The sequence below is a fragment of the Elephas maximus genome, chromosome 25 (genome assembly GCF_024166365.1).
Source record: "Elephas maximus indicus isolate mEleMax1 chromosome 25, mEleMax1 primary haplotype, whole genome shotgun sequence".
Lineage (NCBI taxonomy): Eukaryota > Metazoa > Chordata > Mammalia > Proboscidea > Elephantidae > Elephas > Elephas maximus.
The window spans coordinates 15,481,381-15,553,469 of record NC_064843.1 but is presented as its reverse complement, the minus strand read 5'-3'; the positions used below and the strand labels follow the sequence as shown (position 1 = coordinate 15,553,469).

At 42.6% G+C, this 72,089-nt stretch overlaps 1 protein-coding gene and 1 long non-coding RNA gene across 3 annotated transcripts in view; one reads left to right on the top strand and one right to left on the bottom strand.

The window, feature by feature from the left end:
• The first annotated feature begins 21,129 nt into the window (after positions 1 to 21,129).
• LOC126067305 (uncharacterized) lies at positions 21,130 to 59,812 on the top strand. Its single transcript, XR_007515390.1, has 4 exons — positions 21,130 to 21,183; positions 21,970 to 22,090; positions 25,554 to 25,634; positions 58,201 to 59,812. It is a non-coding gene; the product is annotated as an uncharacterized LOC126067305 (long non-coding RNA).
• Positions 59,813 to 69,540: 9,728 nt separating this feature from the next.
• LOC126067304 (1,25-dihydroxyvitamin D(3) 24-hydroxylase, mitochondrial) overlaps positions 69,541 to 72,089 on the bottom strand; it is a 16,516-nt gene continuing 13,967 nt past the window's right edge. The window contains exons 8-11 of one of the 2 annotated variants that reach the window (XM_049869087.1): positions 71,871 to 72,037; positions 70,466 to 70,544; positions 69,753 to 69,947; positions 69,541 to 69,651 (exon numbers count right to left, since the gene is read on the bottom strand). In XM_049869087.1, the coding sequence (XP_049725044.1) occupies positions 69,541 to 69,651; positions 69,753 to 69,947; positions 70,466 to 70,544; positions 71,871 to 72,037 (552 nt within the window). The remainder of the gene's footprint in view (positions 69,652 to 69,752; positions 69,948 to 70,465; positions 70,545 to 71,870; positions 72,038 to 72,089) is intronic. The other variant, XM_049869088.1, reaches the window with a different exon arrangement.

Below are 72,089 nucleotides of genomic sequence, written 5' to 3'. Positions count from 1 at the left end.
TCTTTTAATAGCTTGAGATTGTTTGCCTTTCAGGCCAACCCTCAACTTAACGAGGGTGTCACCCCTCAATCCCCACTCCCATGACTTACAAAACAAATGGTACTCAGATAGCTTTCCTCTGTCAGAGAGGTAGAAGAAAAACACTTCCTACAAGTGTTATTTTATTCTTAGGAACAAGAGGGGTGGTGGCGGTGGGGTTTTAGACTCTTAAGATCAATCCAAACTGAGCTATATTTTTACCCACATGATTAAAATTAGCAGCCAGCCCATCTTTAAGGAGAACAAGTGTCCCTAAATAAAACAACATGAATTCTGAGAAAGGGAATGTGTCTTGGCCTTCTTACCTGTTAACGGATTTCCAGAATTTTGGGGGTTAATCCTAGCTAAAGAAGCCTTGGTTTCTTTGAATTCCAGAAGATGGAAGCGCCTGTCACTCCTTTATCAACTGCCTCTCAGAGGAATTCATCCATCCATCTGTCCATCCATTCAACCACCCATTCACTTAACCACTGCCTCGCCCATCCAAATACTCATCCATCTATTCATCCAAGCATCCACCCAACCTCCCTTCCTTGCTTCCTTCCTTCCTCCCTCCTCCCCTTCCTCTTTCCCTCCTCCCTCTGCCTTCCTCCCTCCTTCCTTCCCTTCCTTTCTTCCACATTTATTAAGCACTTACTATATGCCAGGAAACCCTGGTGGCGTACTGGTTAAGAACTACAGCTGCTAATCAAAAGATTGGCAGTTTGAATCCACCAGGCGCTCCTTGGAAGCTCTATGGGGCAGTTCTACTCTGTCCTACAGGGTCACCTCGAGTCAGAATCGACTCGATGGCAGCAGGTTTGGTTTTTTTTTGGGGGGTACCATATGCCAGGCCCTGTACTAGGTGCTAAGATTACAGCAGGACACAAAGATACAAAGGCTGTAATTTCTGTCTAGGCCACAGACTAAGGAGAGAAAGACACAAGGATAAACTAAAAAAAAAAAAAAATGCTAAAATAGCAGTAAACAAAGGGGGAAATCTGAGACAGAGAAGTAGATGCTCAGTCACAGCCTGGGGTGGGGAGAAAGGCTTCCTGGAGGAGGCATCTTATAAAGTGAGAGTTGAAGAAAAAGGACGCACCAATCAGGTGACAGTCAGAGATCTGGCAAGGTGAAGAAAGTTGTTTCCAGCACAGAGAGTCACATGTGCAAAGGCCCTGCGCACACAGGCTTCCAATAGTATGGTGCTGGAATAGAGACCCCGAAGTTCAGGTGATGAGGGGCCTGCCTTGCCCTAGATGGCTCTTCCTCGACACTCCCATCCTCACTAGGGCTCTTGCTGCCTAAGGCTTGGTTTTCATTTGTGTTTGCATTCTTTTGTTGGCCAAATCTTGGTCAATATTGTTCCAGTTTGTTTGGCGCCAGGGTTAAATGCCACAGTATAACTTAGAGCACTTAAGTTTTAGTATCCCACCTGGGATAGTCAGAGAATCCTGTCAAACAAGAGGCTGAGCGTCCTCCCAGCCCATTTCTCTTGGCCTAGGGCCGCCTTTTGGTGGACTTTTAATATGAATTCTGTTACCTGCAGACAAATGGCATGGAGACTCTGAGGTCTGAGGTTAAACCAGCACGGGGTTTGCTTTTTGCATTTTCTTGGTGTTGCCACGGAGGCCATCAGCCACCCCCAACCTTTCACTATGTGACTGAGGGTTGAAAACCTGTCTGTTTTCTTTACCCTTTTGCACCTCGCTAGCATGTGGTATGCATCATTTGCAGCAATGACTTTATGGGCAATTCAAACCTGTCACTCTCAAAATACTGTCCTGCCTGACATTGGTTTCATTTGCAACCTTAAGACAAGGTGGGTTTGGAATTGGAAAGGGTGGGTAACCTTGGGCAAGTGACTTACCCTCTCTGGGACTCAGTTTTCTCCATCTGTAAAAAGGGTGAGGAACCCTGGTGGAGCAGTAGGTTAAGCATTAGGCTGCTAACCCAAAGGCTGGCAATTCAAATCCAGCAGCTGCCCCTTGGAAACCCTATGGGGGAGTTCTACTCTGTCCTATAGGGTCGTTATGAATGGGGATCGACTCAATGACAATGGATTAAAAAGGGAGGGTGATAATAACACATACCTCATGGAGCTTTTATGAGGATTAAACAAATTAGTTGTGCTCAGAGCAGTTCCTGGCACAGAGTAAGCACATGGGAATGACTGTTAAATACAGTAAATAAATAGGGGTGGGGTATAGGGTAATGGCTAAGAGCAAGGGTGCTGGAGACAGGCAGCGTGGCGCCTGACATACAGTAAGTGCTTCCTCCACGTTTGCAAGTATTAATTTACCATAATTTTTACCCCTCTTACTGATTCAACTCATTCTCCAAAATAAGAGAGGAGTTTTGAAAACCAGGGCCCCCTGCTTCCTCGACCAATTGTGCCATCCGTAAGAATGCATCTATAACTGCTGATTTCCGGGAATGTTTTCTCTTGTCTGAGTTACAGTGTGTAAAAGCTCATAAAAGGACCCTGCCCTGTTTGAAAGCTGAGAACAGCTGTCAGGGAGCATGTGCTGTTAGAGATCTTAGACAGCCCCACGCCCTTCCCACCAAGCTGGTTTCTGAAGGGCGGCTTTGGGTTCTTGACAATATCTACTACCAAAAAAAAAAACCAAAACTGTTGCCACTGAGTCGATTCCAACTCATAGCAACCCTACAGGACAGAGCACAACTGCCCCATATGGTTTCCAAGGAGCATCTGGTGGATTCGAACTGCCGACCTTTTGGTTAGCAGCCATAGCTCGTAAGCACTATGCTACCAAGGTTTCCATCTACTACCAAGAGGGAAGTATTTCAGTGACTGGGTCCTGCCCACCTGTCTTCTCCTCCATTACTGTGGAGAGGTAACTTATGAGGGAATGATGATGAGAGCTGTCCAGGGGTGCTTACCACTAGGGAAACAGACAGCTCCCCTGGATGAGGACAGATCAAGGGGATTTCTTTCCAAAGGATTTGATTACAAAGCTGGGGGTGGGGCGGGGTGGCACGGGGATGCTCGAGGTGTATCAGAAGGATGAGGATAGCATGGAACCCCAAAGGTATCAGCAATGGCCTTGAAGGAGAGAAGGTGGGATGAAGCTGGTGGCTTTACGATAGCAGTGACTTTCTGTCAAGGGACACGGCCAGCCCAAGGCCATCTAACACTCTTCCATTTCTGTCATTTCCTGCCCAGGACCTCCCCCGGCCAGACCCACCCGGAAGCCCTGGGCAGAGCATCCTCATTCAAGGATGCCATCAGCTGTGTGGTGACATGGGCTGCAGAGATGGGCCCTGGGAGGCAGGGAGCAGGTGGAGATAGGTGGGGTGTAGATCAGAGGGGCAAACAGGAGAGGCAAGGCTGATGAGGTACCCCGATTTGGCGGCATTGGAGAAGCTGGTCTTTCCTGCCCATTTATCTATCTACCTACCTACCTATCTCAATCCACCTATCTACCTACCTATCTACCTGCCTATCTACCTACCTACCCGCCCACCCACCCATCCATCTGTCCATCTTATCTCTATGCATGTATGTATGTCTGTATGTATATATGTATCTGTCTGTCTGTCTACCTCTCTTAGTTATCTAGTGCTGATACAGAAATACCTCAAGTGGATGGCCTTAACAAATAGAAATTTATTCTTTCACAGTTTAGGAGGCTAGAAGTCTGAATTCAGGGCATCAGCTATAGGGGAAGCCTTTCTCTTTCTGTTGGCTCTGGGAAAGTCCTTGTCATCATTCTCCCCCTGGTCTAGGAGCTTCTTAGCACAGGGACTCTGGATCCAAAGGATGTGCTCTGCTCCTGGCACTTCTTGCTTGGTAGCAATGAGGTCTCCCTCTCTCTCTGCTCAATTCTCTCTTTTATATCTCAACAGAGATTGACTCAAGATACAACCTAATTCTGTAGATTGAGTCCTGCCTCATTAATATAACTGCCCCTAATCTTGCCTCATTCATATCATAGAGGTTAGGTTTTACAACATAAAGGATAATCATACCAGATCACAAAATGGTAGACAACCACACTATACTGGGAACATGGCCTAGCCAAGTTGACACACATTTTGGGTGGACACAATTCAATCCATAACACTATGTATGTGTGAACCTATCTACCTACCTACCTGCCTGCCTGCCTGCCTTTCGGTGCTTATTTTGTGGTAGGCACCACGCACCACAACATCATCTTATTTAATCCTCACAGGCACCCTGTAGGCCAGGCCAGAGGCTTTCAAACTTTTGATGGCCACTTACAATTAAGAAATACATTCTTCATTAGGAGCCCATTCATACCAATGCAGACATAAAACACAGAGACAAACACTCATCTGAAAAAATAATTTTATTTACTCCATGTGATACAATTCTGCGATTTCAATTCAGTGATACTCTATTCTATTCTGGCCCCTTAAAAAAAGTTTCTGTGAGCCACAATATTGATTTTATGAATCATTACTGGGTCGTATTCTTATTATGCCCATTTTACAGAAGAGAAAATGTTTCAGGACCTGAGGAAACCCAGGCAATCGGAATCAGCATTGAGATTTGAACCCATGACTTCCCTGGTACAGAGAATTAACCACGATGTGGAGCTGCCTCCCACATTGCACCTGTTCAAGGACACATAGCTCAAACACGAGGGCACAGCGGGAGCCCAGCTTGCTTCATGAAGGAGAGCTGTGAAGTCCCACCCACCTGTCCCTTAGCTCAGTGCTTCTCAGTCCTGGCTGTCCACTGGAATCTCCTGGGCACTATGATTCCATACATCTGGGGTAGGCATACCTGGGTGGTACAAATAGTTGACGTGCTTAGGCTGCTAACTGAAAGACTGGAGGTTCGAGTCCAACCTGGTGCCTTGGAAAAAAAGGCCTGGCAATCCACTTCCAAAAAATCAGCCATTCCAAACCCCACAGAGTCCAGTTGTACTCTGACACACATTGGGTAGCTGTGAGTCAGAATTGGCTCCATGGCAACTGGGTTTTTTTTAGGTCTGGGGCAAGGCCTGAGCAGGGGTATTTTGTTTTATTTTAAGGCTGCTCAGGTGATTTCGTTGTGCAGCCAGGGTGAGAATCCCTCTGAGAAGAGCCATATCAGACTCACACTTCTTCTCTCAGCAAAGGCTGAGACTGCAAAGGAGACTAACCAATTTGCTGGGGCATTTTCAACCAGAGAAGATTAAAAAATATGTACACACAGAAACACCAAGCATATTATTAAAGCAAGCAAGTGTGCAAAACACAGTACTCTTTCAATTGCGGTATTGTTTCACTTTCCTCCCAGCTGGCTCACAAGTGTGTAATTCCACCACGGAACTGGCTGTGGGGAGAGAAAAACGAAGTACGCTGTCTCGATTTGTCTGGAACTATCCACTTTCACTCAACCTTCCCTCGAGGGCAGGAGAACAATAGTCCCTTTGTGAGGGCTTTGTAGCTTGACTCTGAACCTGCCTTAATAATTCGTGCTTTTCTGTTTGTGTCGAATTATTCAAAGGCCCTGGGTCACGAGATCCTTCTCTAAATTGGAATACTGCCTTATTTTCATATCTGTGGGATAAAAACCCCAAAGAATACAGTAAAATTGATTTTCCTCCTCCAGAACAGGTTGAGGAATTTATGAATTTTAAGTGGTTTCTCTACATGAAAAGCTTGTTCTTGCAGCAAGAGACCTGGCGTTGATGAATCGTGGACCAGTCCATTCTCAACAAGGTCCCGCCCATTTCCTCCTTAGGAAGCAGCGTGAAGAATCCACGGTTGTTTGTTGTTGTTGTTAGTTTTTTCCTGATATAGAAACAGTGTCACCTCCGTAACAGCATAAATGCCCACGCCACATATTTAGCTAATAAATAAGGATGAAAATCTCCTACTTGTTTCCAGATTTGAAAAAGCCACACTCCCACTGAACTGTGCAAAAACGTTAGAGAATTCATTATGGTGACTTCTTAAACCTCAGCGTGTCCAGCTCTTAAATGGGTAACGAGGTCCCTTTCTCCAAAAAAAAAAAAAAAAGTTGACATACTCCAAGAAAATGATGAAATGCCAAATCTGAGACTAGCTTTGAGCTTCACGGTTCTTCATGTAGAAACGTGCAGATGAATGCCTCCTAACAGCCATCGTTACAGCTCATTAAAGGAGCCCTGGCGTCGAAGTGGTTAAAAGCTCAGCTGCTAATCAAAGGATCGGCAGTCTGCTCCAGTAAAGATTACAGGTTAGGAAACCCTATGGGGTGGTTCTAGTCTGTCCTATATGGTCACTAGGAGTCGGGATTGACTCCACGGCACACAACAATAACAACATAGCTTGTTATAAAAGCAGGCATTTATTGGATGTTTTCTGTGTGAGGGATATCTTGCCAAATTCTGGTGGGGACTATCTCATTAATCCCAATAATAACTATATCAACTAGAAAACATAAATCTCACTTTTCAGATGGTGAAGTTGCATTCGAGTGAGCTTAATAACCTGCCCCAGGTCACACAACCTCCAGCTGGCACTGCCGAGAGAGGAACACAGGTCCCAGGGCTCCTGAGGATCCAACCACTGTAGCCCCCTCTCCAAAAAAACAAAAACAAAAACACCATTGCTGTTGAGTCCATTCTAACTCATTGCAACCCTATAGGACAGAGTAGAACTGCCCCATATGGTTTCCTAGGCTGTAGTCTTTAAGGAAGCACTTTTTGTCCCATGAAGCAGCTGGTGGGTTTGAACTGCCGATCTTTTCTTAGCAGCCGAATGCTTAACCACTGCACCACCAGGTCTGTTCCCCAAAGAGTGAGGGATGTCACTGATGGACAGCAAGATGCTTTTAGGTAGCACACATATGAAATTGGAGTAATTTAAGTGAATAAATCAAATGATGAATATATCAAGTAGTGGCCTACACATGATTTTACACATATTATTGTCTAGGACAGGACAAATAGAAATAAACGGATTATAGGAAAAATATTGACTAAATAATAATCCAAGTATATTAAAAAAAAAGAAAAGCCTTCATGTCGATTCTGACTCATAGTTACACTAACAGACAGAGTGGAACGGCCCCATAGGGTTTCCTAGACTATAATCTTTACGGAAGTAGGCTGCCACATCTTTCTCCTGTGAAGAAGCTAGTAGATTCGAACCGCTGACCTTTCAGTGCTTGCTATGTAGTTAAAAAAAAAATAGGTGCCATCAAGTCGATTCCAACTCATAGCAACCCTATGTAAACAGAACAAAACACTGCCCGGTCCTGTGCCATCCTCACAATCGTTGTAATGCTTAAGCCCATTGTTGCAGGCACTTTGTCCATCTCATTGAGAACCTTCCTTTTTTTCACTGACCGTCTACTTTACCAAGCATGATGTCCTTCTCCAGGGACTGGTCCCTCCTGATAACATGTCCAAAGTATGTGAGACTTAGTCTCGCCATCCTTGCTTCTAAAGGAGCATTCTGGTTGTACTTCTTCCAAGACAGATTTGTTCATTCTTTTGGCAGTCCATGAAAACAAAAAACAGATTTGTTCATTCTTTTGGCAGTCCATGAAAACAAAAAACAGATTTGTTCGTTCTCTTGGCAGTCCATGGTATATTCAATATTTTTCTCCAACACCACAATTCAAAGGCATCAATTCTTCTTCTGTTCCTTATCCATGCATATGATGTGATTGAAAATACCATGGCTTTGGTCAGGCGCACCTTGGTCTTCAAGGTGACATCTTTGCATTTCAACACTTTAAAGAGGTCCTTTGCAGGAGATTTGCCCAATCCAATGCATTTTTTGATTTCTTGACTGATTCTTCCATGGGTGTTGATTGTGGATCCAAGTAGAATGAAATCCTTGACAATTTCAATCTTTTCTCCATTTATCATGATGTTGCTTATTGGTCCAGTTGTGAGGATTTTTGTTTTCTTTATGTTGAGATGTAATCCATACAGAAGGCTGTGGTCTTTGATCTTCATCAGTAAGTGCTTCAAGTCCTCTTCACTTTCAGCAAGCAAGGTTGTATCAATTGCATAACGCAGGTTGTTAATGAGTCTTCCTCCAATCCTTATGCCCCGTTCTTCTTCATACAGTCCAGCTTCTTGGATTATTTGCTCAGCATACAGATTGAATAGGTATGGTGAAAGGATACAACCCTGACGCACACCTTTCCTGACTTTAAACCATGCAGTATCCCCTGTCTGAACAACTGCTTCTTGATCTACGTACAGGTTCCTCATGAACACAATGAAATGTTTTGGAATTCCCATTCTTCACAATGTCATCCATAGTTTGTTATGATCCACACAGTTGAATGCTTTTGCAAAGTCAATAAAACACAGGTAAATATCTTTCTGGTATTCTCCACTGTCAACCAGGATCCATCTGACGTCAGCAGTGATATCCCTCGTTCCACGTCCTCTTCTGAATCCAGCTTGAGTTTCTGGCAGCTCCCTGTCAATGTACTGCTGCAACTGCTTTTGAATGATCTCCAGCAAAATCTTACTTGCGTGTGATATTAATGATATTGCTTGATAATCTCCACATTTGGTTGGATCACCTTTCTTGGGAATAGGCATAAACATAGACCTCTTCCAGTTGGTTAGCCAGGTAGCTGTCTTCCAAATTTCTTGGCATAGACAAGTGAGTACTTCTAGTGCTGCATCCATTTGTTGAAACATCTCAGTTGGCATTCTGTCAATTCCTAGAGCCTTGTTTTTCACCAATGATTTCAGTGTAGCTTGGACCTCTTCCTTCAGTACCATTGGTCTCTGCTCATATGGTACCTCCTGAAATGGTTGAATGTTGACCAATTCTTTTTGGCATAATGACTCTGTGTATTCCTTCCATCTTCTTTTGATGCTTCCTGCATCCTTTAATATTTTGCCCATAGAATCCTTCACTATTGCAATTTGAGGCTTGAATTTTTTCTTCAGTTCTTTCAGCTTGAGAAATGCCAAGTGTGTTCTTCCCTTTTGGTTTTCTATCTCCAGCTCTTTGCACATGTCATTATAATACTTTACTTTGTCTTCTCGAGCCGCCCTTTGAAATCTTCTGTTCAGTTCTTTTACTTCATCGTTTCTTCCTTTTGCCTTAGCTGCTTGATGTTTGTGCGCAAGTTTCAGAGTCTCTTCTGACATCCATTTTGGTCTTTTCTTTCTTTCCTATCTTTTTAATGACCTCTTGCTTTCTTCGTGCATGATGTCCTGTCAGTTTGTTGTACTGTGGGGGCTTGCATGTTGCTGTGATGCTGGAAGCTGTGCCACCGGTATTCAAACATCAGCAGGGTCACCCATGGTAGACAGGTTTCAGTCTATTTCTGAAAAGAGTTAGCTAGTGAAAACCTTATGAATAGCAGTAGAACATTGTTTGATATAGTGCTGGAAGATGAGCCCCTCAGGTTGGAAGGCACTCAAAAGATGACTGAAAGAGCTTCCTCCTCAAAGTAAAGTTGACCTTAATGACGTGGATGGGGTAAAGCTTTCGGGACCTTCATTTGATGATGTGGCATGACTCAAAATGAGAAGAAATAGCGGCAAACGTCCATTAATAATTGGAATGTGGAATGTACTAAATATGAATCTAGGTAAATTGGAAGTCATCAAAACTGGAATGCACAAGCATTGATATCCCAGGCATGAGTGAGCTCAAATGGACTGGTATTGGCCATTTTGAATCAGACAATCATATGGTCTAGTATGCTGGGAACAAGAACTTAAAGAGGAATGGTGTTGCTTTCATCGTCAAAAAGAATATTTCGAGATCTATTCTGAAGTACGGTGCTGTCAGTGATAGAATAATATCCATATGCCTACAAGAAAGACTAATTAATATGACTAGTACTCAAATTTACGCACCCACCACTAAGGCCGAAGATGAAGAAATTGAAGATTTTTACCAACTTCTGCAGTCTGAAATTGATCAAACATGCAATCAGGATGCATTGATAACTACTGGAGATTGATTGGAATGTGAAAGTCGGAAACAAAGAAGAAGGATTGGTAGTTGGAAAACATGGCCCTGGTGATAGAAACAACGCTGGAGATTGCATGATAGGATTTTACAAGACTAATGACTTCTCCATTGCAAATACCTTTTTTTACTAACATAAACTGCAACTATATACATGGACCTCACCAGATGGAATACACAGGAATCAAAAGGACTACATCTGTGGAAGGAGACGATGGAAAAGCTCAATAACAATTCGGAACAAGGCCGGGGCCCACTGTGGAACAGACCATCAATTGCTCATATGCAAGTTCAAGCTGAAAATGAAGAAAATCAGAGCAAGTCCACGAGAGCCAAAATATGACCTAGAGTATATCCCACCTGAATTTAGAGACCATCTCGAGAATAGGTTTGAGGTGTCGAACACTAATGACTGAAGACCAGACAAGTTGTGGAATGACATCATACATGAAGAAAGCAAGAGGTCATTAAAAAGACAGGAAAGGAAGAAAAGTGCTTCCTGTATGCAGTACTTTCCACAGATAAGTTCTGGGTGCTCTCAAGTTGATTTCAACTCATAGCAATCCCGTGTGACAGAGTAGAACTACCCCATAGGGTTTTCTAGGCTATAGTCATTAGCAGATTGCCAGGTCTTTCTCCTGTGGAGCCGCTAAATAGGTTTGAACTGCCAGCCTTTCAGCATGCAGCCAAGTGCTTAACTGTTGTACCATCAGGTCTCCTTAGAGAATATGCTAGGCCCTTGATGAATATTTTTTTTGGATGAATTAAGTCATCATTCCTAGAATCATAGTCCCCAAATATAATAATCACAGGTCCTAGTTGTCCAGGGGTAGGGGGTATATTCACAATTCTGCTTTTCCCATGGGTTCAGCCCAGTGTTGAGGAGCTGGCGAACCTTCAGTAATTGTCTCCGAGTATGTCATGTCATGTGATTGAAGGAGCCCGGGTGACCCAGCTCCACATGCTGGCCTATCACTGACTTGCTGTGTGACCTCGGACAAGTCACTTTACCTCCCTGAACCCAGTTTTTCTCTTCATAAAATATAGAAGGTGGATAAATTAAACTCTAGAGAATACCACAAATACTAGAATATTATGCTGTTGGGAAGGAGCTCCGGTGGCACCATGGATAAGTGCTCAGCTGCTAACTGAAAGGTCGGCAGGTTGAGCCCACCCGCTGCTCCCCAGGAGAAAAGAGCTGTTCTCATAAAGATTACAGCCTCGGAAACCCTATGCGGTAGTTCTACTCTGTCCTGTAGGGTCACTATGAGTTGGAATCAACTCGCTGGCACACCACACAACAACAACGTGCTTCTAGGAGAGAAGAGTTAATTATTCAAGAAAAATTTCTTGGGCACCTCCTCCAGCTATTTCTTCTGTGAGGTAATATAGCACCAAAGATAGCAGTGGGGATCATTTAGATTAAAATTACTTAATTAAAAGTGAGGCAGATTAAACTCCCTTGCCGTCAAGTCGATTCCAACTCATAGCAACCCTATAGGACAGAGTAGAACGGCCCCATAGGGTCATCTTTACAGAGGCAGACTGCCATATCTTCCTCCCGTGGTGCTGCTGGTAGGTTCGAACTGCTGACTTTTTGGTTAGCAGCCGAGTGCTTAACCATTGTGTAACCAGGACGCCTTCAAGGCAGATTTAAATTGTCTTCACCACTTTTTCCTGTGTGACTCCAGCAACTTTCTTAAATTCCCCGTGCCTCGGTTTCTTCATCTGCAAAATGGGAGTGTGTTTATCCCGTAGGAAGCATTTGAGCAGTAGAGTTATACACGTATAGTGCTTATGAGCCGATGCTTGGCACATGTCAAACTCTTATTAATGTTAGCTCTCACTTTTACTCGTATGTGCCAGGCACGGGTCTAGGTGAGAATTGGGGGACTGATTTCCCAGCTACCCAAATCATATCCACCCTCTAAAGGACTAAAGGCAAGGATGCTGGGGGTTATGCTTAGTATCATACTGTGTTCACCGAGATCAATCTGCAGAAACCAGTGAGCTTGCAAACAGGAGGTTGAAACACCACGTGTACTTCCTGAAGCAACCAGCAGGTGGTGCAGTTGGATTAAATTTTTGATGATCCGGCTGAAGCGCTCCCCCCGCCCCCCACCTCCACCCCCAGCCCGGGGTTTTGTGAAACAAGAAACAACTGTCTTTTTACTTGATCAACACTCTGAATCATTGGCATCTGGAATAAGTAAAGGCTTTACTTGCTACTTAATGCTCTAGAAATATCAAAGGAAATGTTCTGCTACTTTGTGCTCACTCTCAAAACGCCAGCATCATGTGCGTCACCTGGAGACGTGTTAGAAGGGCTGCACCTGAAGCTCCGGGGGCGGGCCTGGACAGGTGTGCTTAACTAGCCCAGTTGGTGATTCCGCGGCAGGCTGCAGCTGGAGACCCGCCTTGCTAGTGCAAACCCATTGTGGTCGAGTCAGTTCCGACTCAGAGTGACCCCATGTGACAGAGTAGGACTGCCTCCTGGGGTTTCCTAGGCTGCAATCTTTACAGGAACAGATGACCAGATCTTCTCCCCTCCCCTCCGCCCCCTCGGAGCCGCTAGTGGGTTTGAGTCGCTGCCATTTTTAAACCAAGCGCTGAACAAGTGGGTTTGAGTCGCTGCGTTTTAAGCCAAAAGCTTAACCACTGCGCCGCCAAGGATTCTTGCTAGAGCAAAGCCCAGCAAAGGTGAGATGTTCTGATCTAAGTGTCAGCAGGTAAAGTGACAGGACGCTTGGTAAGTCTCACTATTCAAGCCTGGTTGAAGGAGCAGCAGTTGCCAATCAACAAGGTGGTTAGCAGAAAAGCAGAACCTTGGGACCCAGCCCAGACCTGTTGGATCAGAATTTGCATTTTAACAAGACCCCAGGAGATGTTTAGGCACAGCCCCTTTCTCTCACCCTCTTCTTCGCCTCCTCTCTTTCCTCTTTTCTCTCTCCCTGGGTTTTCCTTTGCCATCCGCACTTGTCATTTTTTCAGTGACCACTCTAACTGCACCACACTTAGCGTCAGCTGCTAATGAGAAAAAGAACCAAAAGGTGAAAAACAATCTTCCTCTTCCTGGCCTGGAAGAACTTTCTAGAAGCCTAGTAGAGGAGACAGACAGCTAAACATGTAACACAAGACCATGTCTATCACGAGCTGCAGGAGCAAGAGGTAGGAAGGATGCTTTGGGGTGGAAGTAAGCATGTCCGAAAGCTTCACAGAGAGGGTGGCAGTTGAGCGACCTTTAGAAACCCAGTGAAGAGCTCCCCCCACCCGCCCCCCGCAAACAAACATTTTGCTGTTTCTCCTTCACCCCTGGACAGTTGATTCCCACAACTCAGAGTCCCCAGATGCTTTAGAATCTAAAGTATAAAATCTATTTCACTGGTTCTGAAAGGGTAGTCCCTGGACCAGCAGCATCATTATCACCTGGGAATTTGTTAGAAATATAAATTCTCAGACTGCCTCCAGATCGACTGAATTAGAAGCCGTGTTTTAACAAGCCCTCCAGAGGATTCTGACGCGCAGTGCAGTCTGAGAAGCTGTTTTAGAAGGTGGCAGAACCACCAGCACCGGCATCACGCAGGGGACGTGCTTACCTTGCTCACCAGATTACCTGCAGTGAACAGTTGCACATTTCTTCCCCACAGCAACGATCCTGCTTCTAGGTATGACTGGCATCTGTCTGTCTCCCAACCCCACGGCACCTTCTAGAGAATCAAAGCCTCTTGTCAAATTTACAATCCCTGAGAGGGACAGATGACCCAGTAAGCAAGGTAAGCACAGGCTTACTTGTGCTTACTTACTGATCCGTAGTGACCACTTTCACACGGCTTTCACCACATCACAGCAGTCTGCTTCTGTAAAGATGACTGCTTCGGAAACCCTATGGGGCTCTTCTAGTCTGTCCTGTAGGGTGGCTGAGTCAGAATCAACTCGCCGGCAACAGGTTTGTTTGTTTTTTGGAAAGGATAGAAGTAAGAATTGCTAGAAATTGGACTAGAAAGTTCCGAGAAATTTTAGAAAGTGGCCCAGGAACAGTTGAGTCATATGAGAATAGTGAAATGAGAGAATAAAGGGGAATTTTTAAGAAGTGTTGCTGTGAGTCTGTGTTATCTCATTGCTGTTGGAGTAAAAATCTTGAGTTATATCGAAATTATTATTTTTTTATGGTAAATTGTGTTTCTTGTACCATGACCCCTTTCTAGGACCTGAACCATATGAAAAAATATGGGTCTTGATTAAATAGGGTTACATTGTATTGTCTGAAGAGTCATGATCCTAGATTTTAAAAATCCAATCCATAATTGACTTCTGTGACACATGCATGAAAGAGCTTGTTCTTTGTGTTATGTGGACCAGGGTTCAAATCCCTGGAAGGTTCTCATTAGCTGCGCCCTTAAGTACCTGACACCTTACTCAAATTCTCCGAGCAAAATGAGGATAATGCTACCTGCCTCAATGAGTTCACGTGGGAATAACTGTGTGTGATTCATCCTAGCGCAAAGTTCGTTGGTACCACCCCATAAATATTAGTTCCCTTTTCTTCTTCCCCCATTCATCTTGTTGAAGTTACAGCAAAATCCCCAAACAAGCCTTGGGGATTATGTATCTAATAAAATTCAAATACCCAACATTGAGTGAAGCCTCGCCCAACAATGCAGAAGCAGTGAATGTGATCCTCTCTGCACCAAGCACCAAGCCGAATGACTGAGTGCAAACGAGACCACTCACACATTACAGCATTAATCACTTGGATGCACTTAAAAGGCAAGAGTGAGCAGATTTTCTGAAAGTTCCGGGCAGGCAGCTGCCAAAGGAGCAGGACCAGCGTGACCATCCCTGGGCTCTCCTTTGAGCTCTGGCTGCTAATTGACAGTCTGTCTTCTGCAGGTGCCGATCTGCGAGGACCTCTGATAATGGATGTGTCCCAGCTGGGATGGAGGTGCATCTCCACGTGGGGTCACCGAGGGCTTTGAGTAATCATTTTCTCCAGGTCACTGTGGTCACTGAGGGCATAGGTGGTGGAGCCACCGGTCTAGATAGATAGCAATGGGAAAGCCTTCCTGTTGCCAGTGCCCATGTACTGGGTGTCAATGCCAGCTTACAGGGCACTGAAAGCAAAACCAGCTGGCTGATGCAGCGAGGTATGGGACATCAGGTGTCTACATGCCAAATAACCACCATTTATTGAAGGCTGAATGTATGCCAAGCATTGTGCCAAGTGCTGCTTTTGCAGACGAGGAAACTGAGTCTCAAAGATGTCCCATAACTTACCCAAGGGCATACATACTGCTAGGATTTAGTGACACAAAGATACAAGTCTAGGCTTAACATCCAACTCAAGTTATTCCACTAGGCAATGCTACGAACTTGTCTAGAAAGTCGCAGTAATGCGGCTTAGATATTCCCTGTCACACTGCAAAACTAGATATCCTGAGCAAGAGCCAGGCTGTGCCTTTCACGTTTGTGTAACTGTAGGGGTGGACTGACTCTCTCTGAGCCTTTACCTCACCTGTGAATTGAGATAATATTATCTTTGCTTGGCAGAATAACTAATAAGCGACTGAGGTACTTAACTGATGAAGATCAAAGACCACAGCCTTCAGTATGGATTACACCTCAACATAAAGAAAAATCCTAACAACTGCACCAATAAGCAACATCATGATAAATGGAGAAAAGACTGAGGTTGTCAAGGATTTCATTTTACTTGGATCCACAATCAACACCCATGGAAGAAAAAGAAGCAGTCTAGAAATCGAAAGACGCATCACATTGGGCAAATCTGCTGCAAAAAGACCTCTTTACAGTGTTGAGAAGCAAAGATGTCACCTTGAAGTCTAAGGTGTGCCTGACCCAAGCTGTGGTGTTTTCAATCGCCTCACATGCGTCTGAAAGCTGGACAATGAATAAGGAAGACCGAAAAAGAATGGACGCCTTTGAATTGTGGTGTTGGTGAAGAATATCGAATATACCATGGACTGCCAAAAGAAGTAACAAATCTGTCTTGGAGGAAGCACAACCAGAATGCTCCTTAGAAGCAAGGATGGTGAGACTAAGTCTCACATACTCTGGACATGTTATCACGAAGAAGCAGTCCCTGGAGAAGGACATCATGCTTGGTAAAGTAGAGAGTCAATGGAAAAGAGGAAGGCCCTCAATGAGATGGATTGACACAGTGGCTGCAACAGTGGGCTCAAGCATAGCAACGATTGTGAGGATGGTGCAGGACTGGGCAGTGTTTCGTTCTGTTATGCATGGGGCCACCATGAGTCAGAATCAGCTTGACAGCACCTGACAACTACAGCGAGGTTCTTCTAGAATACTCTTACGAGCATTTCTAGCCATCGTAAGCTAAATCAGTTTGCTGCCATAAACTGAAGGAGCAGGGCTCTTGGAACAGACACCAGCTCTGTTACATTTCTCATTCGACCTCAGTTTCCTCATTTATAAAATGGGGGGTAATGGTCTCTAGATTGTGAGGATTAAACTTAACTTAGTACAGTCCTTGGTAGCTACTCAAAGGATTGTGGCTATAATATCACAGTAGTCTAGAAAAGGAGGGCAAAAGCAAAGGACTCTACCCAGGGATAATGAGATCTGTGGGAAATGTGACTTGATTTTCCTGGGCAGTGGAGGAAGGGATAGGTAGCTCTTGTCTTCCAGAAAGGGGAATATGTGGGCTAATGGAGAAAGAACTAAATTCTCTATCAGAGAACTGTGTCCACCATCTGCCCGCTTGCCTCTCTGGTCCTCAGTCTTCTCGTTTGTAAAATGAGAAGTTTGGTTTAGAGCAGTGAACTCGGAAGTGCGGTCTGTGGAGTACTGATTCCCAAAGCTGGGCATGGGGTCGTAAGAATTCAAGCACACTGTGATTACTTAGTTTGTAAAATGTGGTGCTAAACAAACTAAACAGATTTTATTTTCTTTTTTAACTGTGGGACTTCTCAGAGTCTTTTATATTGCATGCCACATGGTAGATCTCCAATAAGAAGTAGGGTAGGCAGTGTTTCCCAAATTCATTTGAGAGACACTTTGGAAATACTTCACTATATCACCTCTGAAGTTCTTCTAAAGCTGGCCTTCCGTGATGCCTATATTTGGGTTACATAGAATGGTTGGTTCTTTAAAGGACAGTAAACTTTCATTCTTTTTTTTTTTTTTTTTCTAGTTATAGCTTAAGGTTGTTGGTCGATCAAAGGCTCTTTATCTTTTATCTTTGGAGGTGTTTGCAGTTACGCAGTGATTTTTGCCTCTTTTGAACTGGGTATACATTCATTTGGATAAATTGCTCCTGTGGATTTCAAAGGATTGCACTTAGATTTAAAATCAAGAGGAAAGCAGTAGTGATGTTCTGAGTCAATGGTAAAGGCAGTTACAAGCCACCCTCCAAGCGAGCCCCATCTTGTACTGATTAAGAAACACTGAGAGAACAAGATGGTAGGCAGAGGTATTGAACAACAGAACAGTTTGACACCAAAGGTCTCCAATTTTTGGCCCAGGACCGGGCAGTGGTTTGTTCTGTTGTACATAGGGTCACTCTGAGTCAGAACTGACTCAACGGCGCCTAGCAACAAAGAACATTTTAAATTTATCTTTATTCATGATGCTCTTAAGTGATAGAGCTAATAATTATTTGGAGCCCTGGTGGCAAAGTGGTTGAGAGCTCAGGCTGCTAGCCAAAATGTTGGCAGTTTGAATCTACCAGTCGCTCCTTGGAAATCCTATGGGGCAATTCTACTCTGTCCTATAGGGCCACTATGAGTCGGACTTGACTCAATGGTGCACAAAAACAACAACAAATAATTATAAAGGGGTTACCATGTGCTCCTTACTATTCTATCAGCTTTATTTGAATTATATCATTAGTTTAATGCTTATGAGAGAGATCCTCTTATTTCCATCTTTTGTACGGACAAGGAAACAGAGGCAGAGTAACAGGAAATGTCCCAAAGTTACACTGCTTATGGGAGGAGGGCCCAAGTCCTGCCTTACCGTTTCCTAGCCATGTAGCCTTGGTCGAGTTGCTTATCTGCTTAAGCTCAGTTAGCTCTTCTGCAAAATTTTAATAATAATAGTAGTAGTATCTCAGTAACAGGGTTGTTGAGAATTAAATCACTTTTATTATTATTACCAAGGTCCTTGGGTGGTACAATTGGTATGCACTTGACTTCTCATCTAAAGCTTAATGGTTTGAACTCACCCAGCAGCACCACAGAAGAAAGATCTGGCAACCTGCTTCTGTAAAGATTAAAAAACCCATTGCTTTTGAGTCAATTCTATCTCATAACTACTCTATATGGCAGAGCAGAACTGCTGCATAGGGTTTTCAAGGCTGTAATCTCAAAAGTCGACTGCCACGTCTTTCTCCTGAGGAGCAGCTGATGGGTTCGAACTGCAGGTCTTTGGGTTAGCAGCTGAGCGCTTAACCACTGCACCACTAGGGCTCCTCCCAAGAAATCTCTATGGAGCAGTTCTACTCGAAACACATAGAGTCACTATGAATCAGAATCCACTTGAAGGCAACAGGTTATTATTATTACTATGATGGCATGTATGTTGTTATTAGCTGCCATCAAGTTGGCCCCAACTCCTGGCAACCTCATACCCAACTGGATTGGACCAATGTGATCCATAGGGTTTTCACTGGCTGATTTTTCAGAAATATATCGCCAGGCCTCTCTTCCACATACATGTTAAAAAACCAAACCCACTGCCATCGAGTCATTTCTAACTCATAGCCACCCTACAGGATAGAGCAGAACCGGCTACATATTTGTTAGAAAGTTGTTATTCTATCTCAGAGGTAGGTACTTTTTATATAAAATGTAAATATAATTATGTGTATGTGGCATAAGGAATGAAAGTTATACTGTTTTTATTCATAAGTTCAAATAGTTTTTATCTAAATGAATTAAAACTGTTCACTAAGAGTTTTATGTAAACGGAAAACTTGGAATAAAATCCTACTGAAATGTAGAGCAGTGGGAACACTGATGGATGATACCAGGAGAGTATAAAGTGCTGTTTGAAGGAGAGCCTTTTGGCCAAATCTAAAGAACCTGAGGATGTGTGTCCCTGTGGCTGACAATCCCGTTACAGCCTGGAGAAGCTCTCACGTGCGTGCCCGTGGACAAGAGTATGGATGGCAGGAGGCTTTGCCATAACACAAAATGGAAACCAACAGGGTCCAGCAACAAGAGAACGTGTAAATGAACTGGGGTAGAGTCATCCACTGGAACATTTTGCTGAAGTTAAAATAAATGAATTGAGGCGGTGAGTATTGGCAAGGTAATCTCTCACAAGCATAATGTTGAATGATAAGTAATTTGCAGAAGGATATATACAGGATAAAACCCACAAACAACACTATATATCAGTTCTGGGTATGTCACATATGTTGTTATTTTTGTTCAGTGCTGTGGAGTCAATTCTGACTCATAACGACCCCATGTGCCAGAGTAGAACTGCCCCCATAGGGTTTCCTAGGCTATAATCTTTATGGGTGCAGATCACCGGGTCTTTCTCCCTTGGAGTGGCTGGTGGGTTCAAACCACCTACCTTTCGGTTAGAACTTGAGTTCTTAACCGTTCTGCAGCCAGGACTCCTTATTCATATAAAAAAAAAAAAAAAAAAAAAAACCCAAGGCCGTCAGGTCTCATAGCAACCCTATAGAACAGAGTAGAACTGCCACATAGAGTTTCCAAGGAGCACCTGGCGGATTCGGACTGTCGACCTCTTGGTTAGCAGCCGTAGCACTTAGCCACTACACCACCAGCGTTTCCATTCATATATAACAATGGTGTAAAATGTGCTTGGAAATAATACAAACTTCTGGAATTCAGGATAGATGTTATTTCTGGGAAGGGAGAAAAGGGAGTGAATTTTCTGAAAAGAAATCAGGGCAGTTAAACTGAGTCTGTAATATTTTATTTCTTATAAAAAATATTGAGGCATGAATGACCAATGTTAAGATCTGACAGAGCTGGCTGGAGGGTGCTTTTCCGTATGTCTGAAATGGTTGATTATTTCAAAAACCCTATGTTATGACTTGTTTTGTCTTCCCTCCTTCCCTCTTTCTCTTTGCTTTACAGTCTCACTGAGTTTTCATCTCAAGCACCTTCAGCACCGTGGGCCTAGGCGTGCATTTTTCAGGATGGACGACTCTTGCTGTTACGAGCCTTCTGTAGAAGGTTTAAGGTCTCTAGATTTCAGTTCCAAGTGTGATAACTTGTTTTCTGCTGGGTTCAGATGAAAGGTCAGAAGGGCCAAGCCGGAGTCCGGGCTGAGTTAATGATTGAACATGGTTTCCACTTGGGCTGCGTAAACTCCGTGAGCTGCCCCCGCAGCCAGCTCATTCACAGACTGTGGCCACAGAGGGAGAGGTGCCAGGGCGGTGAGAGGGTTGGCAAGAACAAAAGGGCCTGTAAACAGCACCCCTCCCTGCCACCCGGCAGTGTCCTTCCTGCTTGCCTCAACTTATCTACAACAGGAAGTGCTGCTCGCACAGTTATTGCTGACCTAGTGAGGGGAGATTCAGAAAGGACAGAGAGCTTGGTGACTTTCCAGTTAAAATGTGACTTCAGCCTGGAGGGAGGCAAGGTGGACAGTGGGGGCAGGAGGGGCATCAAGTTCATGGGTGAGGTCAGTGTCAATGGGGGCAAACTCAATACGACAGCTGTGTGTGTGTGTGCGTGTGTGTGTGACTAAGCGAAACAGTGTGTTAGAGTAGACGCATTAAATCTAAGTAAATAACTTTCTTATCACATCTTATAAGTTGCCAACACTGCACGCTGAGACGTCTAACCTGAGCTAACACTGAGTAAAATGACTCAGCAAAGACGGGGGGGCTTTTGCAGCAGTGAAGTACTAGGCTGTTAACCAAAAGGTCGGCAGTTCAAACCCACCAGGAGCTCTACAAGAGAAAGACTTGGCAGTCTGCTTCTATAAAGATTATAGCCTTGGAAACCCTACAGGGCAGTTCTACCCTGTCCTACAGGGTAGTTATGAGTTGGAATCACCTATACAGCAAGGAGTTTAAAGAGCTTTTATTCCAAGGAAGCAGATGAAAACATAGAGCAGTTCTTCCGTGAGGTTGAGTTTGTGGTGGGTTGGTTTTTTTTAAACACACACACACACACACACACACTTCTCTTTTTCCTTTGGCTTATTCATTTTGTTTCACGTAGGGAGTTGCGAAAGAGCCTCGGGTGATTGGAACTGCTGTGGTGGGAGCTCTCTGTAAGTATTTGGGACTAGCTGTGTGGTCAGGGGCACTTCCCATCTTCCTTTGTTTTCAGATGAGAAGCTGGCTGGGGACTCTTTGTTTGGAGAGCACCTTTTCAGAAGGGGTAGCCTAGAGTTGTAAACCATATGGGCTTTGGTGTCGACAGCTGGTCATTCTCCATTCTCCAGTTGTGTAATTTAATATTAGTTACTCCTCTGAGCTGGACAATGAATAAGGAAGACCGAAGAAGAACTCACGCCTTTGAATTATGTAGAACAAACCCGTTGCCGTAGTGTGAACTCCGACTCATAGCGACCCTGCAGAACAGAGTAGAACTGCCCCATAGAGTTTCCAAGGAGCGTCTGGTGGATTAGAACTGCTGACCTTTTGGTTAGCAGCTGTAACACTTAGCCACTATGCCACCAGGGTTTCCATGGGATTGCTATGAGTTGAAAATTGTACTCAACAACAACACTATTAAATTTATTATTCTCATTTGTAAAACATGTCTGTTCAACCCTGCCATGGAAAGAGACACGACCCTGCTGTCATGATTTTTAAAAAATTTTCATTTCTTTTTGAATTGGTAATACTCCACATTGTTCAAAGTTTGCTAAAGGCTACCAAGCACCCAGTTCCCCTCCACAGAGGCACTCACTGTGTATCATTCTTTAAAGTACACAGGTGAATATAAAAAAAATATATACAAGCAAGTAAATACCATAGTAACATACTTGACAGGCTATTTAAGTTCCTTTGTTTTTTTTGTTTTTTTTTTTTTTTTGTCCTTTGCATAATAGTTGCTAACTGGAAGGTTGGCAGTTGGAACCCACCAGCAGCTCCACGGGAGAAAAATCTGGTGATCTGTTCCTGTAAAGATTACAGCCTAGAAAACCCTATGGGACAGTCCTACTCTGTCAGGTAGGTTCACTGGATCTAAATCTACTAAACTGGCACCCAACCGCAACAACAATGTGTCTTAGAGATACCTCCTTTTTGTTACATAAAAAGTGAACTTTTTTTTTTTTTTAAATGGCTGCATTGTTTGACAAATGGATTCTTTTTTTTTTTTTGGTTTTGGTTTCCTTTCAGTCTGGCTTTTGCTATGGAGTACATGGAAGTAGTGTTTCATTTGCTTGGGTTTTTTTTTTTTTTTTTTTTTCATTCATTTGCTTGTTTTGCCTGTTTAGGTCTCTTCCCCTAGCTGGGCCTTGATTCCGTCATCATCCAGGAGCTCCACTGGTTTGCAGAGTCCCACTGGTTTGCAGAGCTCATCTGGTTTGCAGAGCTCCAGGGTATTGTGGGCATCAGACTACATGCCCCAGAAAGATGACTTTTATAGTCAATAGTTCTCAAGAGTTAGCTTGACCAGGACTAATTCATTTATGAAACCATTTTCTGAGCATCGATTATGTAGGGGCACAGAAGAGAGAATGACGTGGTGCCCCAACCTCACTTAATTTGGGTGCTACAGGGGAGTTAGGATGTCACATAAGTCAGTACTTATAAACGGGGTAAATAGGAGGCACCTTGGGTATACGGGACAGTGGTTGTCAAGCCTTAGTGTGTCTTGGCATTCCCTAGGAAGCTTATTAAAATGCAGATGCCTGGGCCCTCCTCCCCAGAGATTGTGATGAAGTATACCTATGCTGGGACCCAGAAGCTACGTTTTTAATAAGCAGCAGCACAAGGGATCTGGCACTGGCTTTTCTGAAGTCCGCACGCAAATTGAGAAATTGTGGACTACAGGAAAGTAAGGAAAGCTTCCTGGAGGTGGCTAAGGCTAAGCTGGATGAGTAGGAGTTTGCCAAACTAAATCATCTGAGAGTGAATTGCAGACATCCTGCCCCTTTACTCCTAAAACCCCAGCATGTATGCCCTCAAAGCAAGCCATTCTCTTACGTAAGTTCTTTATGATGATCAAATTCCAGAAATGTAACACTGATTCAATACTGTCATCAGTAGAGTCTGTATACAAACCTCCCAGTTGCTCCCAAAATATCATTTAAAGCAGTTGTTTTTATGAGGCTCTAGGGTCATGTATTGTATTCTCATGTCTCTTAAAAATAAATAAAACAGTTCCGCGGGGTTGACTCTGACTCATAGTGACCCCATGTGTGTCAGAGTAGAACTGTGCTCCATAGGGTTTTCGATGGCTGATTTTTCAGAAGCAGATCGCCAGGCCTTTCTTCTGAGGTGTCTCTGGGTGGATTGAAACTCCCAACCTTTCGCTTAACAGCTGAGCATATTAACTACCACTCAGGGACTATCATGTCTCTTTAGTGCCTTTTAATCTACAGTATCTCCTTAGACCTTCTTTTGTCTTCCGTAACATTGGAGCGTGTAGGCCAGCTGTTTTGTAGAATGACTCTCGATTTGATTTGTATTTCTGATTGCTGCCTCCGGATTAGATTTGGGTTCACCATTTTGGCAGAAAGACAACATGGGTTTTTTTTTTTTTTTTAATTGTGCTTTAGATGAAAGTTTACATGGGTGGTGTTTTTATCTGTGCCCTGTGTCAGAAGGCACAGGTGTCTGTCCCTTTATCAGTGAAGTGAATACTTTTGATCACTTGGTTAGGTGGGGCTTTGAAAGGTTTAAGATGCAGTTCACTGGAGTAAGTTTATTGCCATGTTTGCTTCCTTGAGCGTAAGGTTGCTTTGGAATAGTTGCTCCTTCCCTTAGGGGGGCACCTTCTCCACTGGTACGTAGGGAGCCGAGCCTCCAGACACTGCTGTAGAACACGGAGTGGACAGGGCACGCCCTTCACTGGCTGCCATGGAGCTTGCCTTTCAGCAGGGAGATACGGGCAGCAAGCAGTAAAGGATGTGAATATATAAGTCAATTTCAGGTTGTGCTAAGTGCTGGAAAGGAAACAAACCAAGGGAACGGGTCAAAGAGTTTGGCAAGGAAAAAAAGGTACCCTAAATACCACAAGACCCCTGCCCTTCCAAATTTTCCCTTCCAGAGGGGGAGACCAAGGACAAACAATATTGTTACCCACTTAGGGTCTGTGCCCTGGAGCAGTCAATAAGGAGCCAATAAAGGTACTTCAAGTCAGAAAGAGTGAGAAGGTTTATTCAGGAGATGCATACATCACCGGGGACTTGACAGCAACACAGGCTGTCTCAGTTGTTAGAGCTTAAACAGAATCTTACAGGGGTTATGAGTGTCTGTAGTCCGCAGATGGCCTGGCCAGAGGAGTATGTATTACAAGATGCTGACAGAAGACTTTGTCAGACCAAAGATACCTGCCGTACATCTCTTTATCAAGCTAAAGATATACATAACAGACACCTGGACTCTTATTTTCCTGTGGGGGGTTGTAAGTCACAGGTGGTCAGAACAGTTTAAAACAAAGAACAAAGTCATTAACATTGGGTCAAAACAATGTCGTTAACAAAGGTATGTGAAGGAGGAGGCAGGCAGAGGAAGGAGAAAAACTTAAAGGTTTATCATGGCGTTAGTTGTGTCAAGCTCTCTGCCACCCACTTTGAAAAAGGAAAAAATATGCTGGGGAGTATTAGGGTCACATACATTACTAAACAGTGGGCTCAAACATACCTGCTACTGTGTGGATGGCGCAGGGCCAGACAGAGTTTCTGTTCTGTTATACATGGGGTCACTCTATGAGTCGGGGCTGACTCCAGGGCCCTTAATGCATAACACACAAATACATAGTGATAAAGGCTATGAAAATACATAAAGTGGATAAGGGGAGAGAAGATGGCCTGGAGGGTGTTAGGAGTGTAGAGAAGACCTCGTTTAGGAAGTGACATTTGAGTGGAGACTGGAAGACAGGAGACTGTGGGTGGGGGAGTGGTCCAGGCAGAGGGAGCCTGGGGGCGAGAACCTGTTTGGCAAGTTTCAGGAAAAGCAAGGAGGCCCAGGGGGCTGGAGTGGAGGGGGTCAGGGCGGGGGAGGAGGCTGGAGCTAGAGGTGGCCCTGCCAGGCCATGGAGGGTTTCTAGGTGATAGAAAGGACTTTGATTTTTATCCTTCATGCAGTAGGAACCCATGCGGAGGTTGACAGCAGGTCTTAAAAGCACTAATTTGGCAGCTTCATAGAGAAAGTGAAGAGCTGGGAGGGTTTGTGCTAAACAGGAGCAGGGAGCCCAGCATCCTGACCAAAGATGAAGTAGGCGCCATGAGAACAGCTACCTCGCTTTGTTCACCTGTGTCTTCCTGAGGCCTAATAAGCAATGTTCAATATTATCTGAATGAATGAATGAAAGGAAGTACATTAGCTTCTCTTATTATTCCTTTGCAAATATAAAAATTCATCCGCCAGATAGTGGCTTTATACTCTTGTCTAGCTGAGTTGGGATTATTGTTGTTGTTGTTAGCTGACATTTCCCTGAATGTTTTTTCCTGTGTATTTTCAGACTGGGGTTGCCAATGAGAGAAACTGGCAAGAGATTCAGAAGAGGGAGGCGAAGGAGCAGCTGTCTTTCAACACTCTGAAGGTGGGTGGAAGGCTGGCACTTCTGTGTTCTCGCATGTTGGAGCTGACCTGCCGGCTCATCTCGTTGTGACTCCACGGTGAGGAAGGTCAACTGCTCCTCTGGCCACACACATCACCGAGATTAGGGACATGAGGAAAGACACATTTCCAGCATGTCCTTTCAGGTTTCAGGTTGTCCTCGGTCTCTCCTACTTCATGCCCATCCTCCAGCTCCTACCATCACAAGAAAAAAAAAAACCATCACAAGCAAGGTCTAATTCCATAAAAAAGCCCTTTTATCGGAATTGACTGGATGGCACTGGGTATATATCACTCAGCATGGTTCTGTTACCACAATTTTGCAAGTTAGAGCCGCCTGCTGCAAACAGCCAATTCTTGAGACGGGTGAGGTGGGCAGCAAGAACTTTATCATATATACCGGTATATGGAGACAGAGGGGAATGATCTCTCCCTAAAGTCATCTGTCTCCCGAGCTACAGGTCAGCTCCAGTTTTTAAGGGAAAAGGGGCCGTACGTTTTAGGGACTTGTGGAATGTGCGTTCTCTTTCTTCTGTTTGGTTTCAGTGGTCGTATCTCACACATGTTGATCTTCTCCTGCCATTATCCCATCTGCTCAGGGGGTGGCTGGCGTCATCTTTTGTCCAATTCGACAGGCTTAAATCAATATCACCTGTTTTCCACAGTCCTAAAGAAAACATTGGTTAACACGTAACCATTTGGGGAGCTAACATCAGGATCTTATTTGGAGGCAGGGATGGGCTAGGGGAGGGAAGAGAAAGAATAAAGAAGGAGGAAAAAAATTGGCTCAGGTACTGTTCAAGATACGGCCGAGCAGCCTGCTTCAGTTCTGACTCCCTGAACAAACCCTGAGTGAGACGTGCTGAACTTGAGTATTTCTCAACCCTGGAGCTTCTTGGGCTTTTCTATCCTAAATTTTAGAAAAAAAATTTAGAAGACAATTAAAATTTTTATTATAATATTCCCATGTTATGGAGAAGCCGCTGGAAGATATTTAGGTAGATTTATAAAGAGCTCAATCTCTTAGCTACTCTGGTACCAGTAATGTTCACCAAAACACATGGAAGAGTTTTCAAATGGATGAAGTTGTTTCTCATTGAGTTTTAGAGATGTTTGGTGAGAAAGCAGTTTTGTGGTGAATTGCTTGTTTGCCTGAGAGGGATACGAGACAGTGTCCCTGACGAGATGTTGCAATATGTGAGCAGAGTGACTTCGCAGTGAGTCTTGGAGGTGATGAAGTTCAGAAGGCAATCATTGGCAGGCCCTTCTTCCCTGTTGCGGATCTGTGACCTTTAAATGAGTTCCTAGGGTTAACGTTTAGTCCTAGTTTGTGGCCAGATCTAAAAAAAAAAAAAAAATCCTAGTTTTTTGAGTTTATGGGGAAAAGAGACTTGGAAGAGGGAGAGAAGTGGCCACTTGAGAACTGGATCATCAGGACTGGGGTGGGGGGGAGGCCACTGAGTTTTGTCACAGTTAAAGGCACAAGCTCTAGGGCCAGCCAGACCCAGATTTGAATCTCAGCTACACTGTATAATTACTGTGTAACTGTAAGCAATTATGGCATGTCTTTGAGTCTTGGAGTTTATAACCTCTATTTTAAGGTATTTAAGGACCATATACGTGGGCTCAGCACAGTACCTGCCACCCAGGGCTGTGGATAAGAGACTGCCTGAGCTAGAATTCTGACATTGACATTGACTAACAGGGAACCCAGGACAAGTTAATGACCTTGTCTCTACTTTAGTTTTCTCATCTGTAAAATGGGGCTAATAATAGCATCTACTTGATAAAGTTTTTCATGAACACCAAATGAGTAAATAGCAATGTGGTTAGGATGGCAAACATTCCATTCAAATCCTAGGTCCAATTCTTCGTTGCTGTGTGACCTTGGGAAAAGTACTTAACATCTCTGAGTCTCAGTTTCTCAGTCATCATATAGGGCTGTTGTGAGGGTTTAAAGTCATCATGTAGGTAAAACGGTTAAAAGAGCCAAGCAGGTAGTAAGTGCTCTATAAATATTATTGCTAGCCCTATCATGAAGATAGTTGTTAGTTGCTGTGGAATTCATTCCAACTCATGATCACGCCACTGTGTACAGTAGAACTGCTAGGTAGGGTTTTTAAGGCTATGACCTTTTGGAAGCAGATTGCCAGGTCGTCTTCCGAGGTGCCTCTGGGCAGGTTCAAATGCCAACCTTTTGGCTAGTAGTCCAGCACTTAACCCTTTGTGCCAACCAGGGACTCCTATCATGAAGATTAACCATACTGAAAGCTCTGAGCTAAGTACATTGCATACCTTGTTGCTTTTAATCTTCACAATGTCCCTGTTGGGTAGGTACTACACTATCGCCTTCTCATGGAGAAGTCACTGGGAGGTTGAGAGCAGGTTGAGAGCAGGGCCAAGGCCATCTACCTCTTATGTTCATCTTTCTGACTGGGGAGCCCAGCTCCTGACCACTCTGCTATACTGCCTCCCAGTTATTTCTTAAAGAATGTATCTGAAGGAATAAATGAACTGAGCTGTTGCTATTCTGGGACTACTGCTTCTCTCCCCTAAGTGTTTGATGAATTGTGGGCAACCTGGGGTTTGAGGCTGTCCTCTCTCATGAGTGCCTGGGGTATGAGATTTGATGTTGTCTCCTAGGGAGAATGTAGAGAGGTCTCTATGTGTCAGGTGTTTGTTGTTGTTGTTGTTGGGTACCAGAGAGTTGATTCCAACTCACAGCGAGCCCGTGTGACAGAGTAGAACTGCGCTATAGGGCTGCCTAGACTATAATCTTTACAGAAGGAGATTGCCGAGTCTTTCATCTGTAGTGTCACTGGGTGGTTTTGAACTGCTAACCAAACACTTAAACGTTGTGCCATGGGACTCCCTGTGTGTTGGGGGTAGGGAGGGATTTGGGGGGCCCTGACTGATCTTCCAGTTTGCGTTACTCCACAATAACAACGGGGATCCCGAGGGGCTTCTCAAGGGAGTACATAAAACCCATCCTTCTGTATTCGTAATGCAAGACCTCACTTTGTATTTTGGGGACAATTACAAGTTTGATAAGCACAAGCTATCTGAGGAATAATTTCTGTGAAGAATTATGAGTATGCCTAGGGTGCTGGGTAAAGAGTATTTCAGAGCAAATCTACATAGATTGAGAAAAATAAAAAATATTTATGTGCCAATAAAAGATATCGGTTGCCATCAAGTTGATTCTGACTCGTGGTGACCCTCTGGTGTCAGAGTAGGACTGTGCTCCACGGGGTTTTCAATGGCTGGTTTTTCAGAAGCAGATGACCAGGCCTTTCTTCTGAGGCACCTCTGGGTGGACTCGAACCTTCAACCTTTCAGTTAACAGCTGAGCAAGTTAACTGTTGCACCACCTGCCGACTCTGTATTATCTACATGTGTTTATTGTATCCATTGTTCTTCAGATTCTAAAATAAATGAAAATTAAACCATTTTTGTGAACCCCTAGAAGTATTGTGGGCCCCAGGCTCTGTGCCTAAAAGAGAAGTTGGCCCTGGTGACACAGGGGTCTGCAGGAAGTCACACCCTCGATCGAAGTCGGCCAGATGTAAAGATAAAAGGAAGTGGCGGGTGGTAGGTAGGGTTCCAGCAGCCTGGGGAAGCCAGTCCCCTTCTCCAGCCCATTGCTGAGGCGCAGGAGGGCAGAGAATGAGGGCAGTATTGACAAATTGGTGACCTTTCCAATTTTCGAACAGAAGCCAGAAATCTGAATTTTTGGGAATTGACTATTTCTACAAACACTATGCTAAAAAAAAAAGGAAAGAAAAAAAGCATCACTATTTGCTTAAGTAAATGGGCTTTGGGATCGGACATGCCTGGTTTTCCAGCCAGGGCTGGGACACGTGGCAGGCCAATACCTCGGACAATGGACTTCTCAAAGCCTCCTTTTATTATCTACAAAATGGGAATAAAGGATAAGGCACTTTTATCGTTGTGATGTGGGTGTTTATGTAAATATATAAATCCCGTTCTTAAAATACAGTGACATTTCAGATCCAAACAGGAGTTTGTAAATCGGCTTCCAATGTTTTCTGGAGCCAGAAAAATAGCATAAATGGGTGAAGGAACAAGAGGAGGCCTGTGGCAGCCCTCTCAAGGGGCAGCTGCTGCTCAGCCTTGGCCAGTTGTTGCATCTGGGGATGTAGACCCACGCTAGACTCATCTTCTGGTTTAAAGAGTAGCCAGAATTCTAGATTTTATGTGAAATGTTTCATTTAAATTTAAATATTAGCATTGGGTTACATTAAAACACACACACACACACACACACAATGGGCCAAATGAAACCCGTCTGCCAGCTGGTCAAGGCCCAGGGAGGCCACCTTGGTCAGTTTATTTCCTGCTCTGAACAGAAGGCGAATGCCCAGAGAGGGTCTGTTGTCTTATGGTGGCATTCACAGAAGTGCCTGTTATCTACTGGGGCTATGCTTATAGAGATCAGGTTGGAAGATTAATTTTGTGCTGCTGTTAGCTGTCATCGAGTCGGTTCTGACTCATAGTGACCCCATGTACAACATGGCTCAGCTCTGCACCATCTTCACGGTCATTGACATGCTTGGGTCCATCGTTGCTGCTGCTGTGTATTTTGAGTGCCTTCCAACCTAGGGCTCATCTTCTAGCACTATACTGGGCAATATTCTGTTATGATCTATAAGGGTTTTGTTGGCTAATTTTTGGAAGTAGATTGCCAAGCCTTTCTACCTACTCTGTCTTTGTCTGCATGCTCCACTGAAACCTGTCCACCACGGGTGACCCTGCAGGTATTTGAAATCCTGGTGGCATAGCTTCCAGCATTATTGCAACACACAAGCCCCCACGGTACAACAAATTGATAGATGGGTAGTGAAATTTTGTGATAGAGCTTAAGTAAGAAAAAAAGGAAATTTTCAATCAGTTCGGTCTTTGACACGGTTGTTTCAAGTGTCAGTCTGGAAACCCGAAGATGTCCCCAGGAAGGAAGGACAGAGGCCTGTAAGTGATCACTAGGATCCAGAGAACAGATGGATTTTTAAGGGGAAAGAATAGGAGAGAGTGGAATAAGAGAACTGAGAATTCAGACACATAAGCCGCAGCACCCTAGAGAAATGTCTAACCCTAGGATAACCAGGAAAACAGCAGCCAGCCTCTGCTCCCATCTTCCCTAATGAGATTTTTCATGAGTGTTGGGAGATCCTTCTCTTCTTATGGGACTTTACAGTTGAGAACAAACTAAAAGGCCTTTCTTTTTTCCATCTTTTTTTTTAATTTTTATTTTGGAGGTAAAGAAAATGGGGACTGGAGCAAACAAACAGCTTTTTCATGGGACATTTCATATGCTGAAAACCCATATACATAGAAGGCAAGGTGAGGCTTCTAGATAAGTGAGATAGACAAAGTGGAAGGTAACAGGGAATGGTGGAGTCTGGGGCAAACCCTTGAGGGCCTGTCCTGCCCACAGGGGATTTTGTTATGCAGCTACAGCCAACTGTGATGGGCAAGGATGCAAGCCCTTAGTGGATAGATCTCATTTTGAAGAAAAGTTGAAAATCACAATTTGGGGGGAAATTCCCAATTTATAAAATTTATCAACTAATTCAAAAGCTTAAAACACACCACACAAGCCAAAGAAAGCACTTCTGAGGTCCACATTTGGTTCAGAATCTGCCAGTGCGTGACTTGTGTAGAGAATCTTCAAGCACCCACACATTTCCTGACAGGGCAGTTCTCACCTCACTTCCTGTCAGCTCTGTTTACTGAAGTGGAGAACCCTGGGTGTGATGATTTCCTTAACTCTGCCTCCTGGGTAAGGACCTGAAATGAAGACAGCAGCTTACTCTTGTTGCTCCCTGCCCTTTACTGGTTTGTGCTTGCTCAAGCTAAAAATTCAGGAACCATAAGAAAGGCTGTTAAGAATGAAAGAACATTCTTAAACTCTCACCCCAGCCCTTTCTTTTATTAAAGAGCCCTCTTTATATAGTAAATGGGAGAGAGGGTGTTCAGAGTCCAGTTTCTTGAGGTGCAGTTTTCCCCTCTTTGGTCAGGGGAGCCCAAAAATAGAATCACAAAAATACAGTGTGGTAAATCTTTAATACCCAGATACTCCTTCCCCCAACTAAAGGCAGCATGGGACCGTTCTTACTTCTGCAAGGAACACAATGCCGAACAGGAGGCCAAGACCATTTTTTATGCACTATTGATTCTTTCCGGATTTTATTTAAGTATCTTTAATGCAACAACAACAACAGCAATGTAACGCCCAGCTTGTTTATAAGCCTTTCCTCTGGATTTCTGTACAAACCCTGAGAGCGAGTCAGAGACAAATTATCAGCCCAGGAACCTCAGTTTTGGATTCAGCCTGTCATTTCAGAAAAGGCTTGTTCTTCTGACTATAATTTTTCCTGTTCAGTGAACAAGTGTGTTTGCTTTAAAATACTTACCAATAAAGCCATTAAACAGATACCAGCTTTAAAAGAAAAGCTGAAATAGTTACTAGGCTTGAAATTATTTACAATAGGAAAATACATTATAATAAAATTATTGGAGATAGAAATCTAACTGATTTTTTACCCATTAAAATGTGGGCTGTTATATACATGCATACACAAATATATATGTGTATACATATGTGTGTGTTTGTATGTTGTTAGATGCTGTTGAGTTAATTTCGACTGTTAGCAACCCCATGTGACAGAGGAAAACCACACTATAGGTTTTTCTAGGCTGTAATTTTTATAGAAGCAGATCGCCAGGTCTTTTGTCCTGTGGAGCAGCTGGTTGAGTTTGGTTGGGTTTAAACTGCAAACTTTAGTTAGCAGCCCAATATACATACATATATATATATATGCACACACATACACACACACACACACACCTACTCTTCACTTATCAACATGGTTAGGTTCCAAAGACCAGCTTGTTATATGAAAATCGGCCTTATGCAAAAATGGAGGATGACCACATCAGATTACAAAATGGAGGATGACTACATCATTACATAACTGCTAAATCATATCATTACATAACTGCCAAATTCCATCGTTACATAACTGCCAAACCACTGACAATCATGGCCCAGCCAAGTTGACACATAACCTTAACCATCAAAGCCAGTGTTACCCTTGCCTGATACCGTGGCATTCGTTACTGCCGGACATATACAGTTAATGCACAAAATAGGTAGCAGATTTTTTACTGTTGTTATAAATGTGAAATGCAAATATATGCTGTAAGGTGCTGTCAAGTCGATTTTGACTCAGAGTGACCCTGCGTACAAGAGAATGAAACACTGCCCGGTCCTGCACCACCCTCACAATGCTCGTTATGCTTGAGCCCATTGTTGCAGCCACTGTGTCAATCCATCTTATTGATGGTCTTCCTCTTTTTTGCTGACCCTCTACTTTACCAAGCATGATGTCCTTCTCCAGGGACTGATCCCTCCTGATAACATGTCCAAAGTATGTGAGATGTAGTCTTGCCATCCTTGCGTATAAGGAGCATTCCGGTTGTACTTCTTCCAAGGCAGATTTGTTAGTTCTTTTGGTAGTCCATGCTATATTCAATATTCTTTGCCAACAACACAATTAAAAGGTGTATATGTGTGTATGTATATATATATATGGAAATATATGTATATATGGACACTGTGGTGGTGTGGTGATTAAGAGTTCAGCTGCTAACCAAAAGGTCGGCAGTGTGAATCCACCAGGTGCTCCTTGGAAATCCTATGGGGCTGCTCTACTCTGTCCTATAGGGTCACTATAAGTCAGAATTGACTTGATGGCAACAGGTTTGGTTTGGGGGTATATATATATATAACCTATGTGTGTATATATATATATATGTATATATATGCACAAGCACACACGTACACATAGTTCCAAAATGCAAGTTAGTGGATAAATATTTAGTGAGACCAAGCACATGGCTTCATCTTGCTGCTTGGCTGTAGGCACCTTACTCAATTTTGTGCTTCCATTCCTCATCTGCAAAACTTGGGTCATAATAATACCCTCTTCAGAATGTTATCGTGGAGATACCGTTATATAAAGCACCTAAACCTCATCACACAGTATCTGGCAGATAATAACATCCATAAATGGTAAGTGCTGCTAATACTTTCATTTTGAATGTCCTCATAATTCTTGCTTCCAGGCTCACAGTTGTTAAATGATGCAGACACAATTGTCTGACTCCAGAAGTCACGCTCCTTCCATGAAAGCCCAAGGCCAGGATAAACATGGCAAAATATGTAACCTGGGTCCACTTTACACATGGCAATGGGACAGAGGACAGATGAATCTTGGACAGTGTTTATCTCTTTAAATGTGACTGGTGGGTGCTCACAAAGACCCATATTGCTCCTTTGGTGTGTTCTTACCTTGTTAGGTGGTTCCTACTCATGGTGACTCCACGGACGGCAGAACAAAACGATACCTGGTCCTGCGCCATCTTCACGATCGCTGGTGTGCTCGAGTCCATTGTGGCAGCCACTGTGTAATCTGAGCGCTTGGTGGTGCAATGGTTAAAGGACTCAGCTGCAAAGCAAAAGGTTGGCAGTCTGAAGCCACCAGTCGCTTCGCGGGAGAAGGATGTGGCAGTCTGCTTCCGTAAAGCTTTATAGCCTTGGAAACCCTTTGGGACAGTTCCACTCTGTCCTGTAGGGTCACTAGGAGTTGGAATTGACTCCATGGCAACAAAGTTTCAATCCAAGGGTTGCATCTTCCAGTGCTATATTGGACAATATTCTGTTTTGATCTTCAGAGAAGCACGTATTTCTCTGTGAAACACCTTGGTGAGGAGATACAATTTCTTTGTCTGGGGACACTGAAGTCTAAAGGGAAGAAACACGGTTCCCGGATGTGTTAGATGAATTTTTCAGGCAGTTGTTGCTCATGAGTGTTTACATAAGCCATGCCTATCAAGCACAAGAAAGTTTGCTAACTGCCCAGGTGGTTTGAGCAACAAACAGTCCATATTATTGAGTGTTTCTTCTCTCTTGATATACGTTTTTTCAGTTTCCCACTCAGACTAGTTACAGCTGAAATGAGAATAAAATAGTTCCTTTTATGTCCGTTTCTTTTCAGCAAGGCAGTATAGTACAGTGGTTAGAAGCAGGGCCACAAGAACCGGAGTACCTGGGTCTGACTCTGGTTGCGCCGTTTTGCTGATTGGCTATTTGGGGGTTGGTAGAACGAGGATGATGAAGGTAGAGATGCCAACTCATAACTTGTTTGATTAAATGATTAAATGAATGCTTGCAGTAGTGCCTGACTAAGAGTACAAGTCCTAGAAATATGAGCTGACCAGTTTAATCGTTTGGAGAACTAGCAGATTTTTAACCTTTGGTCCCTCAGCTATAGACCTCTCCTGAAATATTCTCATGCGTATACACTCAAATTTTGAAGATATTTCAGGAGTTCACACATTTCCCCGACCCAGGTGAAGAACTTCCGTTGTAGAAAACACCACCAAGAGTTGTGGAAACTTGTGTTTACATATGAAAGGTACGTTAGTCATTGGCCAAAACCGCCAATCGGTTGCCCATCAAGTCGATTCCTACTCATGGTGACCCCGGGTGTGCAGAATAGAACTGCACTCCAAAGGGTTTTCAAGGCTGTGACATTTCAGAAGTAGATTGTCAGGCTTATCTTCTGAGGTACCACTGGGTAGGTTTGAACCACCAAACTTTTTGCTAGTAGTCAAGCGCTTAACCATTTATACCACCCAGAGACTCTAGTAGTTATTGGCAAAAAAAAAAAAAAAGGCAGGATACCTTAAATCTTTTCTAAGCCATGGCAAAATAAACATGTAAACAGGTATCCTTAGAAATAAGACTTGGTTCCGTTGGGTTTTTTTTTTTTTTTTGCTTTAAAAAAATAGATATATAGCAAAAGTTGGTACCTTAACCATTTTTAAATGTACAATTCAGTGCCATTAATTACATTCACAGTGTCGTGCTACCATCGCCATTATCTATTTCCAAAGTTTTACATCACCCAAAATATAAACTCAATGTCCTTTCAGCAATGACTCCCATCTGCCATCTCACCAGCCCCTGGTGACCACTAATAAACCTTTTTGTCTCTATGCATTTGCCTGGTTCTAGATATTTCATGTAAGTGAGATCACACAACATTTGTCCTTTCATGTCCGACTTATTTTTCTCATCTTGTTTTCAACGTTCATTCACGTTGTAGCATGCAAGGAGCTTCATTTCTCTTTATGGCTGAATGATACTCCATTTTACCTGTATACCACGTTTTGTTTATTCGTTCGTCTGTTCATGGACACTGGGTTGTTTCCACCTTTTAGCTATTGAGAATAATGCTGCAATGAACATAGTTATATACATGTATCTGTTTGAGTCCCTGCTTTCAAGTCTTTTGGGTAGGTACCTAGGGGTGGAATTGTTGAGTTTGGTTCCACTTTCAATGGTGTTCGAAGGTTTTATTTTATGTATTAAGAAGGAAATAGCAGGAGTTTTCAAGCTGGTGATTCGTCATCTGAATTCTCCTGGGAAAGAAAAAGTATGAGTTACTCTCGAGCATTTATTCCAGGCTGGAGCTTGCTTTGCTTAGCAGGGATATTTTGAAGGGCCTCTTCTTCCTCTCGAGGTTTTCAGCACTCCCTGTGATTACACATGAATGGGACTTACTGAATCATCTTGGTGTCTAGACACATCAAAGAGCAAACTGCCTGTTTGTGGGGCTTACCAAGCCCAGTCAGGAGAACTAACATGGTGGGTCACTCTGAATCACTCTTACCAGATGGAAGCCATCGAGAGGTGGCTGGGTTCATTGGGCCTGGTTCTTTCTCAGGTGCAGGCAACATTCCTCATCCGGAAGGCAGTGTCATGTTGTCTTTTGCCAAAGCCAGTCAGGCAAGGAGACACTGTTGATCTTGTCTCTGTCTCTTGGTGCCAGGGCAGAACCCAAGAGGGCTTTGAAGATGTTGATTAGACTTAAACCTTGAGGAGGAATGTGGGCATCATTCAACAGTACAGGCACTCCATAAATACCTGGGGAGTGAATTCAAGGGACCCATTACCAGGAAAACCGGGCTACTCGGTTCAGGCAACTAATTAAAAGAAATATATATTATTTAAAAATGTGATGAATAGCAAAGAGCAAATAATTGCTTTGGGTTCCTGTTTGGAAGCTTAATCCAACCTACAGCTAAATCTTCCACTCCCCCACTATTTTTTACATATTCCTTTTCCTGTAGGTCATCTGCTTTGCTGCACACCAGAACAGATTTAAGCTCAACCACACCCCACACTAAACTGTATATTTATTTATACATAGATATTCACATACACACACATATTTACAAATGTATGCACTAATTTGACCAATAGTTGATGTTGATTATTTATGCTTTGTAGATAATTAAATATCCAATAACTGTGATTTCGATGTTCCCTTTTCATATGTTAGAAATAAATTTTTTTGACCAGACTTATTGTCCTGACTGAGACTAGAGAGACCCCAGAGGTCATGGTCCCTGGACCTTCTGTTAGCCCAAGACTGGAACCAATGCCAAAGCCAAATCTTCAGACAGGACTATGAGACAGAAAATGATACTGGTGAGGAGTGAGATTCTTGGCTCAAGTTGACACATGAGACTATTCGGGCAGCTGCTGTCTGGAGGCGAGATGAGAAGGCAGAGGGGGACAGGAGCTGCCTGAATGGACACAGGGAATACAGGGTGGAGAGGAGGAGTGTGCGGTCTCATCAGGGGGAGTGCAGCTAGGGGTACATAGCAAGGTGTGTATAAGTTTTTGTAAGAGAGACTGACATGATTTGTAAACTTTCACTTAAACCATGATAAATAAATTAAAAAAAAGAAATTTTTTCTACATCGCAACCACTTTTGTATGCTCTGTGATAACCTGATCCTAATGCAAAGTCCTTAAATAACTGAGATGAATAACGTTTAGAGGAATTTACATTTTACAGCCTAATCAATAAATAAACTAATCTCTGGGGTCTTTCTAAAAAAAAAAAAAACCGTTGTCATCGAGCCGATTCCAACTCATAGTGACCCTATAAGACACAGTAGAACTGCTTCATAGGATTTCCAAGGAGGCTGGTGGATTCGAACTGCCGAACTTTTAGTTAGCAGCTGTAGGACGTCATAGCTCTTAACCACTGTGGGGTCTTTCTAAGGCTTATCAATTCCCAAACTTTGCAAAGCAAGTATACTTGAGGTTATATACTTGGCTTTATAGACTTCATTAAAGTAGACAGGTCCATTCCACAGCGGGCTAATTGAATATGAGGCTGTTTTTGACGTGTGAAAGGAGGAAAACAATCTCCTGTGTCCCAAATACCACAGGAGAAACGACAAAGAGGCTCAGTGTGTACACCACAAACCCGAAAGGGACATTTTGAACTGAGAGGAGTGTACACGTTGGACAATCAGTGAATCGGGGCACAGCGGATCCTCTGAGAAATATGGTCTTTAAAGGAGGGCATCTCTGGGGCTTCACAACCAAAGACTCTCACCTCTGATTGGAACAAAGCCACTATTAAAGGCACTCACAGCCCCTTGTACCTCTCCTTTATACACTGTCACTGTTGGAGTTCACCTTGATTGTCACATTTGATCAATGTCCTGCTCTCCTCCCAGTCTGAGAGCTTCCTGGGGGCAGATACTGTCCACACCGAGCACAGCTCCAGGCACATAGTAGATTTTCCAGAAATACTTCTCGAGGGACTGAAAGAACAAATCCTCTTTTTTACAGCTTTTCTTGAGCAAGGCATGATTGCGCAGTCATTATGTGTGTGGCTGTGGAGTTTGGTGGCCAAGGTCTGAGCCCCAGCTGTTACTTGCCTCCTGTGTATCTTTGGGTAGGTTACTTCTGCCCATGCCTTGGTGTCCACCTCTGTACGATGTGGAAAACAAAAGTACCAGCTTCACAGGGTGGTTGTACTTCCTGGGCGATTGTACTTCCTTTTTATATACCCCCCTCCATTAAATTCCATTGCCGCTGAGGACAGAGTAGAGCTGCCCCATAGGGTTTCCAAAGAGCAGCTGGAACTGCCAGCCTTTTGTTTAGCAGCCGAGCTCTTAACCACTGTTCCATCAGGGTTCCTTTTATATAATACTGTCTAGACTTATGTTGACTTTTTGATGCTCTTAATTATTTTGAACGCACTACGCTCTTTATATTTTTAAAGTGTATCATTAGTGATTTTGGTCACTTTCTTCATAAATTAAGTAGTCCATAAATTTGGGTCAAGGAAAAGGGGAAGAAATCTAATTTTTAAAAAACAATTGCCGGTGAAATGTGTGAAGCCAAGCTTTCACTACCTGTTACCAGCACATCTTTACTTTGAGAAAACAGAATCCCCTTTTATGAGAAAAAAATGTGAAAAATGCATCTTGGGACTGTCTCGAGCAGCACTGGATTTGGGGAAGATCATGACATTTGAAAAACGAGAAGAAAAAGGAACGAGAGTTCAAACAAGCATTTCCTAAGTTTTATGCTGTTGAAAATATTGATGTGTGTGTTCAAAATTTATTGCCGATAACTGTCTGAAAGGCAGAGAAAAGCACTCAGAGAAGAAACGAAAGGAGAAATGTCTTTAGAATGGCACCTAGAAGAATTCAGTCCAGCAGACTGTCACGGAGGTGAGTCCTCGGGGCATATTTGTAAAAGCTGACATCATCTGTGGTTGTTTACAAAGCTGGTAGCTGAGGAGAATGAGGCAACCCAGTGATGTTCTCCTTTGGTAATTCATCTCGTGAACTGATCATCTGCAGGTCAAGAATGGATTCTTCTCCCGGTACGGAATAGTTCAGAGTTGGCCAAGGTGTGCTGAAGGAGAGGGAGAAGGAAGGGGGAAAGGAATCTTGGCAGCCCAGAGACCAGACAAGATGGACTTACACGGATTTCCTGGGCGGAGGCTGTCTTACATGCAGTGCCTTCCTGACTTGAGTTGTATCAGGACACATACTATCATGTTCTGTAATTATCCCGATCTGCATTTAAAAAATAGCATAAGGCACTATGACATTACCAGACAAGCTCTCAGCTCACTGCAGATGATAACTGGCTTCGGGCAGCAGGTCTCAAAGATTCTGTGCGCAGCAGTGTATCATTAGGGCTTTCTTCAGGAAAAATATTATTACTCTCTCGGTCAGAATCTTTTTTAGTCTTTAGATGCTTATTCTGACCAACTCATAAAAATCTTCAACCGACAGAGGCATATTTGGTCTTGATGAAATTGTTACCCAAAGCAGTTACCTTATTTCCCTTCAAATTTTTGCCTCTGTTTTCTCTACCCCTTATTATTGGCCACTTGGCCATTTTTATATTGGTTATTTTTATCAGTCTTCCTCAAAATTACCAGCACAGGAAGATAAACTGTTCCCAGGCCTATGATCCTGTGAGTCTCAAAGCTCAAATCCAGGAGTAGTCGAGGCTGTGGCTGATGGGAAGTAGGGTATGCATCTGTGATGAAATGTTGGCAGGAGGGACATTGACCCCATCCACAGTAGGACATTGTTTTTGTCATTTTGACTCTTGGCAGTACAAAAGGTTCCTGATGGGCTTGTACAGAAATTTTATCACAATTCCTGTTGGGTATGGTGATTCTTGGGCCGTAATTGAACTTGGGTGTTTGATAACTGGGCTAGGAACCAAAACGTGTGAGAGAATATCTCAGCAGTACACCAAAGACCTTTGGCTTATATGCTTTGGCAATCAAATGCTTAGCAGGAGACTTCAACACAGCCTTTTGGTTTCTATTTCTAGGTCTTTTCTTCCTTAGCTTGAGCATTGGGTTAACATGTCTCTCTGTATATGAGGTTCAGATAAGGGGCTTTGGGACTGGTGTATCTAATTGATACCATTATGTTTAGGGTTCTATTTCACTCCTTTGCTTTATTTCCAAGGTTGTTTTTATTTCCCTCATAAAAAGATATTTCTTTCTTCTTAATGTCATTTTTAGAAATGGTATTGGGGCTTATAGTTCTTTGGTCTGGTAGAATACGTTGTCTTTAAGAAAAGGAACTACATGGCACCTTGGCACTCATGTGCGATGATATTATTTATCAGGAAATGGACCTTAATTTTTTTTTTTTTTTGAGAAGGAGGAAGTGGGTTCCTGTTGGGAGTATATGGCAGAATGTGCTCCCTCTGGTATTCTTTCATTCATGTGACAGATCTTTGTCAAACACAATTTGTGCTAAGGACAAGGGTTACAGGAGGAATGATCATAGGCAAGGTTTCTGTTCTCAAGAGGCCCTGAGACCAGATGGGGGGACAGGTAAGCATCCAAGAAAACACAGTGGGATAAATGCTAAAAGAAGGGAAGCCCTGTGAGAAGTGACAGCTAAGGTGATCCCTGAAGGACAAGTAGGAACCAGTCAGGTGAAGGGGTGAGGGAGAAGAAGGGTATTTCTAGCGGGAAAGAACATTCTAGTGAGAAGCAATAGCATGTATAAAGCCCAGGAAAGAGAACTTCACATTTTTCAAAGGACTCATACATATGTTATGTTTCCTTGTTGTATAAACTTGAATGAGTAGGCCTCTGAGGACCTCAGTTTCCTCCTCTGAAAGATGGGGCAACAGTTCCTACCGTATAGGTTTAGTTGTGAGGAAACCTGGGATAATTGGCAGAGAATTCCTTGTTAGCACATGGTAATATTCAGAAAAGCATTTGGCACATAGTATGAGCTCAGTAAATGCAAGCTGCTGTTACTGTTGTCCTTGCAGTTTTTGACTCTACTTTTATTCTTCTCTGTACCTAATTTGTCCCATATATTTTACAACCTCAGCAAGATGGATTGACACAATGGCTGCAACAATAGGCTCCAGCATAGCAAAGATTGTGAGGATGGCATAGGACCGGGCAGTGTTTTCGTTCTGTTGTTTTGTTCTGTTGTACACAGGGTCTCTATGAGTTGGAACCGACTCAATGGCATCTAACAATGACATTTTACAATTATTTAATTTTTCTGTGAGGTGTTTAACCTTTCTTAAATCCTCTTTGTTGTTATTAGGTGCCATAGACTTGGATCCAACTCCTAACGACCTTATGTATAACAGAAGGCAACTTTCCCTAACCCTGCAACATCCTTACAATAGCTAGTATGTTTGAGCCCGTTGGTGCAGCCACTGTGTCAATCCATTTCATTGAAGGTCTCCCTCTTTTTCACTGACCCTTTCCTTTACCAAGCATGATGTCCTACTGGTCCCTCCTGATAACACGTTCCAAGTATGTGAGACAAAGTCTCACCATCCTCACTTCTAAGGACCATTCTGGTTGTACTTCTTCCAAGACAGAATTGTTCATTCTTTTGGCAGTCCATTCTTTGCCAACACCACGATTCGAATGTGTCAATTCTTCTTCAGTCTTCCTGTTTCATTGTCCGACTTTCGCAAGCATACGATGTGATTGAAAATACCTTGGCTAAAGTCAGGCACATCTTAGTCATCAAAGTGGCGTCTTTGTTGTTTTAGATTTTAAAGAGGTCTTTCGCCACTAACTTGCCCAATGCAATATGTTATTTGATTTTTTAACTACTGCTTCCACAGGTAGTGATTGTTGATCCAAGTAGAATGAAACCCTTGACAGCCTCGTTTTCATCGCTGACACAAGCAATAGAAAGAGAAGTTCTCTTTTTTGATCCTCAAAACACTTTTTCGGGTGGGAGTTGTGCAGATGAGTGGCTGGATTTTTGGTTAAGTTCTTTTAGATAAATAAGTACTTCTTGGACTATTTAGAAGGAGCACTGGTAGTGCAGTGGTTAAGCACTCAGCTGCTAGCCAAAAGGTTGGCGGTTCAAATCCCCCAGCCATTCTGGGGGAAAAAGTTGTGGGAGTCTGCTTCCGTATAGATTACAGCTTTGGAAACCCTATGGGGCAGTTCTACTCTGTCCTACAGGGTTACTCTGAGTTGGAATCAACTCGATGGCAATAAGTTTGGTTGATTTTGGGTGCACCATTTAGTAAAAGGAAAAAAGAAAAAACTCATAAATGTAGTTTTTTTTTCACAGAAATTGATTGTTGATCTATCTCTTTGTTTCCTTTAACCATCAGGTTTGTGTTTGCCGTTTTCAGTTTCCAGTGCTAAGATATTAGTGACTCTTAGGATCTGTCCCAAGAGCTCTGTTGTAGGTCACCTGAAATGAGGCCATTCCCGTTGCTGTATGCAACGACTCTGAGCTAGTAACTGTACCAAGTAAATCATTCCCTTATTAAGAATAATTGGTTATGAATCGCCCCAGTTCCCAAATGTCAAGATGAATTCATTTTTGCCTTGGCAACGGTTTTCAAAACAAGGCTCATGCCTTTCATCAGAAAGAAAGAAAATCGTTTTCCTTTCAAACCAGAAATTTATTTTCCTGGTAGTGACACCACATGTGTTTTTAACTGTCCTGCAGTGTGCTGAGACTTCCTATGAGAAGAGGTGATTCATGCAGACCTGGACTTTTTGGAAGTCTCAAGTTGCCCAGTTGCACACATTGAACAACATGCAGTTTGGGCAGAAAATTCAAACTATTCCTGGATTTGACTTTAATAATTAAAAAAAAAATAATGCTTGCTTGTAGTGTGTCAACAACTTGTCAATTCATATTTGGGGCAAAGCTGCTGCGGCTTTAGTTGCCAATAGCATGTTAATATTAGGTTCGGGGTATCCAAACAGGGTGGAACATAAAACAATGTGTGGTAGCAATGGAATACAAGATCACCCATGTTTTGAGAACGTCAAATTCTCAAAGAATCCAGACTTTCTGGGCCCTGAGAGTATTATCCTGAGATACCCTTTAAACCTTGAACCAAAACTATCCCCTGAAATCACCTTTTACCTAAATAACAGGTTAGCGCAAAACGTAAAGAATGTCACCCTTAAATACTGTGCTTTAAAAAAAAAAAATTATCTGCATGAGACCAAATGGACAACAGTTACTCTAAAGCATGGATGAGAAGTTTGAGGGGCAGTGAGGCTAAGTTAATGGGTGTAGAACAACTAGAATGGAAATAACGAGAAAGTTGACGCAATGTGAAGGATGTAGCCAATGTCACTGAACATTCTGCCTAGAAATTGTTGAATGGGAATCTGTTTTGCTGTGTATACTTTAACCAAAAATAGAATTAAAAAAAATTTTTTTTTTTTTTAAAAGATCCTCATGTTTTGGTAGAATTTTCTTGAAGCTGCAATGTGAAATTGGAGGAATGGTTTCCTGATATCACTGACTTCACCATGTGGCCACATTCAGGGGGCCGAAGAAGTCATGGTCAACTAAAGCTGGGTGTTTGTGAAGCTTCCTAAGATGCGGGTAGACTCCCTAGGAATGGAGTATTGGCAGGGTACAAGGTTCCTTCCCAACTCTTCCCTGCTGGTGCGGTTAATGTGCTATTTCCATTCAGAAGCCAAGATCTGGTTTGGCTTCCTTCCCAGAGTTGAGTCATGAATGGCAGTTTGGAGTCCTCCAAGGCTAAAGGTGTCTTTGTTCTGCTTCTCTATTACTGCTCCCCACTGATCTCAGTAACTGTCTAACAGGCATTTCCTTTTTGTCAGTACTTTGCCCTGTTTGTGTAAGTCAGGATCTCAAGTTATTCTATTTGCTCCTTTTTACTTATTTACTCATTCAGTAAGTGTCTATTATGATCCTACTATGGTGAAAGCAGTTTAAGGTGCTGGGAAATAGCAGAGAGCAAGATAGACAAGATCCTTGTTCTTTTAGGTTTTTGTTGAGGAGATCATAGTAAGGTGACATTATAGAGTAGCTTAGTGAGGGTGAGGGCGTAGTAACATCAGATGAGACAGTTCTCCCTAAATGTGTGATTTTTATGCTGAGACCTAAAGAATGAAAAGTCCCTGGGTGGTGCAAAGAATTAACATACTTGACTGCTAACCAAAAGTTTGGAGGTTTGAACCCACCCAGAGGCACCTTGGAGGAAAGGCCTGGCAATCTACTTCCTAAAAATCAGCCATTGAAAACTCTGTAGAGCACAGCTCTACTCTGACATGCAAGGAGTTGCCATGAGTCATAATTGACGGCTACTTGCTTAGTTAACGGCACTTGGGTTGGGTGGTTGTTAGTTAAAGAATGTAAAGGGTCCAGCAACGAAATGACCTGGAGGAGGGATGTTCTGGGTAAAGATATCACAAATGCAAAAGGTCCTGAGGCAGGAACGAGCTTGGCTTATTGAAGGAACAACAGCAGGGGCATCGATAACATCAGTGTGTGGCCATGCTTAGTGAGCAAGAGGGTAAGTGGTAGTCGATGGTTTCTGCGAGCACCAGGGGCCAGATTAGGTAGACCACGGTGAGGAGTTTGGATTTTACTCACTTATTCCCATCTAGCTGTTTTGTGCACGCCCTTCTCGCCTTACCCTTCCCAGTCTCCGTGATTCATCATTATAATCACTCCCTTGAAAACACCTATCCTTTTGTGTTAGTTATCTACTGCTGTGTAACAAACTACCTTAAAACATAGTGGCTACAAACAAGAAGCATTTATTATCTCATATCGCTTTTGTAGGTCAGGAGCCTGGGATGGCTCAGCTGGGTGATCTGGCTAAGGGCGTCTTATGAGGTTGCATTCAGGATGTTGGCTGGCACCGCAGCTACCTGAAGGCTTTACAGGGGTTGGGGGATTCACTTCCAGGTTGGCTCACACACATGCCTGGTTAGTCCTGGTTGTTGGCAGGAGGCCTCAGTTCCTTGGGATTTGGTTCTCTCCATAGGAGAGCATCCTTAGGACATGGTGGCTGGCTTCCCCCAGAGTCAACAATCCAAGAGAGTACAAGGTGAAAACCACAGTGTCCTTTATGACAGAGCCTTACAAGTCGCACACCATGGTTTTCATGATATCTCATTGGTCACAAAGTCAGCCCTGCTCAGTGTGAGAGAAAAAGGGACCCACAAGGGCATGAACACCAGAGGCAAGGATCATTAAAGGCCATTTTGGAGCTGGCCAACACACTCTATCACCCTCTTTTGTTCAAGTCTTGCAAAACCTCAGCCCTGGGAAATCCAGAGCTTTGCACCCATATTAGTTGAAAAGCATGCTAACTGGTCTCATTTTAAATTCATGATCCCACATATCCAATGGGATCTTCGTGCTGCCCAACAATCTTTCCACATTTCCCTGGTCAATTGACTCTTTTTCTAAGGTGATCTTTGCATATCTTCAGCTCTCACACACCATCTTCATCCTTCACTCTTAGTTGAAGGCTTTGCTTCTGCGAAAACAAAAGCTGTAAGATGAGCAATTCTACCGACCTAAATCAACAAATTACCAACTCAGCTGTACCCATACACTCTGCCTTCTTACCTGCCATCCTGGAGGGATAGTTTGTGCTTCTATACAACTAAGGTCAGTTCCTCCGTTTGTTCACTGAATCCCACCTGTTCGACCAGCTCAAGTGTGTATTTCAGCAATCATCCCTCTTTCTCCTACATCATCAATTCTTCCCTTTTTATTGACCCTTACCATTGTTATATGAACTTACTGTAATAACTTCCATCATAAAAACCAACAAACCAAACCCACTTCTCTGCTCTCCTGTACAGGAAAACTCGATACAGTTGTCTTTACTCCCTGGCTCCACTTCCTCTCCTCCATTCTCTCTTAAACTCATTTCCCGTAAAGCTTTTGACCTACCACCCATCAAAACCTCTCTAGTTATGGTCAGCAACACTCTCTGTGTCATCACATTCAATGAGCAGTTCCCAAACCTCATCTTTCTTGATCTGTCAACACTGTTTGATGCAGCAGATCACTTTACCTTCTTGAAGTTGTCCCTTCACTTGGCTTGAGGACACTGTGCTCTTTTGGTTGTTCTCCTATCTGACTGGCCACTTCTTCCCAGGGTGTGGTTCCTGGAAATCTCTAGGTACACTGTGTCCCAGGTGATGTCACCTAGTCTTGTGGCTGTGTATTTCACCCACATCTATATACATTCGTGATTCTAGACCTTTCTCTTGAGCTTCAGGCTCTATATCATGTTAACTCTTCATGTTCACTTGGAGGCCTGATAGGCAGTTCAATCTTTCATGCCTGTCTTAGTTATCTAGTGCTGCTATAACAGAAATACCACAAGTGATGGCTGTAACAAGGAGAAATTTATTCTCTCACAGTCCAGGAGGCTAGAAGTCTGAATTCAGGGCGTCGGCTCCAGGGAAAGAGTTTTTCTCTCTGTCAGGCCTGGGAGAAGGTCTTTGTCGTCAATCTTTCCCTGCTCTAGGAACTTCTCAGCGTAGGAACCCTGGGGCTAAAGGATGTGCTCTGCTCCAAAATATATCCCAAATTCTACCTATCACCTATCTCATCCATACCAATCTAGTGCAAGCTTCTACTGCTCTTGCCTGGACTATTCTAATAACCTCCCGATTAGTTTCTCTGCCTCTACTCTTGCCCTCCTATAGTCTATTCTGTTCACAATAACTAGATCATATAGCTCAAAATCCTCCAATAGCTTGCCTTTTCAATCAGCATTAAATGCCAACTCCTTCCCATGGCTACAGAGCTCAATATGAGCTCCTTCCTGATCCCTCCTGCCAGAATCTCTTACAATTTTCTCTTGTGTTTCCTCTGCTCCCACCACACAGTCCTCCCACGTCTTTCTTTATCATGAAGAGAGTGCTTTCTGCCTCATGCCTTCATGCTCACTGTTCTTTTGACCTGAAATATTCTTCCCCTAGGAATCCACTGGCTTGCTTTCTCATGTGATTCAGGTCTCTGCTCCAATGTCTCCTTGTCAGAGAGGACTTCCCTGCCCACTGTATCTAAAGTGCAGACCGGGCCCTCCGACATTCCTCATTTCCTTACCCTGCTTTCTTTTTTGTTCGTAACAGTTATCAAGGCTGAACACATGATACAATATATATGATATGATATTATGGAGCCCTGCTGGTGCAATGGTTAAGGGCTTGGTTGCTAGGAGAAAGGTTGGTGGTTCCAACCCACCCATTCAAACCCATCCATTGGTTCCATGGGAGAAAGACTTGGTGATTGGCTCCCTTAAAGATTTAAAAAAAAAAAAAAAAGTTTTTTTTTTTTTTTTTTAATCTTTGAAAGTTACAGCCTAGAAAATCCTATGGGACAGTTCTGTTCTATCACATGGAGTCCCTAGGGGTTGGAATCAATTGGACAGTGGACAACAGCAACATATTATATTTATATTATATTACGTTACAGTACCTTACATTCTCTCTCACCCGTCTAGAATATAAACTTTATGAAGGCAGAGGCTTTTTGTGTGTGTGTGTGTGTGTTTTAGAGGAAAGTTTACCATGCAAATTAGTTTGGCAGGAACTTTTTTGCTGACTGGTAAATCCTCAGATCCTGGAATAGAGCCTGGTACATGGTAAGCGTTCAGTAAATATTTATCAAGTCAGTGAATTGACTACCTGCCTTGCCCTTCTTTCCTTCTTTTCCTTCCTTTCCATTTTTATGTTTTTCTCTCTTCAAATTCCATTTCCCCCTTCATTTTCACTTCACTCTCAGTTATATTAGAAAAATATGTTTATTTGAAGACCTTTGAAGAGAAGATTCAATGTAATCCTTGAAATTATTATAAATATAAAAAGCACAATCACAACCACACATAATTTATGGCTCAAAATAAAAAAAACAGTTGAAATTTTAGAGTTAATTCTGTGGGAGGGATAACCAGATTAATATACTCCTGCATTGTTTCAACTAGAGATCTAAAGTTATTGAATTTTTAATTAAGATAACATAAAAGGGAGACTCTAAAAATTGACCTGTGTCTGTAAGAGAAAGTAACTTGCTTTTTCATATATTTTTTAACAAGTTAATATGGGTTAAAAATTCTATTATAAACTTCTTAGTAATGAGAGGAAAAAATTATTCTGGTGTTCCCCCCCACCCCCATGTTTTACTTCTATTTTCCCTCTTTGTCTTCCTTTTAAATATTTTTCTTTAGTCAATACTTTGTTCTTTGTTCAGAAAAAAAACTTCCCTACGATGCTTTATTAAGCTCAGCCAGACCACCAAAACCCAAGGCCTTCGAATTAATTCTGACTCATAGCAAGCTACCGCATAGGATTTCTGAGGCTGTAAAGCTCTAAAAAAGCAGACTGACTGCCACATCTTTCTCTGGAGAAGCTGCTGGTGGTTTCAAACTGCCTACCTTTCAGTCAGCAGTCGATCGCTTTAACCACTGTGCCACCAGGGCTCCTTTTATTACCCCAGTGTTCTCAAAATCACACGCCTACAGAAGCAGGCAAGTAACATAATTGAGAGAAGTACAAAGAACAACAAAAAAACCCAATAAAAAACAGTGTCAAAAGGGGAGGGGCCTACCTGTCTCAACAGGAACCTGGAAACCACTACTTGGTGCCAACTCTTGGCTTCCAGATGGAAATGCAGATTCAATGTCATCAGGCCTTCCGATTTTTCAAGAAAAGCCTAAAACCTGAATTTCTACAATTAGCCTAATTGAAAGTAATAAACATTGCGAAGACCAGAACAAACATGAAAAAAAAAAAAAAAAAACATGAGTGCAGGAAAATTCAGCTGGTAGTTTTTGACCTCTGATTTAGGTAGATATTAAAACCAAGGTTTCAAACTGGTTTGTTCTGGTTCCACCCTCTGGTGAGAATTTGCATTTCCATCCCAGATACACTGAATCAGAATCTACATTTTAACAAGATCAGGTTCAAAGCCCTGATTAAAACAAGCTCTAGTAGCTAGCTGATATTCCGTATGTTCCTATCAGCTAAGACGTGATGAGGAGCATGTGGGCAAGGTTAAGGGAAAACTATTAGAGGAAGGAAAGCCAAATGTTTGTTTAAAAAAAAAAAATGCCATCAAGTCAAGTCCAACTCATAGCAACCCTATAGGACAGAGTTTCCAAGGAGTGGCTGATGGATTTGAACTGCTGACCTTCTGGTTAGCAGTCAAGCTCTTTAAACACTTTGCCACTTTTATGGCCAGAAAATTCCGTGTGGGTCTATCAAGTTGAGTGTGTGCACAGATATGTGTGTATTTGTGTGTGTGTGTTTAAAATAATAGCCATAATTATAATGCAGTTGTGTATTATAGTTGAATCAGTGGCCTCGGAAACATCTCAACCACCTACAAAACATAACTTAGCTACTGACTGTTCTGATCAGGGCCACAGTAGATGAACCCTGACAGAATGGGAGAAAAATATGGAACAGCACCTGAAATTCCTAAAAAGAAACAAACAAACCAGACGTACTGGACTGGTTGAGACTGGAGGGCTCCCCAAGACTATTGCCCTGAGTTACTATTCAAACCTTGAATGGAAACCAAGGCTTCAAACTAGTTCCTTCCGGTTTGAACCCCTGCCTAACAAGTTCCCGGGGGATGCTAATGCCCCTGGCTAGGGACCAACCCTGAGAACCAGTAGTACAGCAGTGGTGCTCAAAATTTATTACACAAAAGAATCACCTGGGGGATCTTCTTAAAATCTGGATTCTGATCCAGTATATCTGGGGGTGGAAAGGCAAATTCTCAGTAGAGGTTCAAACCAGAACGAACTGGTTCGAAGCCCAAACCAAAAGTAACCCCTGAGGTCACCTTGTAGCTAAATAACAAATTGGCTCAAAAAATAATGAATGTCACCCATAAGCACTGTACTCCTTTAAAAAATGGTCAACAATTACATCGAAATAAAGACAAAACTGTAACGGGACAAGGAACCTAGATTAATGGAAACGGAACAACTGGAACGAAAATTAAGAAGTGTTTACACATGGTGAAGCCTGTAACCAATATCACTGAACAGCTTGTGTAGAAATTGTTGAATGGGAACCTAAACTGCTGTGGAAACCTTCCTGGAAAACATAATGAAATATTATTAAACAAACAAAAACCATAATATAATGTGGTGAGTCACAAATGTAGCCATAGGTCGTCTTGTCCTGGGGTAGCAGTGTTTTCAGGGGATTCTCTACAAATAACATGAGTTGAAAAGAAAAGGCTACTGAACACCAGCATCAGATTCTAGAGACCCAAGTCCACCTCAGGTGTGCGGCCGTTGTGTGAACTAGTTGTACCACCCCCATCCACGTGGTGGTGGGTTAATGAGGATGCCCCTGGGTGAGCCACTCCCAGGTTCTTCTGCATTTTATACAGACAGCCCTCGCTTTGCACATACCTGCTAATCAAAGCCTGTGCTTACGGGAACTGCACAGTTTCGTGGAAACTGAGATTTGACCTTTTTCCCGTGAAACAGTGCAATGTGAGGGCTGCCTGTAAGTGGAGGCAGCTTGCCTTCCCATCCCTTTCAGATTTGAACTCAAACTGACTGTGGTTGTTTTTGTGTGCCATCGAGTCGATTCTGACTTATAGCGACTGTATAGGTCTGTTGGGTTTCCAAGGCTGTAATCTTTATGGAAGTAGACTGACACATTTTTCTCCCACAGAGCAGCTGGTGGGCTTGAAATGCCAAGCTTTAAGTTAACAGATGAGCACTTAACTACTGTGTCACCAGGACTCCTGAAATTGATGTAGTGTCTACTATTTCTATTGATGTATTTATTTACTTATGTGTTTATTTTCAGATACTCACTTGGGGACATAAATCACAGTGGCTGTGAGCACAGGCTTTGGGGTCATAAAGCATATTGGGTTCAAAGACCAGGCCTTATTAGTTCCATGACCTAGGATACATATTTTAACTTTAAGCTTTTTTTTTCAAAATAGCAAAACTGTGATAATTCTTGCTCCCACCTCCCAGGCTGATATGGCGGTTAAAATGAGATAAGGCTTACTACAAACTTAGCCATAATAGTTGACTCACAAATTCTCAATGTATGTTACTAGCCGCTGCCTTTTATTATTGCTGCTGAGCATAGCTACTCCTTGAAGTGTTTCGTACAGTTTGGAGATTGTCTAACATTTCTGGGAAACCAAACATAGAGTCAATTCAGACTGGAGGGACCGTGAGCTTGGTGGTCTACACATAATGCATACAGGTAATGCATATTCAGGATGTCAGATGCCCAGGACTGTAATAAAAAATTCCCTTTGGGTTTGGTAAAGTTTGGCAGGCTCGCCATTCATCCTCAGATGAGCAATGAGCCAAGCATTGAGACAGCTCAATAGGAGCATGTAAGTTCATCCCAAATGCAAAAATCTAATCTACTCACAAAGTCAAAGAATGAGCTGATGACTCAGGTATTTATATCAAAAAGTGTTAAAAGATTATTTGGAACACGGTGGAGGCCAAGAAACAGGATTTCAAATCTATTCCCAAATTATATTTCTCATGAGTCTTTTAGGAAATGAAACTAATGGATTTTCAAAGGTCATACATTTATTCAACTGAGCTTTTTGAGCACCTGTGATGTGCTAGGTCCTAAACTAGCTCCTGGCAAGGTAGGCAAGAAAAGACTGCCTGAGCTCCAGCTTCCATGGCGTCCAAAATCTAAGTCAACAACTAGAATGAGCACATAGCTGTTATTACTCTATTTTGAGCCTTAACTTCCTACAAGGTGCTAGAAATTACCAGAAAATTGAAAGGTTTCCATTTATGTATTCAAATGTATTAGGAAACCCTGGTGGCACAGTGGTTAAAGCGTTATGGCTGCCAGCCAAAGGGTCGGCAGTTCGAATCCGCCAGGTGCTCCTTGGAAACTCTATGGGGCAGTTCTACTTTGTCCTATAGGGTTGCTATGGGTCGGAATCAACTTGACGGCACTGGGTTTTTTTTTTTTTTTTCAAATGAATAGAATTAGTGGTAGGCAGAAAAAAAAATTTTTTTTTGTTTTTTCCATAACACTTGCACCTGGTTCATCAGAAGCTTCCTAGGAATGGGGGAAAAAAAAAATGCATAAACTTGTTGAAACAAAGGTGTTTCCCGAAGCCATTGTCTGGAACTGGATTACCACACAAAGTAGCTTGAGCAATAAAATGATCACAAGTCACTTTTCTCATTTGGATTTCTGAGTGCTGATACAAGATTCATGAGAACTACTTGTACAGTAAGGTAAGATCCTTAGTAAAGAATAGATCCCCAAAACAATTTCAACACTGGCATGGAAATTCATACATTCTCTAAGCTTTGCTTCAAAGGCAGGTGAAATTCCTTCTGAATTGGGTAAATGGAATGCATTCTGGCAACTGTTTGTACCCTTTGTTACAATTAATGTGGGTCATAGTTTGGTCAGCCTAATCTGGTCTGGCAAGCCAGTTCTTTGTTCCATTGCTAACACATAGTGCGGATTTCAATTGCCAGCAACTAATAATGCATTCCCCAATATCCTGGAAAGCTCACGACTGCCAGCATAGATGTCTTTAAAGTTGTATGTATAGGGCTCTAGAAGACAATGAAGTTGCTATGACCCAAAACATGATATTTTCAAACATCTCATATGCATGCAAAAACTGGATAAGGAAGACCAAAGAAGAATCGATGCCTTTGAATTATGGTGTTGGTGAAGAATATTGAATATACCATGGACTGCCAGAAGAATGAACGAATCTGTCTTGGAAGAAGTACAGCCAGCATGTTCCTTAGAAGCAAGAATGGTGAGACTTTGTCTCACCTACTTTGGACATGTCATAAGGAGGGACCAGTCCCTGGAGAAGGACATCATGCTTGGTAAAGTAGAGGGTCAGTGAAAGAGAGGAAGGCCCTCAATGAGATGAATTGACAAAGTGGCTGCAACAGTGGGCTCAAGTGTAACAATGATTGTGAGGATGGTGCAGGACTGAGCTGTGTCTTGTTCTGTTGTACGTGGGGTCACTATGAGTCGGAACCGCTTAGATGGCCCTAATAACAACAATCTTGAAATTTGCTTAACACAATGAATGGCTGATGGTCGGTGCTCTAGCAATGCTTATGAAATAAATAAACATTGTTGTTAGATGAGTGAGGGTCTTTTTCAAATCAAAGAATTCTTTTTTTTCTGGTTCATACCTTAGACATTCTAAGGTTTGGGAATGAATCCTAAGGTTCATGATATGTGGGCTCTTGGCATTTTGCTGATGTTGGAGTTAGGATCATGACAGTTACAAGGTGGGGCTGAGTAGAAGTCACTTAATTAGAAAGAAAGCCTGGGTGATTTCCCAGCTTGCTTTTCTTGCAGCTTTTGTAGTTTGTCAGGACCAGGACTAGGGTGAGGCAAGTGAGGCACTCACCTTGGTGCAAAATCTGAGCTGTTGCCAAAAAGCTCAGTTGTCAAGATAAATATTTTTAATGCAGTTATTTAAATCATCAAATCTGCCTGGCCCGTGGTTTTTTCAGTAAGCTTTGTCAGAAGTTTACCACTTAGTAAATTCCGTAAACGCTCATCAAGTATTTAAAAGGGTTATTACTTAATGTTTACCTTTTTGTGCCTTTTGATTTATATTTACAGGGGATACTTTGTACCAAAGGACTATTCACAAATGTGAGCAATTGTGAGGTTAGGAGAATTTTTCCATCGAAGGGGTCAGCACTAGTTGGAATGGGACCTATGACAACTTGTTTGGGGACAGTTTGATATGCAAAACCAGGTCTGAAAGTGACGTCTTGGTTGCTAACTTGTCTTCTCTTATTCGTCAGGCTCTTAGTCCTTCCTAATCCACACGATTTGCACCAAAATGTTAGAAACTAAAAATATACTCCTTAAACTAGTGATTTTTGAAGGAAAATACTCCAAGTCTTATTTTTAATGCTTAACGTTGTACAAGTCAGAGGAAAAAAAAAATAAGAATAGATAAAAGCATATAAAAATAATGTATAGACAAAATAAGAATAAGTAAAAAGAAATAAATATAGAAATGAAAACATAATGAAATACAAAAAGGAAAACCAACACTTTGTTCTTTGAAAAGACTAAAAACAGGCCTTTGAAAAGACACAGAGAAGGTGTACAAATATGCAATGGTAACAATAAAAAAAATTATACCCACAATTATTGTAGATGTTTAAAAAATCTTAGCATAGTGAGAAACTATGTGCCAATAAATTTATAAATCTAAATGAGATTGGTAATTTTCTAGAAAAAATATGTAAATTACTTAAACTGACCCAAGAACAAAAAGAATATTTGCATAAACCAATAGCTGTTAAAAGGAATTGAATCAAAAAACCAAACCCATTGCCATCGAGTCAGTTCTGACTCATAGCGACCCTGTAGAAATGGTAAACACCTCCATTCCCAAGCCAAGGCTGGCTCCAGGTGTGTGATAAACTCAGGTAGTCACCCGGGAACCCATACTTAGAAGGATCCTGTGCTTGGCCTAACGCTGTACTATGGCCATCTTGAAATTCTTTATTTTTAACAGGGAGTGCCTCATTTTAATTTTATATTGTTGTTGTGTGCCATCGAGTTGATTCCAACTTCCCGTGACCCTATAGGATGGAGTAGAACTGCCCCACAGGGTTTCCAAGGCTGTAATCTTTATGGAAGCAGACTGCCACATCCTCCTCCTGTGGAGCAGCTGGTGGATTTGAACCACCAACCTTTCAGTTAGCAGCTGAGTGTTTTAACCACAGCACCACCAGGTCACCTTAACTTTATATTGGACCCTGCAGATTATGTAGCTGGTCTGCCCATGCCTAGATAGTTTTATAGGTGAATTTTATAACTAACTTTTAAGTACAGATAATCCCTAGGTTAACAAAGCTTTTCTGAAAACGGGAAACGAGGCAAGTTACTCAGTTCATTTTACAAGACCAGTGTAACTTTGAGAGCTTCCATGGTCTCTTGGTCAAGGTCATTTAGAAATTTCATCAGGTCTGCCAGAACGCGTAGTCATTCATTACCTAAGAAGTTTGATATTGACTTATACAATTGAAATGCTCACTTCCCAAATGAAGTTGTTTTCTGACTTTTGTTGTTCCGGTCCCAACAAGAAACATGCCAGATAAGCTCATCTTAAATTCATCTGGGTTAGTTGATGAGTTAACTATTTTAAGCTCTTCCGGCACTTGTATACTTTTAAAGTCTTAATAGGAATTTTTTCCAGGTCATTCGCTAGTGAACCTTGGAAAGATTTGGTAAATTGATTTAATGCTTGCCCAAAGTGAGACTCAGCGCCTTTCTCCAGAAGCTCTAAGTTAAAAAACGAACCAAAAAACAAGATGATGGGATTAGTCTCTGGGGTCACGTTAGAAACAGAATGACAACATATTTATTTTATTCTGATGTTTCTATAGTTCTGTTCTAACCAACACCATGGGCTCTAGAAAGGCATCTCATGTGCCAATCTTTATGGCCTTCAAGCTTATGGTATGAATTTGGCTGCTCATTTTAATTAATAATTTACTTCTGTTATTTAATGAAAACCAAAAGCCACTTCATTGACGCCTCAAACACATCAGTGGCTCTCTTCTCATTCAATTCCCTGTTTTCTTTCTTTCTTTGATTTATACATTTTCAATGAGAAGTGAGATTATTCATATGTGGCTTTTTCCTCCAGCCAAAGTGGATCTGGAATTAAAAATTTTTAAGAACAACTATGTCTTAGTCGTCTAGTGCTGCTATAACAGAAATACCACAAGCGGATGGCTTTAACAAAGAGAAATTTATTTCTTCATAGTAAAAAAAAAAAGGTAGGCTAAAAGTCCAAATTCAGGGTGTCAGCTCCAGCAGAAGGCTTTCTCTCTCTGTCGGACTTCTCATCAATCTTTCCCCGGACTAGGAGCCTCTCTGTGCAGGGACCCCGGGTCCAAAGGATGTGCTCTGCTCCCGGGACTGCTTTCTTGGTGGTATGAGGTTCCCAACTCTCTCCTTGCTTTCCTTTCCTTTTTATCTCTCGAGAGATAAAAGGTGGTGCAGGCCACGCCCCAGGGAAACTCCCTTTATATTGGATCAGGAATGTGACCTGGGTAAGGGTATTATAATCCCACCCTAATTCTCTTTAACATAAAATTACAATCACAAAATGAAGGACAACCACACTATACTGGAAATTATGGCCCAGCCAAATTGATACATTTTTGGGGTTTTTTTTATCATTTTTATTGTGCTTTAAGTGAAAGTTTACAAATCAAGTCAGTTTTTCACACAAAAACCCATATACACCTTGCTACACACTCCCAATTACTCTCCCCCTAATGAGATAGCCCGCTCTCCCCCTCCACTCTCTCTTTTTGTGTCCATTTCATCAGCGTCTAACACCTTCCACCCTCTCATCTCCCCTCCAGGCAGGAGATGCTAACATAGTCTCAAGTGTCCACCTGACCCAAGAAGCTCACTCCTCACCAGCATCCCTCTCCAGCCCATTGTCCAGTCCAATCCATGTCTGAAGAGTTGGCTTCGGGAATGGTTCCTGTCCTGGGCCAGCAGAAGGTCTGGGACCATGACCACCGGGGTCCTTCTAGTCTCAGTCAGACCATTAAGTCTGGTCTTATGAGAATTTGGGGTCTGCATCCCACTGTTCTCCTGCTCCCTCAGGGGTTCTCTGTTGTGTTCCCTGTCAGGGCAGTCATTGGTTGTAGCCGGGCACCATCTAGTTCTTCTGGTCTCAGGATGATGTAGTCTCTGGTTCATGTGGCCCTTTCTGTCTCTTGGGCTCGTAATCACTTGGTATCCTTGATGTTCTTCATTCTCCTTTGATCCAGGTGGGTTGAGACCAATTGATGTATCTTAGATGGCTGCTTGCTAGCATTTAAGACCCCAGACGCTATTCTTCAAAGTGGGATGCAGAATGTTTTCTTAATAGATTTTATTATGCCAATTGACTTAGATGTCCCCTGAAACCATGGTCCCCAGACCCCTGCCCCTGCTACACTGGCCTTCGAAGCATTCAGTTTATTCAGGGAACTTCTTTGCTTTTGGTTTAGTCCTATTGTGCTGACCTCCCCTGTATTGTGTGCTGTCTTTCCCTTCACCTAAAGTAGTTCTTATCTACTATCTAGTGAATGCCCCTCTCCCACCCCCCCTTTCCCCTCTTGTAACCACAAAAGAATGTTTTCTTCTCAGTTTAAACTATTTCTCAAGTTCTTATAATAGTGGTCTTATACAATATTTGTTCTTTTGCAACTGACTAATTTCACTCAGCATAATGCCTTCCAGGTTCCTCCATGTTATGAAATGTTTCACAGATTCCTCACTGTTCTACATCAATGCATAGTATTCCATTGTGTGAATATACCATAATTTATTTATCCATTCATCCATTGATGGGCACCTTGGTTGCTTCCATCTTTTTGCTATGATACACACATTTTTGGGGGGAGGTAATTCAATTCATGAAAAACTACCTCAGGTTATCTTCTAAAAGTTAGGTATTTAAAAAAACTCTATTTGGAAAGAATAAATAAATCTCAGCTTGGAAAGTTGAACGAGCTGGACCCCCTAATGAATTACACTGCAGAAAATAGAGAATTTCCAGGAGGGAATAAGGAGCAACTTTTGTACCATGAGAAGAGAATTCCTTCATTGCTAACAAGTGTGCAAAAGCCTATCCAAAAGTAAGGGGTTAATAGATATTTGCTGGGTAAATTAATGAATGATATTGATTCTTATGGTTAATTCAGGACTTTTAGGTTCCTGAATTGAAATGAGGAAAAAGTTATAAAGCTTTTATTATTCAAGTATGCATGGTCAACTCTTGGCTTCATATTAGTGTTGACCTCTAGGCCTCTTTTTTTCCCACAGCACGGGACACCTCCATCAGCACACCCCTCAAGGTGTACGAAAAGTATCATTTTCACTAAAGCAAAACAAATTTGGGAGGAGAAAGCTTCTACTCTTCAAATCTCCTGATTAATTCTACAGCATAGATACCCGAGAGCTGATGCACCTTGGAAGGCCCACGTGCAAGGCATCTTGATGATTAAGAGTTCTGCAAATATTTTCTTAAAGCTGATAAAGGGAGGTTCTGCAGGACAGGACAATCAGGGGGCAGCGATAAGTGATTATGTCACTTGGGTCAATGTCCAATCTAGGAGATAAAAGCAAACTCAACAAATTAGGCTGAATTATAAATGGAGCCCTGGCTTTCAACCAATATTGTTCAATACTTGCCGATAGATTGATTGACTGACCCACTGGCAGATTCTTTAAGGCCTACGAAGTATGGAGAAATGAGCAAGTCTCTGGGGTCAGACAGATCTGGATTTGAGTCCTAGTCTTCTGCTCACTGTGTTTCCCCTAAGCAAGATATTTTTTTTAAGGAGCCCTAGTGGCTCAGTGGTTAAGAGCTACCACAACTAACCAAAAGGTCTGCAGTTCAAGTCTACCAGTTGCTCCATGGAAACCCTATGGGGCAGTTCTACTCTGTCCTATAGTGTCAATATAAGTCAAAATCAACTTGAAGGCAATCGGTTTTGGATTTTAAGCCTATTAAAAAGGGGCCTTGGTGGTGCAATGGTTAAACACTTGGCTACTAACCAAAGCTTGGTGGTTTGAACCCACCCAGTGGTTCTGTGGGAAAAAGACCTGATGATCTGCTTCTGTAAAAATGACAGCCTTGAAAACCCTGTGGGGTAGTTCTACCCTGTCACATGGGATCACTGTGAGTTGAAAATCAACTTGATGGCAACTAACAACAACAAAGCTGTTTAAAAAATAGGAAGACTTCACTCTTCTTGGCAAGGCTATGTGGGGAATAGTTGGGACAAGGTATATGAAAGTGCCTAGAACACACTTAATAAACGTGGCTGTTAGTTGCCATCAAATGGGCACTAATTCATGGTGACTCCACATATAACAGAATGAAGCATTGCCGGGCCCTGCACCGTCTTCATGATCACTGGTAAGCTTGAGTCCATTGTTGTGGCCACTGTGTATTTTGAGTGTCTTCCAATCTAGGGAAATCATCTCCCAACACTATAACGGACAATATTCAATTGTGATCCATAGGATTTTCACTGGCTAATTTTCAGTAGTAAATCACCAGGCCTTTCTGCCTAGTTTGTCTTCATCTAGAAGCTCTGCTGAAGCCTGTCTACCCTGGGAGACCCTACTGGTATTTGAAATATCAGTGGCATAGCTCCCAGCATCACAGCAAGACGCCAGCCAGCACAGTAGGACAGACTAACAGACAGGTGGTCGTTCTATTAGATACCGCACTTCACTTCGTGAGAGGAATCCAACGAGATTCCCTAAAAGCCCAAGGAAAGTTTTAGTAAGTTTCTAGGGTGTGCAAAATAGAGGTTGGAAATGAGTTGTGGCAGATAATGTAAGAGTGAGGGAGGCTGGGTCAGGATACACGGGCGGTGAGGTCTGAGAGACAGGCATACCCAAGCGAGCAGCCAGCTCCAGCTGACAGCCTACAAACCAGATTTTCTGTTTTTCAATTCCCCAGAAATTGGAGAATGTATGTCAAGCTTTTTAAATACCTGATCTCTATTGTGAGCTCAGAATGTACCAGAAACCTTCTAAGAGTTTTAATGTATTGTATTAAAATGTATTTCCCTAACAACTCTATGCGTTGTGTGTTGTGATCACTGTGAAGGATCAATAGCACTCACTATCGCCCGAAATGGAAAAAAATGATAATTTTCTTATTTCCATCAAATCTCCTAGGGCCTATTCTATGAGTAGACACAACTGATTGTGTTTGTATTTCCAGATGTTTCTGTTGTATCTTATTTTCCCTATTTGGACCCAGAACATTTCATTTGACATTCTCTGTCCTTATGAAACCCTAGTGGCGTAGTGGTTAAGTGCTATGGCTGCTAACTAAAAAGTCAGCAGTTTGAATCCACCAGGCGCTCCTTGGAAACTCTATGGGGCAGTTCTACTTTGTCCTATAGGGTTGCTATGAGTTGGAATCAACCCGACGGCAACAGGTTTTTTTTTGGGGGGGGGGGCGTCCTTATAAAGATAGCTGTTTCATTTTTGCCCCTTGGGTACAGAAATATGAGTTTCACATTACCCCTGCCCTGTGCCAAGCACTGAGCTAGGTACATTTCACATTTTCTAACCCTCATGAGAACACATTTGCACCAGATATGTTAGCCTCCATTTATAGCTGAGGCTCAGAGAGTTTAAGTAAATTCCTCAAGTCACACAGCTGGGAAACAGCTGCTCCAGGATTAAACCCTGGGTTCAGTTAACTCCACAGTCCGTGTTTTTTCCACTAACCCCAGCATAGAATTTACAGTCACGGAACTCAGACGTTTCATTAGAGAGTAGGGGCATTTGGGGATTTAGGTTTTAACATCACCTAAGCAATGCAAGGAAACCCTGGTGGTGTAGTGGTTAAGTGCTACGGCTGCCAACCAAAGGGTCGGCAGTTCGAATCCACCAGGCGCTCCTTGGAAACTCTATGGGGCAGTTCTACTCTGTCCTATGGGGTTGCTATGAGTCGGAATCGACTTGATGGCACTGGGTTTGGTTTGGTTTGGTTTAAGCAATGCAAAAACTGCTTGTTACGTTGTTAGGTACCATCAAGTCAGTTCCGACTATTAGCGACCCCACGTACAACCGAATGAAACACTTGCCTGGTCCTGTGCCATCCTCATAATCATTGCTATGCTTGAGCCCATTGATGCATCACCGGCTCAGTAGATCTTATTGAGTCTCTTCCTCTTTTTCACTGACCCTCTACCAAGCATGATGTCCTTTTCCAGGGACTGGTCCCTCCTGATAACATGACCAAAGTATATGAGATGAAGTCTCACCATTCTCGCTTCTAAGGAGCATTCTGGCTGTACTTCTTCCAAGACAGATTTTTTTATTCTTCTGGTAGTCCAGTCTATGGTATATTCCATATTCTTCACCAATACCATAATTCAAAGGCATCAATTCTTCTTCAGTCTTCCTTATTCATTGTCCAGCTTTCACATGCATATGAGGCAATTGAAAACACCATAGCTTGCTTGGATCAGGGGTACCTTAGCCCTTAAAGTGACATCTTTGCTTTTTAACACATAAAGAGATCTTTTGCAGCAGATTGCCCAATGCAATGCGTCTTTTGATTTCTTGACTGCTGCTTCCATGGATATTGATTGTGGATCCAAGTAAAATGAAATCCTTGACAACTTCAGTCTTTTCTCTGTTTATCATGATGTTGCTTATTGGTCCAGTTGTGAAGATTTTTGTGTTCTTTATGTTGAGGTGCAATCCATACTGAAGGCTGTGGTCTTTGCTCCTCATCAGCAAGTACTTCAAGTCCTCTTCACTTTCAGCAAGCAAGGTTGTGTCATCTGCATATCGCAAGTTGTGAGTGAGTCTTCCTCCAATACTGATCCCATGTTCTTCTTCATATAGTCCAACTTCTCAAGTTATTTGCTCAGCATCCAGGTTGAATAAGTATGGTGAAAGAATAATAACTTAGAGTTATGATAACCTTCACGTCCTTTAAATCATCCATGAAGCACATCATAAAGGCGTTTTCATCTCTCATTATTCCACTGGCCAGCATTCTCTCTTAGTGTTGGTAGAGGTCCCTGCCCCTTTGGTTGAACACAACATGAAGTGGTTGGCTTTAGCGTAGGGGCCATGTGAGATGTGTACATTTTGGGATCCCAGAACTATACACAGACCAGCAGATGCTCTCACGTTGGGATGCGCATGAGAAATTAGGCAAAAGCTGGGTGCTGTCTCCTATCTGTTCTCATCAAGTGAGGTTGCTGGAATCACCTGTGCTACATAACTTCTGTTGTCCTCAGCCATCCATGCTCGCATAGTTTCACGTGGGTGAGATGTGCCTATAATGCAACTCCACTCCATCACCTGCAGATCTGCTCCTGGAAAGATTAAAACCAAAACCCAATGCCATCAAGGAAACCCTCTGGGGCAATTCCGCTCTGTCCCATCTGGTCCCCAGGAGACGAAATCAACTCCATGGCACCTAACAGCAGCAGCAATCTCACAGATGAACGTGAACTTGCAGTTGTGGTGAGCAATGACGGAGTGGACATGACGTGCGAGGTGCGCTGTGTGAGGGTTCCGATCACAGACCTGGAGCCAGTCCACTTTCCTTGAATCCTGGCTCCTCTACAGCCTTGCAGCTGACACCGAGCAGATTACTGACAGATTATCACTCTGTGCCTTGGTTTCCTCAGGTCTGAAATGGGGAGAATTATAATACCTACTGGACAGGATTGTTGTGGGGTTCATGAATTAATAACTATCAGTGTTTAGAAGAGTGTCTTGTGGCACAGTGGTTAGGTGCTTGGCTGCTAACTGTGGGGTTGGCAATTCAAACCCACCCAGCGACTCCACAGGAGAAAAGACTTGGTGATCTGGTCCCATAAAGATGACAGCCTAGGAAACTCGATGGGGTAGTTCTATTCTGTCCTATAGGGTCACTATGAGCCAGAATTGACTTCACAGCACCCCAAAACTAGAGTTATGATCATCATGATGACAATAACATCTATGTCAGTGTCCTTTCTAGCTGAGCTGCTCAGGGAGGAGAGGCAGGCAGACACTGCGGTTGTTCACCCAGATCCCCTCATACCCCTTCACCACATTGTGTTCCCTTTCCCCAGCTTCTGAACACCTTGCTCCTAATGGCAGGCTCCTGCAGCCTTCTCCAAAGGACCACCTTGGGCTACATTAGCCATTTTGCCAGAGTACGCTAACAGCCAGACATACCTGGGAGTTTATATTCCCATGGGGCAGCCATGCAGGAATAGGGACACTCCACACCTTACCATGTGGAGAACAAACATTGGAGTAATGTCTGCTCCAGAGCGGCCCAGGGGCTGGGCTGAGGCTGGACTTCCCTGCAAACTCACTGTTGCTCAACTCCTTCCCTTTCCCTGTCCTGTTGCCCTGTTCCTCAAGGTTGTCCCCTGGGAGCATGACCTTCATAAATCACTCCCACACAAATTCTCTTCCTGGGGTCAGTCCCCAGGGGACCAATGTCATCAAGGAAGACTTCCAGCTGGAAGCTTGAGCTGGGATCGGATAATGAATAGGAATAGAAGAAGAGATAAGGAAAGAGCATGCCAAGAGGAAGGCTGCAGGAGAAGGAAGCACAGGTAAGAGTGCTCATGGGCGGACAGAGTGTAAGGAAGAGAAGAAACTGGCGAAGCCAGTGTGGCCAGAGTCCAGAGGCTTCCAGGAGAGGGACGCTGCGGCTGAGGCCTGTGGGCTGGTGGGCCATATTTTACAGGACATTGGAGTTCAGCTTAAGGAATTGGATCTTTTTGTTGTTGTGATAACTTTACAGGGCAAAGCTTCCCAGTTCAGGACTAAGCCCTGCCTAGGTTCTTACCTTCTTCTGACCAAGAATGACCAGGAGAGGTTCAGAGGTTCCACATGAACAAAGATTTATTAGGGACAGAGAGAAAGTAAAAGGCTCATTAGGGAGAAAGGGAGAAGGGTTTCCACCTAAGCTAGCTGCCAGTCTCTTCCTGAAGAAAGGACTTCCTAGAGCTTATAAAAGTTTTTAGGAGGGAAAAAGGCATTATCTTTATTCATTAGATGGGTGGAGATTTCCAGGAGAAGGGGAGGGATTATGAAAATAAAATGTGTGTGTAGTTAGAATTCAAGGTGGTCTTCCTCACAGAGATTGCTGGAACTAAGATGGAGCCTGTCACAAAGGCTGCCAGGATGTCAAACAGGACTTATTCTGGGATGTTGTACATATGTGATGCCTCTGGATCTTGGTTTGAGCCCCAGCAAGGGGTTCATGTTTGTCTCATGTGGAAGGTCATTCACAGGCCATGTTGATCTTTACTGCTCATGCTCTGCACCCGGTGAAGCCTTGAAAAACAACTTGGGAGGATTATCAGTAATTTATAGTTGGTCAAGCACATAGGGCCTTGAAATGTAGCCCATTATTCTAAGCACTTAGTGTGTTACTTACAAGAAGTTTTCGGGTGCCAGCAGCAAAAGTTATATGGTGGTCTGCACTTAGGTTTAGATTCAGAGACTATTTAATTATAGCTGGTCAAGCACACAGGGCCTTGAAATGTAGCCCTTATTTAATTCAGCCAGCCTGATCTCTTCTGTCTCAATAATATACACCAAGACATATGTCAATGCATCAATTTCTACATTTACAATGCAATGACATTGATTATATTCTTGTTGTACAGCCATTCTTGCTGTCCTTTTCCAAAGCATTCTACTGCCATGAACATAAACTCAATGCCCTTCAAGCAAAAACTCTCCCTTCTCCCATCCCTCCCACTTCTGGTAAACATTAATGATCTTGGGTTTCCATGTATTTGCTTATTTCTTATGAATGGAATCATATGATATTTGTCCTTTCGCGACTGATTTATTTCACTCAGCATAACGTTTTCAAGGTTCATCCATGTTGTGGTATGCATCAGGACTTCATTTCTCTTCACGACCACATAATATCCGATTGTGTGTGTGTGTGTGTGTGTGTGTGTGTGTACCACATTTTGTTTATCCATTCATCTGCTGATGGGAGTTTCAGTTGGTTCCACCTTTTGGCTATAGTGAAAAATTCTACCATGAACCTTTGGTGAACAGGTTTCTGTTTGTGTTCTTTTTTTCATGTCTTCAATGGTGTACACCTAAGATTGGTATTGCTGGGTCGTATGGTAGTCCTATGTTCAACATTTTGAGGAATTGGATCCATGCCTAAGAGCAGTGGGAAGTCACAGAAGCAGGGATGAGAGAAGATCAGGTTTGGGTTTTGAATTGACCAATATGACTAGTGTGGGAAGAATGGTGTGGAGGAAGCAGGAGTCGATGGAGGAAGTCGGTGAGCTGCTACTGCAAGGAAAGAGCTACTGATCACCACGACCAGGGTGATGGGGATGGTGGTAGAGAGAGAAGTAGATGGACTTGAAAAATATTTAAGCAGCAAAAAAAAAAAAAAATGGAAAATGATTTTGTGATTCAAATAATCATCTTTCAGTAACACTGTTATCTAAGTCTCAATTTTTCTTAAGGGTAGATTTTGTGAGATGGGGCTTGTAAAATTGCCACATGAGAAAATTTCCTAGTAGTAAGCCAAAGTTTAAAATTTTTAATTTTGTTGTAACAAATGCAATGAAGAGGTCTTTGGAATGTTCTAAAAATTTAATTCTTACTTCCAGAGAAGATAAAGAGAATATACAGATGACATTTGACAATACATGCAGATTTATAATTCTACTAAAAATATTCTCACAGCAGGGCAAAAGCATATACCTATTTTAGCAAAATATACATATTTGTTAAAATACAAAGCTATAAACATATGCTGTACTTCTGAAATATTCTAAAATATAACAAATGGAAATCCTAATCAAATATACGGAATTATACAGTATGCTTTTAGGAAACCAGTAAAAACGCATGCAAATAAAATACCTGTAAACACAATTTTTAGACAGAAGTTTTTAAAGTATTGCATAAATCTCTATGAATTTTGCATTTTTGATATCATATTTTCCCAAGGAGTTCAAAGCACATAATAATGATATACAGTTAATCTCTAATAGATACAAATTTTACTACTGTCCCATTCTATAGATTGAAAAACTAAGGCATTGGAGGTCACAGTCTTAAAGTCACACTGGATATTTTTAAATTGTGGCTAAACTTCAGAACATTACCCTAAACCACAAATCTTAAGTCAAATACCGTACATATATATTTATAAAAAAATGACTTCAGCAAATTGTCATTAGAATACACTCATACACACACACCTACATTTAAAAGCTGTTGACACACATCCCAGTGCCATAGAAAAAAACAAAACAAAATAAAGAATTTTAGAGTCCTTTAACCAAAACAAAATTCTTTACTTTGTTAATGTATTAAAACAAGGCTTTCTTAGATGAGAGATTCTGGCTTCGTTAAAGTACTTCAGAAAATATGTCAGTGGCTGTCATGTTGACTCTGGCTCATGGCGACCCCATGTGCTTCAGAGGAGAACTGTGCTCCAGAGGGCTTTCAATTGCTAGTTTTTTTTGCAAGTAGATCTCCAGGCCTTTCTTCCCAGGCATCTCTGGGTTGACTGGAACCGCCAGCCTTTGAGTTAGCAGCTGAGCATGTTAACTGTTTGCACCACCCAGGGACTTAAACTATACATATTCTGTAATTTCCCAATTATGTTTTCATTCAAAACAGGAAAAGCTCTCATGGGGCTTTAGCTTAGCTTACATTGTTAAGAAATATTTTCCCCAACATTGCATTCAACGAGTTACAATAAATTAACCATCAGTATTCCCTCCCTGTGTGTCAGCAATTTAGCTGTAGTGGGTCTTTCACTGGAGTCCTGTTGGTGCAGTATGGTTAAGTGCTTTGCTGCTAACCGAAAGGTTGGTAGTTCCAACGCACCAGCCACTCTGAGGGAGAAGGATGTAGCAGTTTTTACGCCTTGGAAACCCTATAGGGCAGTTCTGCTCTGTCCTATAGGGTTGCTATGAGTCAGAATCAGCTCGACATCTGTGGTTAGGCCTTTCATTTGTTAAACATAAACTTACTCTTGAGACTTAAATATTCACATGGTGAATTTGGTAGGGGAGGGCCCAAAGCCCTTAGCCACTTTCACCTGATGGTCTGGCAAGTGTCCAGCCTCCCTTTCAGGTCATGGGAGCTGAGAAAGAGCCAGGTCCTGGACAGTTCCAGGTGAGTCAGGATGCCGCTAACATTGAAGTAGTGTAGGGTACCCTGTAAAGTGCCTTGTATCCCAACACTCAACCCGATTCCCTGAGTTGGATACATTCCTAATAAACACCATCATCTTTGTAGACAGTATGGAAAGTATTAACACAGCAGCGGGCCTCCATGTTCTTCAGATGCTTTGGACTCTCCGGCTTTTGAAGTTTGCATTCGAGTAATGCAGAAGTTTGTAGCATCATTCCTGCAGGAAAGTAAAAATCACCATTCATGGTCTCTAGTTAAAAAAAAAGTACACCCAGTTATTTATCAAAGAAGTATATTTGTTAGCAAAACACTAGTGTTTGTGCTAATAAATGCTAACACAAAAATGTAAAAAAAAAAAAAAAAAGCCAAAGGTGTGGTTCATCACGATAAAGAGGTCCATGCCGTCTTTCCTTCTAAGTCTGGGGGTTTCTAAAAAGCTAGACTCCCTTGTCATAGATTGAATTGTGTCCCCCAAAAATATGTGTCCACTTGGTTAGGCCATGATTCCCAGTATTGTGTGGTTGTCCTCCATTTTGTGATTGTAATTTTATGCTAAAGAGGATTAGGTTGGGATTGTAACACCCTTACTGAGGTCATATCCCCGATCCAATGTAAAATGAGTTTCCCTGGGGTGTAACCTGCACTACCTTTTCTCTTGAGAGAGATAAAAAGGAAAGGGAAGCAAGCAGAGAGGGGGGACCTCATACCACCAAGAAAGCAGTGCCGGGAGCAGAGCGCATCCTTTGGACACAGAGTCCCTGTGTGGAGAAGTGCCCAGTCTGGGGGAAGATTGATGAGAAGTCCAACAGAGAGAGAAAGCCTTCCCCTGGAGCTGATGCCCTGAATTTGGACTTTTAGCCTACTTTACTGTGAAGAAATAAACTTCTCTTTGTTAAAACCATCCACTTGTGGCATTTCTGTTACGGCAGCACTAGATGACTATGACACCCCTCATTATCCTACGTGGTTCACCTCTGTTTTTTTGGGATGTTCATATGTTGACTGCTTTCCTAATGGTACCAGACAGTTGGAGGAAAAATAGCAAAGTATTCATTTGGACCTGAATGAGGAATTTCATCTGTAACTCCTTGTTTTCTGAACACCCAACCTATCCATAAATGTCCCTTAAATTGCTGTTGGCAAAGAGCAACTAGTTCTAGGCAGATTCTAGGAGATGTTGTTGAAAGGGTAGACTGGTTGAGGCTGGGTTTGAACACTGACATGTAATTCTAGAAAGCCGGATGCTGGAAATGCTATGTTTTCATTTAAGATGACATTAGAGTTTTCCTAGGCTAGCTTTTTATCACTTCAGTAGTTATGAATTTTAATATATATTAGGGGAAAATAAGTGGAATTCCAAAGTCATCATTTCACTAAGGAGATTATTTCTTAGGACAGGACTAAAGTATTTTTTTAAAGTATACTATTAGGCCTGTGTTAATTCAAAGAAAATAAGTGATAATAAGTAGTTGTTCATATATGGGTATGGCAGGTAGGTAGGTAGGTAGACAGACAGACAGATAGATAGATAGACATATATACATGCCAGGGGTTGGCAAACCAAGGGCCTGAGACCAAATATGGCCTGCAGCCTGTTTTTAGTAATAAAGTTTTATTGGAACACAACAGTGATAGCATAATGGTCCTCCAAAGATGTCCAGGTCCTAATCCCAGGAACCTGTGGATATGTTACCTTACATGGCAAAAGGACTTGGCCGATGTGCTTAAGGGTATGAACCTTGATGAGGAGATGATCCTGGATAGATGCTGACAGAGAGATACAGAATGAGGAGGAGAGATTTGAAGCAATGAGAAGGGCTCCACCCACTGTTGCTGGCTTTGAAGATGGAGGAAGGGTCATAAGCCAAGGAATGTAGGCAGCACATAGAAGCTGGCAACAACCCTCAGCCAACAGCCAGCAAGAAAAGAGAGACCTCACCATTACAGAGACAAGGAACTAAATTCTGTCAGTGTTCCAAATAAGCAAGGAAATAGATTTGCCCCTTGAGCCTCCAGAAAGGAATGTAGCCCTTCCAACATCTTGACTGGTGGGAGCCATGTAGGACTTTTGACCTCCTGAACTATAAGATAATAAATTTGTGTTGTTTAAACCTTTAAATGTGTGCTGATTTGTTAGGACAGCAATAGAAAACTAACACAGCAGTCACACCTGTTCATTTATGAATTGCCTGTGGCCGCTTTCATGCTGCAATGACAAAGTTGAGCAGATGGGACAGAGACCCTATGGCCCCCAAAGCCTAAAATACTTACCAACTGACCCTTGCCAGCCTCCTATATACACACTCAGAAACAGTAATAGCAGCGAGGATTTTCTGAGCACTTACTTGGTGCCAGGGCCTGGGCTAAGCATATAGTATTCCTACCGGGTCTGGCTGACCCCTGCACTGAGCTCACCCCTTGGTCTTTGACAGCACCTTGCAGAAGAGAATGAACACCCAGGTACTCACCTGAGGCATCTTATCGCCGGCAGAAGGCAATGGGGAGCTCTCGGCTGGGCACCAGGATGCCAAGGTGCAGCATCTCCACAGGCTCATTGTCGGTGGCCACGATGTCGTATTTGCGGACAATCTGGAACACACGTGCACAAGAAAGCAGAATTACCCCCTCTGTTCAACTGCCTGTGGAGTCGCACAGAACACGGTCACAGAAATGCAGTCAGAGGGTTTTACCCAGCAAAGTGCCAAGTGGAGCTGGAGCTCGGCTAATCGGCGGCCGATGCACATTCGTTTCCCAACGCCAAATGGAAGATGTGCAAAAGGGCTAATCTTCTTCTCTTGAAGCCAACGCTCAGGTCTAAAGTGACTTGAATCTTCAAAATTGTCTTCATCAGAGCCCAACACCTGGGTATTTAGCATCAACACTGTCTAGAAATACACAGAAACAGAGAGCATTTAAATAAACCAGAAGAGAAGGTCTGAAGAGCAAAATTTCCAAAAATGATCACCTTGCAAATGTAGAAGTAACCCATGAATTTGTAACAATGGTGATTGCCAGCATGTATGGAGTGCTTAAGATGTCTCAGGTAATAAATAGGTAAAGAGCTCTAAGACTTTGTATTACACCCTGACCACAACTCCATGAGATCGATCCTATTATTATTCTCATTTCACAGATGATGGAGCCAAGGTTTTGGAATTCACTCCAGGCGACACAGACTAAGATGAAACTTGAACCCAGGTCTCTCTGTCTCCACAGTCAGTCTTCCTCATATAGCGCTATGCAGCATTTCAGTAATACTCTACAATCTCTATTGCCAAAATAAATGCTCTCCCAGCAAAGAGTTTTAGGGAGATCTGATGACTCTTTAGAAATGGTACCTTTCAAAGCTAGGTACAATTATACAAATACTACTTAAGGTACAGGACATAGAAATACTACTTACTCCTTTGGGTAAAGCATATTCACCCAGAACAGTTTCCTTGTCAAGAGTCCGAGTTGTAAATGGTACAGTTGGGGTAAGCCTTAAAAAAAAAAAATTTTTTTTTTCAAAGATCTAAAGATGAGCACAGACCAATATCTTTACTATCTTTTTATAACACTGTCTTTAGTGTTAGTGTGAATGCAGATTCTGGTTAAATAAATGCTGCAGAAGTTTATACTCAAAAAGAGAACATGATCACAACTCTTCATAAACAAGCCTGTCTCTTCCTGATACTTACACCTCTTGTTCCATTTTCTTGTCTTATTGCACTGGTTAAGCCTCCACTACCTATTGTTGTAGAGTCAATACTGACTCATGGCGACCCCATGTGGTACAGACTAGAACTGCTCCATAGGGTTTTCTTGGCTGTCATGTATGAGTTGGAACTGACTCGACAGCACCTAACAACTGAACAACAACAATCTTTATGGAAGCAGATTGCCAGGCCTTTCTTTTGCAATGCCAATGACTGGGTCCGAACCCTGACTTTGGGTTAATAAAACCAAAAAACCAAACCCGTTGCCATCGAGTCAATTCCGACTCATAACGAACCTGTAGGACAAAGCAGAACTGCCCCATAGGGTTTCCAAGGGGCACCTGGTGGATTTGAACTGCCGACCTTTTGGTTAGCAGCCAAACTCTTAACCACTGTGCCACCAGGGCTCCAGCTTGAAATTAATAGTTGAGTGCAAACTGATTGTACCACTCAGGGACCTAAACGTTTACTACAGGACTGATTAGTCGTTGTTAATAGAGGTTTTTTCTTTGTCTCATTTCAGACTTTAATGTGTGTGCTTTTTGTGTTTTACCCTTAAGCCCGATGTTGGTTCTAGGGTTTTTGTTTGTCTACCCTTCATGGAGTTAAAGCTACACCCTTAAGCCTAATGCTTGCTCTAGTTTCTATTATCTACCCTTTAATATGTTAAAGCTATTTCTTTCTGATCCTAGGATGGTGTGAATTTTATTTTCCAGAAAGGTGTGAAAAGAACTTTGAAAGAATTTTTTATTTCAGAGATTCAAAAACAAAGGTGTCTCTATGTCTTATCATGTCATACTATCATTCCCTTGCTGAGCTTTTGTCTCGTGTCCTTCAGTCAGGCTCATAATATTAATTGGTACTTACAGTATTCATTACAGTATTATTAGTACTGATTTAAAAGTGACTTTCCAAGATTTAATAGAATTCTCCCAAATGATTTAGGAAACGGGTAACAGAAAATAAATACATTCTCAGGGCTCCTTTTTGTGGTTGGATAAACATTCATGAATCAACCTGGGGAGGTGTCCACAGGTGGGGATGTCACATTATGTCTTTTAGAGAACAATTTTCTAACAGATTCATATTGATTTAGGAGTATATCCTTACCTCATAGATTCTTTCAGACAGGCTTTTAAATATGGCATATTTCTCAAATCCTCTGCCCGGGGCATCTGATTCTCGGGAAATACTCTTTGAATTTCCTCAAGAAGCTTTTGTTGCACTTGGGGATGTCGGGATAGATTGTAGAGTACCCACATTAAGCTGTTTGCTGTCTGAAAGCCAAGTGGACACAAATGTGAGTGTGGGCAAGGAAACTGCCTGAAA